General features: G+C 46.3%; 1 protein-coding gene and 1 pseudogene across 1 annotated transcript; one reads left to right on the plus strand and one right to left on the minus strand.

Moving 5' to 3' along the window:
• The first annotated feature begins 5,740 nt into the window (after positions 1-5,740).
• LOC142013472 (uncharacterized) lies at positions 5,741-28,311 on the plus strand (annotated as a pseudogene).
• Positions 28,312-46,453: 18,142 nt separating this feature from the next.
• Positions 46,454-56,991, minus strand: GABARAPL1 (GABA type A receptor associated protein like 1). The gene is made up of 4 exons (XM_075002236.1): positions 56,544-56,991; positions 52,925-53,003; positions 51,070-51,188; positions 46,454-48,596 (listed from the first exon to the last, which is right to left on the minus strand). Exons 1-4 carry the CDS (start codon positions 56,631-56,633, stop codon positions 48,531-48,533), a joined length of 354 nt encoding a protein of 117 aa, XP_074858337.1. The 5' UTR covers positions 56,634-56,991; the 3' UTR covers positions 46,454-48,530.
• Positions 56,992-72,089: the final 15,098 nt, after the last annotated feature.

Genomic DNA, 72,089 nt, shown 5'->3' on the forward strand with positions numbered 1-72,089 from the left:
CTGCCCTGGGGGCAGCTCCTCCTCTGTGGCAAGGAGGTGCTCAGCTGCCTCCCACATGGCATGGAGCAGGGCAAGCCCTGCTCCTGCCGGGAGGGCTGGGTGGACCTCTAGCTGCTGCTGCCGCTGCTGCTGCTGCTGCTGCTGCTGGGGGTCCATGACTGCGGCGCCTGGGGTCTGTGTGCCTATGGCTCCTCAGACCGCGTGCTGTGCAGGCTGAGTGTGTCTGGGAGGGGCCCTTTAAGGGAGCGGCTAGCTGTTGCCCCGGAAGCGCTAGTCCGCCCTGTGACCCTGTCTGCAGCTGTGCCTGGCATCCCTATTTCGATGTGTGCTACTTTGGCGTGTAGACGTTCCCTCGCTGCGCCTATTTCGATGTTGGGCTGCTTAATGTCGAAGTTGAACATCAACGTTGCCGGCCCTGGAGGACGTGTAGACGCTATTCATCGAAATAGGCTATTTCGATGTCGCTACTGCGAAATTAGCTACTTCGATGTAGCATGCACGTGTAGATGTAGCCAAAATGTAATGAGGAGGTGGTGACCTATACAGAACTGAAATTCCATATGCGCTCAAACAGCTGACTTCATATTTACCATGTTACTCCCTGCTTTGAGCCCCTCCAGCCCCCCACACTCCACCACATACTGAAATTTCTTAGAGGTACTGTCATTTCATACCCTCACCACTCACCTTCCTGCCCCGAGGGCCTTCCCACGGGGTTTGTGTTACAACAGTACCTGTAGGAAACTGAAGTTACTTTCGCTTCTGGTTCTTCTATAAGAAGAGGATTTCTGATTCTTTGTTTGTTGTTGTCTATGTCACTATTGTAAGTCATAAAGCTGTCACAATAAAGTGGGAAACTTTCCTGGTGGTTTTTTTTTTGTTTGTTTGGTTGGTTGGTTGGTTTGGTTCGGGGTTTTTTTTTTTTTGTGCGTGTGGTTGGAAAATGTGAAAATTTGAAAAATTTCTGCCTCATTTATAACAGTTTTTAAAAGTACTAATTTTACAGATTAGTTATTTAGCAGATCTCATCAACTACCTTATTCTGCTGAAGGAGAATAAAAATTCTTTATCACAGGCACCTCAAGAATAGAGAAAGTAGAAGTGACTGAGAAATGGAATGTCCTGTCCTGTTTGCTCCAACCAGCAAAGAAGAAAAATAGCTCAAGTTAATAAGAGCAAAGGTATTGGTGGCTATAAGCTGCTGACTGCACACATGCTATTGTTTTTATTATCCAGTGTCAGTTCTGTACTTTCCAGTGTCACTGGTATTATAGCTGGGGAATCAAAATGTACTTATTTTTTTTAATCTAGTGTGCTTGTCCATGTCATGTGACTGGGAGCTGATGACGAACCTGGGTGCCTCGTGAAGGAAATGGTCAGTGGTCAGAAATCTGGCTGCAAATAGGAGTCTCTCAGCTCTGATCTCTCTCCCTGACAGTGCAGGGGTGGGGTCTGGAAGGGGGTGTAGGAGCAGAGTGGGGGTGTGGGGTCTAGGCAGGAGAGGGCAGGGGACAAGGATACCTTCCTGGCACAGCTCCAGTACAGAAGGGAATGCACATGGCTCCATGCCGTTCTGTGTGATTCACCCAGTTAGGGGCAAGGTCCCTGAAGCAGGCAGGAGTCGCTTTCTCCCCTCTGCCAGATACAGCTAGAAGCCTAGATGGGGCCCAGGCTTGCTTGGCTTGGGCCCGTGAAGCTCGGGGCTTCGCTCTCCCACAGCAGGGAGCCAGCTTTGGTCTTCCAGCCATGGTACCCCGCTCCTTTGCCCCTCCCCTCCAGTGCTGACTTACACCCTTGTGTGGGAGAAAAGGGGTGAGCCCTGAACCTCATGAGACAGCTCAAAACAAGCCATGGGCTGGATCTGGACCACAGGCCATCAGCTCCCCACCCCTGTGTTAGTGTCCCTATATTTTCCATTGTCATTCACTGTAGTGATTTTTAGGTTGTCGACCCTGGCTTCACTGGTGACTGCCTGGGTCTTGGTTTCCTCAAAGTAAGTGTTCACAGGAAGACACTAAGACTCAGTCTAATGGGCTGAAGAAATCGCCTATGTACACATCCCCCACCAAAACCATAAAAACCTTGTGCTGTGAAATCTTGTGAGTCTACCACACAAATGCTGTTTTCTGAAATCAAACAATAGATTCTGTAACAATTTCTCTGATTTTTTTTAAAGAATCAGCAGACACTGGAAGGTCAAGCAAGCCACAAAATGTCCCAGAAGCAACTCTGGGGGGCAAGCACAGCCCAGCTGCTGATCGCACACTGCTCCCAGGCCTGATGAAAGTATTGCAGAGGGGGAATTGCTCTGCGTGCCTGGACATGAGTCACTGAGTTCAGGCGCTTTCTTTCACTTGTACTGCAATTTCACTGCTATTCTGCATCCAACACCTGGCCATGGCTGCACCCCCATCTCACTCGTAATTAAACAATTCAAAGCCATTGAAGCAAGAATTTTTGCATTAATTTCGCCCCTCCATTCACTGTGGGACAGAAGGTGAGCGTATATATAATCAGTTGGTAAATGTGAATAGTACAAAATTGGACTCCCCTATTAATTTTCATCAGCCACTGCTTACTGATGAAAGAATTCCTAGGAAGAAACCATGGTTCACATCTAATGTTTCCCGACCCTTGTTTAAGTTAATCAGTTTTCCGGAAATTTTTAGCCACACAGATTTATTTTAATTCTAAAATGTTGATTGTTGAGAGTACTTTTTAATTACTAATGAATCAGAGATTCTAACTATAATATTATGCCATATTGTTATAAAGATATTGGCTACATCTACACTAGCACACTACATCAAAGTAGCCTATTTTGGCGTAAGAACATCAAAATAGGTTACTTTGATGCGTATCGTCTATCCATCCTCCGGGACTGGTGTGTTGACACTCAACGTCGAAGTAGCGATGGAGAACATCGAAAGGAGCCGCCCTGAAAGGAAATGTGGAGCGTCCACACACACAAGTGCTCCCCGTCGCAATGAGGGGCCAGCAAAGCCCCAAGCTGCTCCCTTGAAGGGCCCCTCCCAGACACACTCGGCCTGCACAGCACGAGATCCACAGAGCTGACAACCGGTCGCAGCCCCCATGCACGCAGCATGGACCCCCAGCTGCAGCAGCAGCAGCAGCAGCCAGAAGCCCTGGGCTAAGGGCTGTTTCACGCGGCAACTAGAGCCCTGCAGGGGCTGGACAGAGCATCTCTCAACCCCTCAGCTGATGGCCGCCATGGAGGACCCTGCTCTTCCGATGTAGCAAGACATGGATCATCTACACACGCCCTACTTCGACATTGAAATAGGGCGCTATTCCCATCTTCGCATAGGAATAGCGATTTTGATGTCTTGCTGCCTAACATTGATTTCAACATCGAAATAGTGCACAGTGCGTGTAGACATGATGCGTACTATGTCAACGTTGTGCCAGCTACTTCAAAGAAGCTGGCTAGTGTAGATGCACCCATAATGAAAGTTGTGCCCATTGAAATAACCGAGGGCACAATTTGGCCCTTGTAGTGTGAAGAGTGGCCAAGTGGACAGAGCAGCACTGCATTGGAACAAAGGAAAACAGGGTTCTTTTCCTGGCTCAGCTACTGACCTTAGGCAAGTCACTTTAACCTATCTGTCTACAGGTTCCCTACCTGTACAGTAGGATGATGCTGACCACCTTTGTAAACCATTTTGAAATCTACTGATGAAGAGAATGAGTATATTAATATGATGCATGATAAGTAGGTTTGCAAACCATGAGAATGTTATCCTACGAAATCATAAATACAGCAGCAAATATCCTTTCACATATGCTATTGCAACTGACTTTTTTTTCTCTTGAGGCTGTGTTTATATTATAAAAATTCAGTATATGTTGCTGGGATTGTATACTGTTGATGAGTCTGGGCCAGAAGGAGCTGGGACTTACACATTCAGAATAAACAGCAGATGCTTAAATATGAGAGCTCACATCTCTTTGGAACTTTCATTAGCCAATCGGAGCACCCTAACCTGCCCTACTTGCTGTCCTTTAGCTCCTGATTTAATGAGATGCTATTCTGAAGCAGAAATGTGTTCAATTTATGATTAAAATATCTTACAAATAATTCCTATCTTTGCTACCAATAATAGATCACTATAAATTACTATAACTGAAAGATTTTTAAAAAATGTCTGATTTTTTTTTAATCTTTTTGGGTTTTCTCTTGTACACAGAACCACAGCAAGAACAAATACATTGAAACAGAAATGTAACACCCTGGGCAATTTAAAAAGTCCTGACCCCTTTAAAACTCATTGTGAGGCAGAGAAAGTGCGGATAGTTTTAGGAGAAAGGACTGGATGCTCAAGGGGCAAGAGAGTGGAGACTGGGAGAGGAACCCATGTCAGCTGGCTCTGGTGCAGTAAAGGAACTGTGGTGTGATTAGATTAACAGAGAATTGGTGGGATATCTCACAGGGCTGGAACACTGTCAACAATGGGTATAAACTGTTCAGGGTGGACAGATGGGACAAAAGATGGAGGAGTTGCTCTGTAAATAGGAGAGCAGTATGAAACTGGAGAAAAGCCTGTTGAGAGTCTTTAGTTTAAGATTAGAAGTGAGGGCAACAAAGGTGATATTGTGATGGGCATTTGCTATAGAGCACCAGACCAGAAGAATGAGGAAGATGAGGCTTTCTTCAGACAGCTAACAGAAATTTCCAAATCACAGGCCCTGGTTCTTGTTGGGGACTTCAATCACCATGGTATCTGCTTGAAGAGCAATACAGCAGTGCAGAGATGATCCAGGACATTTTTGGAGAGTGTTTGGGACAATTTCCTGGTGCATGTACTAGAGCAGCCAGCTAGGGGTCACATTTTCTCCTAACCTGCTGCTTGCAAACAGAGTAAGCAGAAGTAGAGTCATAGAATCATAGAACAATAGAGCTGGAAAAGACCTAAAAAAGCCATCGAGTACAGGCCCCTGCTCTAAGCAGGACCAAATCCATCAGATCAGCCCCGCCTTGGCTTTGTCGAGGCGAGACTTAAACACTTCCACGGATGGAAACTCCACTACTTACCTGGGCAGACCATTCCAATGTAGGTGAAAACTTGGGCAGCATTGACCCCAAGATGGTTGAGTTTAGGATCTTGACAAAAGGTTGAAAGGAGAGCAGCAGAATGTTCCATGGACTTCAGAAAAGCAGACTTTGAGTCCTTCTTGGAAGTGGTGGGCAGGATCCCATGGGAGACTACTATGAGGAGGAATGGAGTCCAGCAGAGCTGGTTGCATTTTAAAGAAGCCTTATTGAGAGTGCAGGAACAAACTAATCCAAGGTGCAGGAAGAAGAGCAAATATGGTAGGTGACCAGCCTGGCTTAACAGAGAAGTCTTTGGTGACCTTAAACACAAAAAGGAAGCTTACAAGAAGTGGAAACTTGGACAGATGACTATACAGTAGTATAAAAGCATCACTCAAGCATACATGGGTGTAATCAGCTGGCAAGGGATGTGAAGGCTAACAAGACATGCTCCTACAGGTATGTCAGCAACAAGAAGAAGGATAGGTTAAATGTGGATGCTTACTGAATCAGAAAGGCAACCAAGTGACAGATGATGTGGAAAAAGCTGAAATTCTCAATGCTTTTTTGCCTTGGTCTTCACAAAGTCAGCCCCCAGACTGCTGCACTGGGCAGCCAAGTATTGAGAGGAGGTGAGCAGCCTCAGTAGTGAATGAACAGATTAAGTACTATTTAGAAAAGCTGGACATGAACAAGTCCATGGGGCCAGGTCTAATATATCCAAAGTTCCTGAGAGAGTTAGGGTTGGCTAGTTTGATTATAACCCCCCTGTCCATTGCCATTAAAAACTCTTGTAAACAGGGAAAGGTTCCGGACAACTGCAAAAAGACAAATGCAGTGCCCATCTTCAAAAAGGAGAAGATGGAGGATCCAGGGACCTGTCATCCTCATCTCAGTTCCCGAAAAAATCATGGAGAAGGTCCTCAGGCAATTGATTTTGAAGCACTTGTAAGAAGGGAAGATGTTCGGGAACAATCCCGATGGATTCACCAAAAGCAAGTGACCATTCTGATTACCTTTTGTGAGGAGATGACTTTCTCTGTGGATATGAAGAATGCAGTGGATATGATATACCTTAATTTTAGCAAAGCGTTTGATATGTTCTCCCACAATATTTTTGCCAGCAAGTTAGTGAAGTGTGCTTTGGAAGAACAGACTATAAGGTGGATAGAAAGCTGGTTAGATCATTAGGCTGATGTTTGTGAGACTATTTATTTGCACGATGAAGCTGTTATTCTCAGTTGTGGATACTTGACAACAGACAGTTTCTGGCAAAATGAAATAAACAGATTAGCAGCATCATTTATATTATGAAAGCTTTGTACCAGGTACCATGATATAAATTAAAGTAATGGGGCTTCCTTGTGTGTTTCTTGTCTGTGTGTTTCTATTTGAAAGCTCAGGACCTAAAGAAGTAGAGAAAACACTGGAGAATGACCCCAGAAATGACTCCAGGATTTTGGTGGTTTTTCACTTTTACAGATTTATAGAGTCTGCAAATGTGCACAAGCGCACACGGAGAAAGTTTGAAAAGATAAAGTAATCTGCGGGAAATTGATTCTTGTTGGCTGAATTGTCTTTAACACCAACAGTTTCCGTGCTCTGAGTTCTCCGGTCAGGGGTACGGCTTCTAACAACCATTGTGAGCACTGGTGCTTCCTGTGTGGTTTAAGCCAGTGCTTTCAGTAGACAGTCATATTTCCTCTGCTCACTGCTACAGACCCTTTCATATGAGTATCACCAGAGAGACTCATGTAACAAGAAAGGGGAGCCACATGTAACCAAACTGTTTGCAGCCTCAGCTGGAGCAAGCATTTGCTGCTGTGATATCTTTCCCTGTTTCATCTTCTCACCCACTGGGAGACCATGGTCTTCACCTTTTGAACAGTGCTGCTGTTTAGTGGGGTAAATAGCTGTAGTTGAATCTAACACTGCAGAGCCCTAGAAGACTCCAGAGCAGTGTTTATGGAGAAGATCTGTTTCCCATCCGTATAGTGACAGCCAATTAGGTGATCCTAATTCTAATACTGAAATAAATCCTTCACTAAGCATGTGGAGCTTCATCCAGTTTTAAACAACTTTCACCTGTTCTCTGAGCATCCTGCTTCACTACCTGTGTCAGGTTCCCAGGGTGCAATCTGGGCTGTGGGACCACTGAATCTTTCAAATGCACTGGTCTAAGCTGACTCTTATTCTGGGATGCTGGTGTCAAACTACAAACCTGTGATAGCCACTACACCATAGAAGATGGAATGAAGGAGGGGGTTGTTTACCCACCCTGTCCAGCTGGAAGTGTTTTCCATCATACACAGTGTTTATACTTTGGGTCACTGGCTTCCAGCGTCAATAAAATACAGTCCCTAGGTTTCAGAAGAGCAGACTTTGACTCCCTCAGAGAACTGAGGGGCAGGATACCCTGCGAAAATAATATGAAAGGGAAAGGAGTTCAGGAGAGATGCCAGTATTTTAAAGAAGCCTTATCAAAGGCATAGGAACAAACCATCCTGATACATAGTAAAATAAGCAAATATGGGTGGCAACCAGCTTGTCTTACCAGGGAAGTCCATGGTGAGCTTAAATGCAAAAAAGATGCATATAAGAAGTGGAAACTTGGACAGATGACTGAGGAGGAGTATAAATATATTGCTGGAGAATGTAGGTGAGTAATCAGGAAAGCAAAAGCACAATTGGAACTGCAGCTAGCAAAGAATGTGAAGGGTAACAAGAAGGGTTTCTACAGCCATGTTAAGAATAACAGGGTGATCAGGGAGGGTGTGAGGCTTTTTTTGACTCTGTCTTCATCAACAAGGTGAGCTCACAGACAACGCACTAGGCACTGCAGTATGGGAAGGAGGTTGGCAGCCCTCAGTGAGGAAAGAACAGATGAGGGGATATTTAGAAAAGCTAGACATACACAAGTCCATGGGTTCAGATTTAATGCATCCAAGGGTACTGAGGGAATTGGCTAATGTCATTGCAGAGCCTTTGGACATTATCTTTGAAAACTTGTGGAGATTGGTAGAGGTCCCAGATGATTGGAAAAAGGCAAATATAGTGCCCATCTTAAAATAAAGGAAAGAAAGATAATCCAGGGAACTACAGACCAGTCAGCCTTACCTCAGTCTGCAGAAAAATCATGGAGGGGGATCCTCAAGGAATCCATTTTGAGGCACTTGAAAGAGGGGAAAGTGGTCAAGAGTAGTCAACATGGATTCACCAAGGGCAAGTCATTCCTGACCAATATGATTAGCTTCTATGATGAGGTAACTGGCTCTGTGGACATGGGGAAGTCAATGGATGTGACATACCTTGACTTTAGCAAAGCTTTTGATATAGTCTCCCACAATATTCTTGCCCATATGTTAAGGAAGTATGGATTGGATACATGGATTGTAAAGTGAATAGAAAGCTGTCTAGACAGTCAGACCCATAGGGTAGTGATCAATGGCTCAATGTCTGGTTAGTGGTCAGTTTCAAGTGGAGTGCCCCAAGGATCAGTTCTAGGGCCAATATTGTTCAACATCTTTATTAATGACCTGGAGGAGGGGTTGCACTGAACCCTCAGGAAATTTGTGGATGAGACTACGCTAGGGGGAGAAGTAGATACATTGGAGGGTAGGGATAGAGTCTGGAGTGACCTAAATAAATGGGAGGATTGGGCCAAAAGTAATCTGAGAACCTTCAATAAGGAGAAATGCAGAGTCCCACACTTGGGATGGAAGAATCCCAAGCATTGTTACAAGCTGGGGACTGAATGGCTAGGTAGCAGTACAGCAGAAAAGGACCTAGGGATTACAGGGGATAAGATGCTCTATATGAGCTAACAGTGTGCCCTTGTAGCCAAGAAAGCTAATGGCATATTGGAGTGCATTTAGCCAGAGCAGATCTAGAGAAGTTATTATTCCCCTCTCTTTGGCACTGGTCAGGCCACATCTGAAGTATTGCATCCAGTTTTGGGCCCCCCAATACAGAAGGGACGTGGATACATTAAAGTGAGTCCAGTGGAGGGCAAGGCAAATGATTAGGGGACTGGACGACATGACCTATGAGGAGAGACTTAGGGATTTGGGCTTATTTTGTTTGCAGAAGAGTGAAGAGCAATTTGATAGCAGCCTTCAGCTTCCTGAAGCAGGGCTCTAAATAGGCTGGAGAGCATCTGTTCTCAGTAATGACTGATGGTAGAAAAAGGAGCAATGGTTTAAAGTTACAGACGGGGAGGTGTAGGTTGGATATTAGGGAAAACTACTTCACCGGGAGGGTGATGAAGCACTGGAATGCGTTACCTAGAGAGGTGGTGGAATCTCCATCCCTAGAGGTGTTTAACTCCCAGCTTGACAAAGTCCTGGATGGGATGATTCAGTTAGAGTTGATCCTGCTTTAGGCAGGGAGCTGGAGTCAATGACCTCCTGAGGTCCCTTCCAGTCATACGATTCTAAGATTCTGCGATCCCCACTATATTCCCACCATACAGATTCTTCCGGCATCCTTTCCACTGCACCCAGCTCCAGCCCTACATCTCAGGATCATACCATCTTACATTGCTCAAAGCTCCCTTTGGCAGTACAAGTGCATGAAGTAGTTTGCTACTCCTTCCCTCAGTATAGAACGGACACACACAGCTTTGTGAATGGAACAGAGATTTCCCATGCACTTCAGCCAAGAGATGCTATTTTAGCTAAAAGATAAAGCAAGTTTATTAACTACAGAAAAAGCTTTTCAGTTATTATAATTTCTAGGACTAAAGCTTAGAGATAGTTATGATAAGAGGATTAAAAGCAAACACATTCTAAATCTTTATTTTAAGCAAGAATTTAATCAAACAACATTTCACCCTGATGGATAACACAAGCAGATTCCAGTTCTTCAATATACATTTAACCTCTCTGCCAGGGAGAATTGGAAGCAGCAAGGGGTGGACTCAGTATCACAGAGTTCCTTTTCAACAGCACAACAAAAAATCATTTTGAGCCCCACCCAATGATCTGGCACAATTATATTCCATCCTGGTAGTGCCTCTGACAGGCAGTATTCCCCCTCACAAGCACAGAGTCAGTGGATAGCAAAGAAACTATTAATAAATGGAGATAAAGTAATCCAGCATTAATTTGGGAAAACACTGCTTCCTAAATGTAAAGCATGAGCAAAAGACGCACATCTCTCTCCCCAGGTAAGTTGGACACTGTCCTTTTCCCTCCGGTTCTTAAGTCCAGAAATCAAAATTCTCTTTAACATACTCATCCCTTCTCTGCAGCCCATTCACAATCGTTGTCTGGGGTCAGTGCAGGCCCAGAGTGCACCTGCAGAGTTAAACTCCCACCCTGCATGGAAGGGGAGGCAGATCCGTTGATGGGGTGAGGATGTAAAGGGGGCACTTTCACAGGGGTCTGGTGTTTCAAAGGATCCCGGAGCTCTGGCCACCTCTACTTCGGCAGTGATGGCAGCCTCAGCTCTGGGCCCATTTGAACTGCTTCAGTAGAACTGCTCCATGTGGCTGGTGGGATGGGGGGTGCGGGGGCAGCAGCACAGCCACCCGTTCTGTGCCAATGGCTGACTGTCCTCGGCCCTGCCCTTTCTGCCATTGGCTCCGCCCTTTTAGGGGTGCAGAGCCGAGCCTGCCTCCCACCTTTTCCTGGGGCTTGCAGCGGCTATCAGCCCCACATCCTTGGCGGTGTGGGGAGGAGACTAAGATGGCACCTTGCTCACGTGGCTACCTGAACATTTACTTGTCCTTCCTCTCCACCTGCCACTCGCAGCTCCTCTTCAGTGGCTGCCCTGCTCACCCGTCTGCCAGGATGTCCTCATGTCGCACCACCTAACACAGCTCTGAGTGGCTTCAGCTGTTAGTGGGAGAGTCTCACTGCTGGTGCAAACTGGCCAGTCCCTTTTATAATCCTTGTCAAAGCCTGTTTACTTGATAAGATCACATCTGGTGAGAACTTGGATGGAAGCTGTCCCAGAATTGGCTGTCTGCCTCCTCCGAGTGCTGGAGAATCCAGAGGCCATGGTGCAGACATTATGTCTGGCTCACTGAGGAGTATACATGACCTATGGCCTTTATTATAAAATGATCTGAAATCCTTTGGGGATGAAAGAAGCTAACTGTAAAATATTATCAGTGCTGTGGACTGTAAAGTAATTGCTCGTGACTTGCGTAGCATCTTCACAGGATGTCTACTGCTGGCTGCGTTAAGCTTGTTATTTCTGATTCTGGTGACTACAGAGTCACAGCTCGACTAGAGCCTGTTAATTTATTTTTCCCCTACCCCTACCCCTGTGGGATTACTCACTGCACTACATTTGCTAGTGTGCTCCCAATCTGGTTTTAAAATGTCCAAAGCCCTTTCTGCTGGGCAATAATTTTGCCACACGCTGCATCTTTGGGTATGTCTATGCAGGAAAGAAAAATCTGCGGCTTGCCAGTGCCAGCTGACATGGGTTTGCATGGCTCAGGCCGTGGAATTGTGTCCTTACTGGATAGTTTTCCAGGCTGAGACTGGAGGTCAGGCTCTGGGGCCCTTCCTAGGCCTCAGGCTGCAGCCCAAGCCTAGGAATGGATATGGCAATGGGACAGCCCTGCAAGCCGAGCACTACCAGCCTGAGTCAGTGGGCACAGACCAGCCACAGGTGTCTAGCTACTGTGCAGACGTAGCCTTTGCAGTCAAGAGATTTTACCTGAGTTTGGAATAGGTCCTCTGGTCTAGCTGAGCTGCACTACGCATGAAAAAGGAAGTGGGGGTGGGTTGGAAAACAATAAGGTTTTAGGACACCATTTATCCCCTGGATGTGATAAACCCTAAATGGGCTCAGAGCCCTTGTGCAAGTAGTCCTTTAGAGCCTGCTTGTTAGCATTCAGGACAAGATGCATGATAGCCTCTTACTTCTTGATGGATGTGGGATGAAAAGAACCGGCATGCCACTGGCTGGAGGGTCTTTTCCCTGCCTAAGTGTCCCACCCACAGTGTTTCATTCACTAAATGTAGTAGGCTTCAGCGCAGTCTCTGGGGAACCAGAAGCTGGTCAATGTCCTCTCATGTCTGGGAGTCCGCTACTACCTAATATAGATGACGCTTTAGCCCCTGCATGTGTCTCAACTTCCCCACTTGTTTAGAGTCAGGTGTCCTGGCCTGCTCCCAGACCCTACTCAGGGTTTTGTTTTCCCTTTGCTCCAGCAGGAAATCTATGTCCCTCTGCAACTCCACTTGGCTATCTTCCCCTCACAGGTTTATGGCCAGGCTAGATTGTACAGCAGATCCCAGATAGCCCTTCTTCTGGAGCCATTTCAACAGGTAGTCTCAGCAGCCTATTTTGTGGAGCCTTCACAGTCCCTTATGACCTCTTTAAACATGGGACAACCTGTGTTTGAGCCCCAGCTGGGTACCCTTCTTTGCATAGCCTTTGATTATATATCTCGGGGCTAATACCTGTGGTGTCTGATATGGCCACCTTCTCTTGTCTGTTATCCACGGCATCCAGGTGGTGATAGGCTATCTGCACCTGATTTATTCAATAGGGGGCCAATAAAGTGGCTGAGTGTTCCTCGGGCCAGCAGGCTGCTGTAGAAACCCATTCAAAGGTTACTAAAAATGCCTCCAGGTCATCCTTTGGTTCCCCTCTTAGCTGAATTGGCAGTCCCCTGCAGGTGTCTTCTGCCACTGATCCCGTGGTGGAGGTGTTGGGGGTCCACTTGGTGGCTGTCGTGTGGCTGCCCACTGGACCAAGCCCTCTGGTTGGTCCTGCTGCTGGGTGATTAACTCACAGAGCAGCTGCTGTTGTTGTTGCTCCTGATATTGCATCAACTGCAGCTGGTGCAGCTGGTGCTGTTGTGCTAACTGCTGTGCCAGCTGAGTCTGTTGTTGTCATTGTTGGGTCGCCTGCTGCTGTTGCTTCTCTAAATTCTCCAGGTCCAGCTTCTCACTAGATTACAGGGACTGGCGGTGTATGTGTGTGTTTCCCCTGACCCATTTGATCCACCTGGATCTCTTACAGAAGGTCACAGTCACCGCCCGCATTCTCCACCATGTGTTGTGGTGTATACACATCCTGCACCATGAGGGCCAGGGCACAGGGGTGTGTGTCAATGCCACTTGCACTGCTGTCATTCCACAGGCGTCTTGAATCAGTCTGTAACTCTGCGACAGTGTGGTTTAATGGTAGTAGTGTAGCCCTAAGGTTCAGGGCATCACTTCCTAATGGCCGGAATTCAAGGAGTTGGGCACAGCAACTCCAGTAGGGGGCCAGGCCTGCCCTACTTCATCAAGCCTTGACCCAGGGTCCTGGCAGTGGCAAAAATGATCCAGCAGTTGCACAGTGGGAATGCTACTGCAATATCCGAGCTCACTCTGGTCAGAGATGCCACTCATGCACCCTGCCTGGGTCACATCCTACCAGTCGTAGAGCTGTGGTGGATCACATAGTTTCAGGGTCCTCAGGCTCTGCCACTCCACTTTCCCCCTGTGATTCCATTGGCTCTGGAGGTGTGATGCAGTCACCATGGTCTCTGGCTTCCACTTTCTGGATCGCAGGCTGGGTTACCTCTGGGCTCCTGCAGCAGGTCCTTACTCTCCAGCATCCAGCCCAGACTGAGCTGAGCTGCTCCCTTATATACACCCCAGCACTTGGAGCATTCCCAGTCTGGCTGGAGGGCAGGCCTTCCTCTACACACAGGGTTTTAACCCTTTCCCTCCCAGTGCAGGGTATGCACACCCCACCACAGCCATTTACAATTACCTTATGTATTATTAATAGTAGTAGGCACAGTGCTTTGCAATAGGCAATATTATAGTGCCCTTCCCCCATGTAGTATATGATAAGTAAAACAGAAATTTGGAGTAGTGTCATTACAAATGAGGCCTTTACATATAAACATCTAGTTAAATTTTATTTCTTCAAATGGTACTGGAATCAGTTGATATACTAATATAGCCACATCCAGGGAAATAACTGTATATAACTCACATTTCAGGCTAAAATGTTTTAGCAGTCTCTCCATTTTTTAAGTCTCCAATCTGTGTACTTTCCCTTATAATATTTTTAAAAAGAGAAATCTCAGGAAAGATCTGTTAAAGTTTCAAATAGTGAATGACAAGGGAGAGGTTATTCAGGAGACCCTATTTACCCTTACTTTCACAACAAAAACATATAGTGGTTCAGAGTGAAGTTAAAAATGCAGTACATTACAAATGGCTAGAATGAAATATTCCATTGATATGACATAAACTAACCCATGGAACTCCAAACTCCATGAGTTCGTGCTGGAAAGTAACCACACAAGTTCATTGAGATAAAAAGAATTAGACCTAAATCTTCTAATTTACACTGATTTCTATGGCATTACACCTGATTTACCCCAGAGAAAGGAAAGAAGCAAGTACATCCAACAATGAACCATCTTCAGTGAGCACTTTGCATTGAAGGAGGTTTTTTTCATATTAACAGCCAATGACCTTCCTGTGAGGTTTCAGCCGGGACATCATAAAGTAAATAAACCATTCGCTTTCGGCTTAAATAGTTTATCTTCTGTCAGGAGCAGCCGAACATTTTCTACCCTGATGATTCATATATATGGGACCAGAAAAGACAGAGCACAAATAGATCTACCGTAACTCTCTGGCCTCTTCATAAATACCTACAGGTACAGACAAAGGTGTCATGATCAAATACATCTAAAGCTTTATTATTGGAGTAGAATATTATTGTTGGTGAAGTTTACTTGTGTATTCTAATTCAAGATATGAGTGAAAATATTTCTGTGAAAGATATTATATAGACATGAAACTCTGATTTTATTTTTTCCCATTTACAAATCTGTAGAGATTATAAATGTATAGATTTATAGTTAGGGGAATTTATGTGACATTTAGTTCTCTGTTTATAGTTCGTGATCTCCTCCTTCCTGGGATATTATTTGTTAGATACAGAGAGGAGTATGCTCCAAATTTCTGCATCTTAAATATTATGAAATTTCATGAAATCACCCAATCCCATCTTTAAATATTTTGTGTTAAAGGCAAAACCTAGAAGTTCAGCATCTGAAGACTGTAAAAGGAACATCTAGGAATAGCAGGACAATGTGATATAGACTCGCAAGAAGATATGCTTGAAAAAACAGTTAAAATTGGTGTACAAATCAAGTAATTTAATCTGAAACCTGTTGAAAGTTGTAAGCAAAGGCAAAATGAAAATGATAACATGATTGTGCAAAGGAGTACAAGGTAGGATTGTGCTGCGCTGTGTTTACTTAACATATTTGTGTATAAACTGAAAAAGTAAGTTAATACAATAATAAAGTGAGAAACTGAGAAAGTGCTGTGTACATCATTAAGGACAGTGAAATAATATAAGCACCTGTCAGAAGTGAGAAGTATTGACCATTAATAAAACAAGAATCAAGCTGGACAAAGTGCCGGATACTACATTTTGGGTAAAATAATCTGTTAAACTGTTTAACAGTTGCTAAGGGAAGAATGCTCAAAAGGAGTCAGGCACATAAGACCCTATTTTAGGTGTTTGAATTTTAGTTTTAGCTCCACTGTAGCGTACTGAACCCCATGACAAATCCTACAGGACACTGAGTGGCTTTAGGTGCTATGTTTTTGCAATAAAATTTCCCTACGTGCCTGAATTTCTGCCTTTGGGTATGCACATGGTCAAAATGGGGTAAAGAAGGGGTGGGTGAGGAATGTTGTCAATATAAAATCTATAGCCAATATTTAGAGTAAAGAATGTGACTGATTTCTGAATCATGGGGTGGAATGGGGGAGGCTTTGGACATCAGAGCTACGTCTACACGTGCACCCAACATTGAAACAGCTTATTTAGATGTTGCGACATCGAAATAGGCTATTTCGATGAATAACGTCTACACGTCCTCCAGGGCCGGCAACGTCGATGTTCAACTTCGATGTTGCTGAGCCCGACATCGAAATAGGCGCAGCGAGGGAACGTCTACACGTCAAAGTAGCACACATCGAAATAGGGATGCCAGGCACAGCTGCACACAGGGTCAACGGGCGGGCTAGCGCTTCCGGGGCAACAGCTAGCCGCTCCCTTAAAGGGCCCCTCCCACATACACTCAGCCTGCACAGCACGCGGTCTGAGGAGCCATATAGGCACACAGACCCCGAGCGCCGCAGTCATGGACCCCCAGCAGCAGCAGCAGCAGCTAGAGGTCCACCCAGCCCTCCCGGCAGGAGCAGGGCTTGCCCTGGCTCATGTCATGTTGGGGGCAGCTGAGCACCTTCTTGCCCCAGGGGAGGAGATGCCCCCAGGGCAGCAGGGCTCAGCCCCTACCACTGCAGCACCCCGCCCCACCCCCCGCCTCACACGCCGGCAGCTGTGGAGCTACCCCACCAGCACCGACTGGTGGGAGCGGCTGGTGCTTGGGGAGTGGGATGACGACCACTGGCTCCGGAACTTCAGGATGACCCGACAGACATTCCTGGAGCTGTGCCAGTGGCTGACCCCCGCACTCAGGCACCAGGACACCGCCATGCGGCGTGCCCTCCCTGTGGAGAAACAGGTCGGCATCGCTGTCTGGAAGCTGGCCACTCCGGACAGCTACCGATCCGTGGGGCAGCAGTTTGGTGTCAGAAAGGCCACCGTCGGGGCTGTCTTCATGGAGGTAAGAGAACCCACAGGGGGAGGCCAGGGCAGGGCAGGGGGGCCAGGGCAGGGCAGGGCAGGGCAGGGCCATGCACACCCTGCTCTCCCCTCATTGGGGCTGTCCCATGTGCTTTCTCTGCAGGTCGTGCGTGCCATCAACTCCATGCTCCTGCACAGGCTCGTGAGGCTGGGGGACCCACGTGCCACTGTCGCCGCCTTTGCCACCCTGGGCTTCCCCAACTGCTTCGGGGCTCTGGATGGGACTCACATCCCCATCCGCGCCCCGGACCACAGTGGAGCCCGATACGTCAATCGGAAGGGCTACCATTCAGTCGTCCTGCAGGCCTTGGTGGACAGCCGGGGACGGTTCCAGGACATTTACGTGGGCTGGCCTGGCAGCACCCACGACGCCCGGGTTTTCCGGAACTCGGGCCTGTGCCGCCGGCTGGAGGCAGGGACCTACATCCCCCAGCGGGAGATCCCTCTAGGGGACACCACCATGCCCTTCTGCATCATCGCGGATGCGGCCTACCCCCTCCGGCCGTGGCTCATGCGCCCCTACACGGGCCACCACTCCGCCAGCCAGGAGCACTTCAACGAGCGCCTGAACCGTGCGCGCCAGGTGGTGGAGCGCTCATTTGGCCGCCTCAAGGGACGCTGGAGATGTCTCCTCACCCGCCTGGATGCCAGCCCCAACAACATCCCCCAGATTGTGGGTGCCTGCTGCGCCCTGCACAACCTCGTGGAGAGCAAGGGGGAGAGCTTTCTGCAGGGCTGGGCCGCCGAGGCCGGCAGGGCCCACGTGCAGCCACCTGCTGCCCCCAGTCGGCAGGTGGACCCAGAGGGGACCCGGGTCCGGGAGGCCCTGCAGGCCCACTTCAAGCAACAGGCCGCAGGGTGAACTCTGCCCGGGCCACCTACTGCCCGCCCCTTCCTCCCCCACACTCCTGCCCCAATGCCCACACCACCATGGAGCACCCCACCGCCCCCCACCACTTGTCCAGGAGAAATGACAGCACGAACTTGTGGGTGAACGTTAATGTTTTTTTTGTCTCAACGAATTTTTTTTTTTTTTAAATAAAAAAATATATATATGTGAAACAGAAACCAAAAAGGAGGGAAAAACATTCAACAAAACCAAGATGGGCACAAATAAAACTATGTACAACAATAAAAATGAAAGCACTGTGCGCCATCAAAAGAAAAACAAAAAGCAGGGAGGAGAATGGGGAGAACTTTTTACAGGGGGGGACGGGGCAAACAGGGGCAACACCCACACCCCCCACCCAGTCCCCAAAGTCTGTCCAACAAGGGGGGGGGCCACGTCCCGGGCCCCTCGCCCCTACAGCCCTGCAGTGGGCGTGCCTGGCCGGGAGCTCCGGCGGGCCTGCAGTCTGGTGCGCGGCTGGGTGGGAGCGGGCTCCACCGGAAGGTAGCGGCGCCGGCGAGTCTCGGGTGGCTCCAGGGGTCCCTCGGCGCGGTGGCCCTCGTGGGGAGGTGGTGGGGCGACAGCGGACGGCCCGGCGACGGCTGGAGCAGCTGGTGGTGGGGCTGCAGGAGCGGGCATGGCGGGCGGTGGCGCGGCCGGCGCGGCATGGGGGGCCAGGTAATCAAGCAGCCGGTTGATGGTGTCCAAATAGGCCCCCCATGCCTCTCTGCGCCAGGCCAGTGCCTGCTCCTGCAGCCGGAGGTGCTGCTCCGACACCTCCAGCTGCCGGCGGAGGATGGCCAGCAGCTGGGGGTCTGTGGCCGCCGCCGGTAGCAGGCGCGGGGTCCGCCGTCTGGCCCTCCGCGTGGCCAGTGGTTCCTCAGCCGAGGGGCTGCCCTGGAGCGAGGGTCCCGGAGGGCTCTCCGGGACAACCGATGCCTCGCCGGCGCTCTCTTCCGGTCCTTCGGATGGTGCAGGTGCAGGTGCAGGACACAGGAGAGGAGGGGGGAAAGAAGAATGGAGACAGGCGTTAGTGTGGGCCCCGAGCCGTGGCCTTTGTCCCCCCCGCCCTGTGCTGCAGGTTCCCCATCCCCGTCCCCAGGAGATGCTGCTGTGATGGATGGGGTTCAGGGGTCCCCCTGCCCTGCAGCCCGTCCCCTGGTGGGAGCGACTCTCACTTCACCCCGCAGGGTCTGACAGCAGGAGAGGTTTCTTAGGCCACAGATGGCCAGTTTCTGGCAGGAGTGACAGCACCAGCTGTCGGAAGAGACAGTCCTTCCAACCCGTCGTGGGGAGAAGACCCCAAGGGGGGCCCCTCTGGGATGCAGCTTTCCCTCTCCTCTGGCTGGCTGCCTACCAGCTCTCCCTTCCCCTAGCCTCTACCTGTGGCCCCCGCCCTCGCCCCCCAATTCCAAGCCAGCTCGGCTCCTCCCTCCTGTTTGTTCAGGGCAGAGGTGTCACCTGCCAGCTGTAGCGCCAGGATCCTCCTTTGGCCCTGGGAGCTCCTCGGCTCGGGTGGCTCATATGTAGGCTGAGTCTCCCTTTGGCACTCCCCCCACTCCATCGCATGCTGCTGCTGCGGGGTGTCCTACCCCCTCCGCCCGGGGGCCCCTCGAGGTTCCGCTCCCCCCTGGCCCGGGGATGGGGCATGGCACTTTCATGCAGGGTGGCGGGGGGGCAGGGGCTGATGGCTGCAGTGCTGTGAGGGCCATGACCCTGGTGTCCTTGGGGCCATGGCCATGTGAGCGTGTGGGGGGCCCTGGACACATCTCTGTTCCCCCCGCCCCTCAAGCCCTGGGGTGTCCACCAGAGAGGGGTACCTACCTGTGGGTCCGCTCCCACGGTCCGGAGATCCCCGGGGGTCGGAGGCCCTGCTGCTGCTCCGGGATGGCAGGAGGAGGATCTGCAGGCTGGAATCGGTGGAGGAGGAGCCCCTCTCCTCCTCCTCCTCCTCCTCCTGCCGCGATGTCCCGGGGATGGCCTCCGGGGGGGGCCCCCGGGGTGCGGGGCTTACCTCCGGGGCGGAGTCCATCTGCAGGGCCTGCTCGGGCTCGTCAGCCGAGGTGTCAAGGGTGGCCGGAGGGGAGGAGGTGTGCCGGGAGCCCAGGATGTCCCTGAGCTCCCTGTAAAAGGGGCAAGTGACGGGGGCGGCCCCAGATCGGCTGGCCGCATCCCGGGCCCGGGCGTAACCCTGCCGCAGCTCCTTGACCTTACTCCTAACGTGGTCAGGAGTGCGGGCAGGGTGACCCCGGGCAGCCAGGCCGTCGGCCAGCCGAGCGAATGCATCCGCGTTCCGCCTCTTGCTCCCCATTACCTGGAGCACCTCCTCCTCGCTCCAGAGCCCCAGCAGGTCCCGCAGCTCGGCCTCCGTCCAAGAGGGGCCCCGCTGCCGCTTCCCAGACTGCGTGGCCCTCTGGCTGGGCTGGCTGCCCTGGCTGCCCTTGGTGGGGGTCCCCTGGGGGTGCTGGGGGGGCTGCTGGGCAGCCATGGCTGCTGTCAGCGGCTGAGGGCTGTGCAGGCTCGCCGCTGCGTGTGCAGGCAGGAGCCTGCACGTTGCCTCAGCCTCCTGCAGTCAGGGCGGGGGAGAGGACCTTTAAGGGGCCGCTCCACGCGGCCACCAGTGAGCTGAGGGGCTGGAGAGAGCGTCTCTCAACCCCCCAGCTGATGGCCGCCATGGAGGACCCGTCTATTTCGACGTTGCGGGACGCGGATCGTCTACACTGTCCCTACTTCGACGTTGAACGTCGAAGTAGGGCGCTATTCCTATCTCCTCATGAGGTTAGCGACTTCGACGTCTCGCCGCCTAACGTCGAAGTTGGTGCCGCTACTTCGAAGTAGCGTGCACGTGTAGACGCAGCTCAGGTAAGGTATGTGATTAACAAATCCTGATAAACCATACCCCCATGAAAGATCAAAGTTGTCATGAGCTGCTATTGTTCTTGCGTTGAATTGTATAAACCCATGAAAAGATCTATGGCCCCTGCATGTGGGGAGACAGCATCTCGCTCTACACACCGAAGAGTCTGTGCTTGATAAGTTTAGGGAAGGGATGGTAGGATGGTATTACAATGCCATGCAGCCCCACAGTGACTGCCAGTAGCAAAAGTCCCCAATGTCTGGGGAATAGGATACTAGGTGGGGACGGTTCTGAGTTACTCTAGAGAATTCTTTTCCAGGTGTCTTTGTGGTCGGCATTCCCCACATGATCTGAACCTAACTCAGTGGTGGGCAACCTGCAGCCCAACAGGGTCATTTAATGTCAGGTCATAAGACGTTTTGCTGATATTGACTGTTTGCAGGCACCATCCCCTGGAGGTCCCAGTGACTGGATTCTTTCTTCCTGGAGAATGGGAGCTGTAAGAAGTATTGCGTGCAGGCACAGGAGCCACAGAGTCGTGCTGCCCACTGCTTCCTGCATCACCCATTGGTCAAGTATAGCAAACAGCAGTCTCTGGGACCCATGGAGGGTAGTACCTGTGGATGGTAAACAGCAAAATATTCTGTGGCCCTCAGATTACCATGATGTGTGGCCTGTAAGCAGCAGGTTGCTCACTACTGGTACAATTACTCACCATTACTGGGGTCAAGAAGGAACCCTCTACCAGGTCATATTGGCAGAGACACTGAGGTGTTTTGCCTTCCTGTGCAGCATGGTGCATGTTTTAACCTGCAGGTTTAAGTTAATGTAAATGGTGAATTCTTGGTCATCTGAAGTCTTTAAATCACGATGTGAGGACTTCAGTAACTCAGCCAGAGATTATGGGTCTATTATAGGACCAGGAGGGTGAGGTTCTTGGGCCTGCAACATGCAGGAGAGCAGACTAGATGATCACAATGGTCCTGTCTAACCTTAAAGTCTCTGGGTACATCTATGCCAGAAAGTTTTGTTGAGAAAACTGGAGTTTTGTCGACAAAATGCACAGAATGTCTACACACAAAATGCTTTTTGTCAACAGTCTGTTGACAAAACTTGGCATGTCCACTGACAACGTTCTGCCCCTCTGCTGACAAAAAAATCTTGTAGATGCTCGAGGGATCCCTCTCTCCACAGACGGGACTTCTGGTTCACTGAGCAGCTCTGTTTTTTGAGCTTTCAGTTGCCCACTCTGTCGAGATAATGGCTGGGCAGTCTGGCAGCTGTCTATCCACACAGCAGTTTGCTCTTTCGATCAAGTTTTGTGTGTGGAGATGATCTGTCAACAGAAGTTTTTTCAGAAGATCTTTTCTGACAGTAACTTCTGTCGACAGATAGCTGAAATGTAGACGTAGCCCATGAGTCTAAAAGTTCCTGGCACATCTAGGAACTTTGATGGAGTGTCTGGTTTTGAAGCTAAGGGACATTCGAAGATACGGAGATCAAAAATATGAGTCAGAGTCTAGTATGATCCAAATGATCCCTCCTCTTCAGTCAGCACCCAGGGTCAGTGAAGACTTTAAAATAATCTTTACTACATAGACAGTAGTCTACTGATTTCCCTTGACTTCATTCTTTATTCCTTTGAGATATTTATTTGCATCTCCAAAATGTGTTGTCTTATTACTAAAATGAATTGGCATTGCTACATACCACACCTCTTAGAGTCCAGTGCAATAAAGCACTTTCAGGGAAACTAAGATAGGGATGTTGATATAAGTACTACGTTCAGGAAGGGAAAATGAAAGGAGGCATAACTAGGCAGATGGTAATACTACAGAAAAGGATTTAGAAGTTACAGTGGATCACAGACAATATGAATCAACAGTGTCACACTGTGGTGAAAAAGCAGATGTCAGTCAGGGATGTATTAACAAGAGAGAGTGTCATCTGAGAAGCAGTCCTGTAACACCATAAAGACTAGCAAATTTGTTAGGCAATGAGCTTTCGTGAGTAAGACCCACTTCTTCAATAAAGACAGGAGATAATTTTTCCACTATACTCAGTGCTGGCGAGGCCTTAGAAGAAAGATATGGACAAATGAGGGAGTCCAGAGGAGAGGGGGGAAAAAAGATAAAATGTAAATGTCTAGAAAACTTGACCATGAGAAAAAAGTAAAAAAGTGAGCCTGTTTCATATAGGAAAAAGAAGATTGAAGGGAACCTGATAAGTTTTCAAATATGTTAAGGATTGTGATAAACAAGCTGGGACTCAGTTGTTTTCCCTGTCCACCAAAGTTAGGACAAGTAGTAACAGGCTTGATCTGAAGCAAGAGATATTTAGGGTTAGATGTTAGAAAAAAATTCTAATATCCCAGAATAATATCATCCTTCTTTTGCAACTTCATCATATTTTTGACTCATGTACACTTCGATTCAGCATAACTTCCAATATCCTTTTCTGAAATATTTCTGCCTAACTAGTTATTCCACAGTTCGTATTTGTGAATTTGACCTTCCCTTCCTAAGAGTATAACTTTGCTCTTGCTTATACTTCATCTTCTTGATTTCAGACCAGTTTTCAGAGTTGTTTAGATCATTTTGAATACTAACCCTTTCCTCCTGAGCACTTGCAGTCCCTTCCATCTTAGAGTGAATGGCACATTTCTCTACCTCTATCACTGATGGCAATCACTTGCTGCCAAGTATAATCATCTTTCATGGGAGCTGTGGAGCCCCAGGTGGCTAAGGCTGATAAGGCCTATCCTTGAACCACAAATTTTGTTACAGTGAGGACAGATATTTCCAGGTACGGCAGGAGGCTGTTGACCATGATGGAAAGCCTTCTTCCTGTGCCTCTTGTCCTCCTTAGCTTGTCAGCAGGCAAATTCAAAATTCAGGGGACCATTGTATAGGACTTGGAGTGACTCTGGGTGAGCGTTTCCCAAATGTCAATGACAATATTGTGATTCTTTAAATTATCCTTCAGCAAGTCCTTATAATGCTTCTGTTGTCCTCCTACATTACAGTACCATTCTTTCAGCTGAGAGAATATGGCCTGTTCTGGGAGACAATCGTCTGACATCTAGATAATATGACCAGTCCAGTGAAGTTGCTGAAGGATGATCAATGCCTCCATACTGGTGGTCTGTGCCTCCTCCAGAACACTGATGTTGGCGTGTCTGTCTTACCATTTGATCTTCAGGATCGAGCAAAGCAAGCAGTGGTGATGCCTCTCAAGGACTTTCAAATGATGCCTGTAGGTTGTCCAAGCTTCAGACCCACACAATGTTGGGAAAATAGTGGTTTGGTAAACAAGAAGATTGTGGTTTAAGTATTGTGATCTCCGAATACCTTGTGCCGTAAATGAGCAAAGGCTGCACTGGCACAGCTCAGATGCTGTTGGATTTCTGCACTAATATTTATCTTAGATGAGTGATGACTTCAAAGGTAGGGGAAATGTTTGACATTCTCTAGTAGTTCTACACTTATTTTAATAGATGGAGCCTGTGACAGCTCACTCTGAGAGGGATGATGGAGCACTTTGGTCTTCTTCATGTTGAGCATGAGACTAAGACACGTAGAAGCATTGGAAAACATATGCAGGATAGTTGGAAGAGCTTTCTAACAGCGGGCAAAAAATGCATTGTCATCAGCATACTGAGGTTCCACGAAAGATATGGTGCAGTCTTACTGACCAGACTGAAAACTAAGCCTGAAAGGTTTAGCTTTCCATACATTCTATAAGTAATTTCATTGCCAGCTCGGAATTTCCCAGCAAATAGGTAAAGAATGATGACAATAAAAACTGCGAACATGGTTGGGGTGATGATGCAGCCCTGTGTGACTCCTGTTTGTACTTTGGAAGACTTATTCTGGAACCAGTACAACTCAGGACATTCACTTTCATGTTGTTGTGAAGCAAAATTAGAACATTGATATTTATCAGGACATCTAATCTTTGAAAGTACAATCCGGCAGGCATGGGGATTCACTGACTCAAAGGCATTAGATCAATGAAATATATATATATATATATAATAGTCAGTTTTGCTCTGAACACTTTCCTTGCAGCTGCCTTGTTGTGAAGGTCATATCCTTAGTTCCACAGCATGGTAGTAAACCTTTCTGCTACTATGCAAAATTTCTCTTGACAAGGGCAGAAAGCAAGTTGTAAGGATCCATGTCACAACTTTGCCTGCAGTGGCAAGGAGAGAGCTACCATGATAGTTTCCACTATCTGAAGAGGGTGACAATCAGTCTTGCCTTATTTCACTGGGTACCTCCTTTGTCCAGATTAAAGGACAAGCAGGTAAAGCTGCTGCATTAGTTCTGGTCCACCATCTTTAAAGATTTCATCAAAGATCACATCTGGACCTGCTGCCTTGTTGTTCTTCATCTAACATGAGGGGAAGAGGAGTCCAGAAGAGCTGGCTGGTTTTTTTCAAGAAGCCCTACAGAAGATGCAGGAACATATTATCTCAATGTGCCGTAAGAAAAGGAAAAATGGTACGCAAACAGCTTGGCGTAATAGTGATATCTCTGGTGAGCTCAAACACAGAAAAAAAAAACAGCTTACAGGAAGTGGAAACTTGGACAGATGACTACAGAATAGTTTAAATATATTGCTTGAACATACAGGGGTGCAATCAGGAAGGTCAAAACACAATTGGAGTTGCGCTGGAAGGGAACAAGAAAGGTTTCTACAGGTATTTAGCAATAATGTGGTGGTCAGGGAAGGAGTGGGGCTGTTACTGACTGGGGATGATAACATAGTGACAGATGATGTGGAAAAAGCTGTAATACTCAATGCTTTTTTTGTCTGTCTTCGCAGACAAGGTCAGCTCCCTGACTGCGGCATCTGGCAGCACAGTGTGTGGAGGAAGTGGGCAGCCTTCAGTGAGAAGAGAATAGCTTCAGACCTAGTAAGAAAGCTGGATATACACAAATTCCTGGGGCCGGATCAAAGGCGCATGAGGGTACTGAGGGAGCTGGCTGATGGGATTGCAGAGCCATAGGCCATTATCTTTGAAAATTTTTGGCAACTTGGGGGAGGTCCCAGATGATTGGAAGAAGGCAGAGAATCTTGAGAATGACAGGCCAGTCAGCCTCTCCTCATTCCCTGGAAGAATCATGAAGGGGATCCTCAAGGAATCTATGCTGAAGCATTTGGAAGAGAGGTAAGTGATTGGGAATAGTCAAAATGGATTCACGAAAGGTAAATCATTCCTGGACAACCTGATTGCCTTCTTTGATGAAGTAACTGGCTTTGTGAATATGGGGAAGGCAGTGGATGTGATAAATCCAGACTTTAGCAAAACTTTTGATATCTTCTCCCACAGTGTTCTTACCAGTAAGTTAAAGTAGTATTATAAGGATAAATGGACTATAAGGTGGACATAAAGCTGGTTAGATAGCTGGGCTCATCACATAGTGATCAACAGCTCTATGTCTCGTTGGCAATGAATCTCAAGTGGAGTTCCCCCAGGCATTGGTTCTAGGGCCGGTTTTGTTCAGCATCTTCATTAATCACTTGGATGAGCAGGTGGATTGCGCCCTCATCATGTTTGCAGATGACACTAAACTAGGGGGAGAGGTATATATGCTGGAGGGTAGGGAAAAGGTCCAGAGTGACCAATACAAATTGGAAGATGAAACCAAGAGAAACCTGATGAGGGTTAACAAGGACAAGTGCAGAATCCCACACTTAGGACACAAGAATCCAAAACACTGCTATGGGTTGGGGATCAACTGGCTAAGCATCGGTTCTGCAGAAAAGAACCTGGGAATTACATTGGGAATTACATGAGAAGCTGGACTTGAGTCAACAATGTGCCCTTGTGGCCAAAAAGGCTAAGGGCATATTGGGCTGCATTAATAAGAGCACTGCAAGCAAATCTAGGGAAGTGATTATTCTCCTTTATTCAACACTGAGGAGGCCACATCTAGAATGTTGTCTCCAATTCTGGGCTTCCCACTAAAAAAAGGATGAGGATGCAATGGAGAGAGTCCAGTGGAGGGTAACAAAATGATTAAGGGGCAGGAGCACTTGACTTATGAGGAGAGGCTGAGGGATTTAGGCTTATTTAATCTACAGGGAAAAAAAAAAGGAGTGATGGGGATTTCGTAGCAGCTTTCAACTACCTGAAGGGGGATTACAAAGAGAATGGAGAGAGTCTGTTTTCTACTTTACCAACAGTAGGGAGCACCACTCCTTCCCAGATCTTCAATTCTTGTTGGAATTTCCCACACGTACTATGACTCAAGCGAGTATTAAAAAGACTGAAATTATTCAGCTTACATAGCAGGTCCTAGTCAGTTGAGACAGTGAAACTAGAATATTTTACTCCTTTATATTATGTTGCTGTTTTTGTCCTGGGTGATTCTGTTCAGATCCTTTCTTTCTTTCCCTTATAGGAACTGTTCCAGATGATCCATACAGATGGTCACAGGAGTGGATTGATAAATGACACTAGTTCTGTCTGGCCCTGGGAAGATGGTTCAAAATTCAATTATAGAAAGTTGGTTTGGCTCAATTTTTACTTTTGGGGTTTTCAATTATTTTTAGGTCCATAAGACAGATCCTGAACACCTTAGTATTGTGTGCGCTTTGGAGTTTGGCCTGATGGTTCATTCTCAGTATAGCCGGTCCAGCAACCACAATCACAATATATTAATGTCAGTTTATGGCACTGTAAAAAGTTGTCATCCTTCTGACATCTGGCCCCATGAGTACACAGTCTAAAATTGGCAGCCCACAATACACCAGAAATGAGTGAGCAGGCTGTATGACTCTGAAATGCCACACTGAGAGGATAAGAAAGATGTAGAAACACAAGGAACACAGGTAGCTTACTGGGTATCTTAATAGTAGGTACAAAGCAAAGAATGTATGGCACATTGTTTATAATCTGGGACCTGCCTGATCTATATCACACACTTCTTGAGATTATAGATCATAAATTTAGAATTTGTGCAAAACATTCAAAAGTCAGTGGAATATGGGCTCCCAAGCCGCTCAGGGTATGTCTAGGCACCACACAAGAGCAACCTACAGAGCCTAGATCAACATGCTTGGGCTCACAGGCTCATGCTAGGGTGCTAAGAATAACTGCATATATACTGTGCCTCAAACTGGAGCTCGGGTTCTGAAGGCTAGGGATTGGGGTGAACTCCCACTAGCCCCAGCAACACATTTAACTCTATTCCTTATCTAGTCACATGATACTAAAAATCTCATCTAGCGTAGCCCTCCGCATCTGCCTGTTTGACTTTTGATGCTCTTAGATCTTTACTAATATGTGAGAACAGAGAATGCAAACAAGACCCAAAATTCTCTCAGGTGAGTCTAGAGGCCCGAGTCCTACGTTAGCATCACTAGCACTGCTAACAATAGTAATAATTAGAACAAACTGAATAATTTAAACAACTCACCATGATTCACACAATTTTTTGTGACAAGCCAGGCACTAGAAGGCTGCAGGCATAGGAATGTCAACCAAGAGTGTGATGAGGAGTGATTTGCAACCAACATAGCCGAGGTGGCCAAATCCACTACCATTCACGATGCAGTTACACAGCAAAATTGTAGTTTATCCATTATCTTTCTTTCCTGCCCCACTAAGGAAGTGGTGCTGGAGTAACCTGCCCATAGGACCCTCAATTTTACAAACACCCACCTTCTGAACAAACAAACTGTTTTTCCTGATGGATGATAAAATTACTGAAGAAAAGTGATGCTGATGAAGAACAAGCTGCTATCTCTTCAAATTATGATGCCTTCGGCGCACTGGAAATCTCTTTGCCATGGTATGAAGGACAAAAAGAAAGTGATGCACTGCTCTATGCTGCAAACTCTGGACCACACTTCTTGTAACTGAGATCTTCAATTTTATGAACTTTTGGGCATTAGCAACTCTTAAGTCCCTACTGAGTGCATAATGTAGGGGTCCTACTGTCCTGGTAAAAGAGCAGCTTTGAGGCTATAGCTGCCTCCACTGGAGGAATGCTTTGCTGGTATAGAGAGGTGAAAGGCACTTCTAGTGTGGAAATGGCTTATTATTATTCCTGGGGTAATATTTTATTTGTAAGCGTGAGGACAACTGCTAGATAATTGTGAAAGTGCTGATGACTCCCAAAATTTTATTAAATGGTGAATAAACAAACAGTCTTCCCATCGACAATTCTCTATTATTCATAATGCAGTTTAAAATATTTCTGTTTACCGGGATAACAGAAATGCCATGTGTCTTAGCCACACAACGTGAACAATAAACAGTATAGGTCTTGTCTATACTGTTCTCTCCATATAACTAAAACTAATATAAAAGTTCTCTCCATATAACTAAAACTAAAAGTTCTCTCCATATAACTACACTAATATAATGCACCCCTTTGATGTAGGTGAATCTATTCCAGTATAGAGATCATTATTATCAGTACAGATGTTCTTGTTGATCTGAAGAAGTGGGTCTGTCCCACGAAAGCTCATCACCTAATAAATTATTTTGTTAATCTTTAAAGTGCTACTGGACTGCTTTTTTGTTTTGATAGTATATAGACTAGCACGGCTGTCTCCCTGTTACTGTTCTTGTAGTGGAAGTGGAACAATCTATACAGGTTACACCATTTAAATGAGGGACTCTTGATGGAACACAGATATGCCAGTACTAGCAAGTCCTTGGGCTGGGGCCAGCAGCCTGGGGCCAGAGATCCCGCCTCCCCGATAGCAGCATGGGGCCAGGGCTGGAGCTGTAGTCCTGAGAGCACGAGGCTGGGGCCATGACAGCCTCTGAGAACATGGGGCCACCTAGGGGCAGAATCCCTGGACCTCCTCTAGTGTGGCAAATTCTCAAAACCATGCCAGACCGGGGAGGTGCAGCCCATATTAGTGTAAGGCCCTTTTACCTTTATACAGCTACAGCTGAAATCACACTAGGGCTCATACCAATGACTACATAGGTATAGCATCACATTTCCTCAAAATAGCTATACCAGTACAAAAACTCTGTTAGACCAGTCAAAAAAGTTTAATATTCTTCCAGCCATCCATAACTTTATAATTATTTATCAAATTATTGGTGCCTGTTCATGAATAATGGTCCAGACTCTCTGCTGCATTCCATGTATGCATTTCATGCATTTCAATCCAAGGGTTAAAAATCATATGGTGCTTTCCATTGTAACGCCTGATTTCAACAAGGAAAACAAGATACCCCATTTAAACCATATGCTTGTCTGCCACACAGTGGAGTGAAAAAATCGTTGCATCCGAACAGTAACTCACTCACCTAAAGCACCATTTCTTGTTTTCTTAAGTTGGCTGACTTGGCCAATATTTTTTTGTGCATATAATAATTTTTTCTATTTTTTTTTGTAATCAACCAGCTGGCTGAGCACTGTCCAGCTAATGAATTTCTCAAACACTGGCAATATTCAAATACTTTATTTAATAGCCTTTTTCCCTAGGGCATCGCCGCTTCTAATGGTTGCCATAGCTGCTCTATATTTTAGGGCTCTAGAAACAGCTTGCATGTTCATTACCATGTTTGTGTGTTTGTTACCATCATCATCATCACTATTAAGTGGGTTATTACTTATATAATCACCAATTTCTGCTAGGAATATTGCCTAATTTATAGATGACGGAGGTATCTCCTCTCCACAGAAACCAATTGGAGCTTTGCCGTTGAATTCAGTGGAACCAGGGTGTCATGTCAATTCTATTCCTTGCAGACATTAAAGTCAAAAGAATGGCACGAGATTGTGACAAGTGAGTTCTAGAACTACAAAGGCAGGAAAAAACACATCAGGCCAACAAGTTTAGAACGATATTCTGATATCTTGATTTTTCTATGATGATTTTAAGAAGGGTGTGTCTTTCAAATATATTTTGAAAGGGAGGGCGTTATTTGCTGAGCTGTTTGTTTCTTTTTTAATTGCACAAGAAGAATGTAACTGAAGCTTTTTTTCTGCAATTAATCTCGAGACCAACACTCTGATGCCTCCAACAACCTTGAAGCTCACTTCACTACCCAGGATAAATCTCCCTGAAACTCTCCCCGCTCCCCACACTGATGGTGCTGATCCTAGTTCTTCAGATAATGCCAAACCTTCCTGCTAGGCTTCCTTTCCAGTGGTTTCTTTTCAGGAGGTCTCTGGATAACTACATGAAATCTGTGGGACTACTCATGTGTAAACTTTGTGTAGCTGGAAAGCTTATACTGTACCTCCACCAAGAGATGGTCCAATAACAGATGTTACCTTAGTTACCTTTTCTTTTACTAACTTAAAAATCTAATATCTCACCTGCTGCAGAAATAACAATGGAAGATTTAGACCTTTGGAAGATTCCCAGATACAACACAGGATATGCATTCAATTCTTTTCACACCTAGCAAGTCCTGAGAAATCAGCCTTTGCAGTTAGAAAATAGAAATCTATGGAAACGTTACTTAAGGGGTTTGGAATAGAAATTCGGGTGGCTCTGTCTGAACCCCGCACACTTGACCACATGGCAACAAAAGCAAGAGAGTTATCAATCACAGAAATATACAAAATAATCTAAATAAAGAAAAATTATCCTCAGATTTATTCAATAGCATTTTCCCTACCTAAAGACAATACAAGATTGTAGTATGTTTGTTCGCACTAATTTGGTCACATCTGAGCAATGTGGGTATCCGAAATCATTCACAATAAAACTTCTCACACAGAACTCTGTATTATACAAATATCAAGACAGATAGACCTGTGTTCCAAGTCCCATCCTCTTTTCATTCGCTCGTCATAGTCAATTTCTAAATGCATGCATTTTTGAAGGTGACAAAAATACCATTGCCCAGAGAAATGGAAAGGGCACAAACGGGGCTACTATGACTTATCTTCTGCATGGATATCTTGGTAGGAGAGAACACTATTGCCTTACTCATGGTTTCCATCTTCTGACGATGGAAAACACTGTAGAGCAGTGATCAGGATTAGTGATCAATATGTCTAGCTGGTGGCTAGTATCGAGCAGAGAGCCACAGGGGTTGGTCCTGGGGCTGGTTTTGTTCAACAACTTCATTAATGACTTGAATGAGGGGAGGGGCTGCACCTTCAGTATGTTTGTGAATGACACTAAGCTGTGCGGAGAGGTAGATATGCTTGAAGCCAGGGTCCAGAGTGACGTAGACCCAGCTGGAGGTGCGGGAGAGGAGGTCTATGACCAGGTCCCCCTCCTCACTGGACCAGTCCCCAGCTGTGGCCGGCTTCATCTCCAGCCCTGCGGGGTGAGGTGGTATCACAAGTAACACAATTCCCAGGGATCTGGGCTGACTCAGGCCTTTGTCTACCTGAGAGAAATGCTGCCAATTTAAGTGAAGTTTAAGGACATTGGTGCCAGCCTCCTTAGGTAGACCCTCTTGTTTAGGTTTGCAAAGTGCCTTTTCTCAATTTAGGTGCAGTGGAGCGTGCTCCCTTTGAGAGGTCTAGCAGTCTCTGTGCTTTCTCAGCCCCAGAGGAATTTAAACAGGCCTATTCCCTCTTTAACAGTATATCTAAACAGGTGCTGTTGTACCCCGATCTATAGATTTTGGTATTGATTATTTAGAATGCCCAGTAATCACTTTGCGGTGTGACAAGTTCTTCTTCCAAGATCAGGCCCAGTATTATTAAAATTATTACGTAGGTGGACGCCCCAGAGTGCACAGTTGCAGCTCTCTTACTATAGGAGCCCTTCTGTATTTACAGCCCTTTTAGCAAAGTTAAAGACACTAAAACTACAATGTAGAGAGAGAAAGCTCATACAGAGTGTGCATTGGAACACCAAATGGCAGCCCTTCCTGTTTATGAACTGTCCTCCGCTGTGCTCCTGGACATGGATAGGTATGTGGGTCCTGTCAAGGGCCCCAAAGCAATTCGGGAACCCCGCTGCAGCGATGCCCACGATGGCTGCATCCAGGTCACCGATGCAGACAACCCTCTGCAGGACAATGGCATTGAAGGTTCTTGCTATCTGTGCGGAGGGGGAGGGGGGCCTAGGAACCTCTTTACCTCCATCACGACAGCCCTAACTGTGGCCTGCCCACACCAAATTGGAGTCCCATGGAGTAGTAGCTGTCTGGAGTGGCCGGCTTCCAGATAGTTACTGCAACCCTCTCCTGTACAGAGAGAGGGTGTCCTGGTGTCTCAGGGCTGGGGACAGCCACTGACATAGCTTTAGGAAGGTCTGCCACCCCGTCTGGAAGCTCCGGAGCCACCAGTCATTGTCCCACTCCCCCATGACCAGTTGCTCCAACCACTCGGACCTAGTGAAGTGGCTCCAGAGCCAGTGGAGCACCCCAAGGTGGGGGGCAGAGGACCCCATGGTTTGGGACGCCCTTTTCTGCCCCTGCGCAGGCCGAGGGTGTTGAGGAGGGGCCCTTTAAAGGAACAGCTTGCTGCGGCCCCAGAAGGGCTTGGCCACCCTTCAATCCCATCCGTGGCATTTCCTGCCACATTTTTTCAGAAGAGGGCATGGGTGTGTGTGGATGCTCCCTTTCAACAGCCTGGATGACCCCTTTCGATATGGCACATGGCTTTTTTGATGGTGCCATCGATGGTGCCAGCCCTGGCCTGTGTGTAGACACTCCCCTTTGAAAAGGAGTCTTTGGACCACTCTCTTGTGAAAGGCGCCCTTTGGAAAAAGCGCTCTAGTGTAGACGTAGCTCAGCTCTGTTCTCCCCAAGGGTAAAGTGTACATACTTGAAATTTGGATCTGGCTTAATCTCACATCATTAACATATATTTATAGTGAACACAAGGATGTTTACTACTAAAGATTCAAGAGATAGTAAGTAAGGTTAATGGAACCAAATGGTTATCACAAAACAAGACCACAACATAATTTCTAGAGACTAATTTTAACCTAACAGGATAAGCATCTGTCTCAAAAAGTCTTACCCCACCACTGTTTGGGATTCTGTTTTTATTGCTGGAGCTGCAAGTTTTATTCTCTTTTATTCTCTTTTAAACTTTGAATTTTAAGCTTAACAAGGTAGCAACAATGTCAGGTAACATTAACACATGTAACATTTATTGATTTTTATTGATTAAGTTCTTTAATTGAATATATGGCTTCTGTTTTAGATTTTAGTGAATTTAGTAAGTAAAGAGACAGTTTTGGCATTATGTCTATGTTAATAAGATTACAGGATGTTGCTGAAGGCTGAAGCCTTAACTGTTTAATTTACACCGCCTTTTACCCTGCTTTTCTCTGAGAGTCCTTGTAAGAATTGTTTACGTGTGAAAGTGGTGTGCCTGTGTTGAGATAAAGGTGTGAAGGTTATATCCAGAGCCAGACGGCTAAGAAAGGAAGGGTGAAGCATGGGTGAGGACAGATTTCACAGCATCAGAGAAGGACCATCAGTGCATAGCCCTGGTCAATAAGTGATTGGATTGACAGGTTGGCGCTGCTAAAGCACGGAGCAGGCACCCCTCAAGACAATTGGTTACAGGATCAGCCTTTCAGAGATGTTTTGAGAACGATTGGCATTGGAAAGATAACACACCAGTCACAGACTGAGACAGCAAACTTCAGTGGAGAAAAGGATTATAAAAGCAGAGTGCTTTGCCATGGGACTTTTGGGTTCGTCTTGACACCAACTCCAGGAGAGCATTGGATCGCAACCGACAAGGCCCTGCTTCCCCTCTGTGATCCATCTAGCTGGCCATTAGATTGATCCAGACTCTGGATCGGTAACTATAACATCGTTTGGCGGGACTGTGTGCATGGTGTGTGTGTGACTGAAAAGCATATGTTACTGTTATATTCTCAATAAATGCGGCATACTGCCTTTTCCCCCATAAAAGATCTTGTGTGCTTTGTTTAAAGCTTAATAGTATGAATGTTAACTCACCACCTACTTACTTTCTAGGAGCAGGGTGACATATTTTTCCCCAAATGCAGTCCAGTGAACTGTTGCAGCGTATCTCAAAATAAAGTCCTTTTCCTCCATAGTGTTTTTGTACTTAGTTCCTTTCTGACATGCTTAAAATCTTTCATCTGCACTCTGCTTAGATGGGTGGTAGGGGACCATTTGTGAACGAACCAATCCTTTATATTTCAACTGTCAAAGTGAATAAACATCCATAGCCTGACAGATAACCCGTTTGTCAACTCAGCGCAGATATGGACTTTGGAACATACTTTCAGTATGCATGCAAACTCCTTACGTTATAAGTGTACGTACATCTCACAATGACAGCAATAACCAGCGTGAACCCAGCTTTAATGTGAGACCTTTCATGACTTTCTTTCAGTGAACCAGAGTGTACACACCCACATCAGGACATTCCTGTAAACTATGTTCTTGGGTGATCGTGAGGTCCTGGCCTAAAAATACAAGATGAGGAGAGGAAGGATGGTGCAGAGATTAGGACATTTGCCTGGACTTGGGACATCCACTTCAAGTCCCAGTTCTATCCAGATTTTCTACATGACTTTGGATAAATCATCTAGGGCTAGAGTCACTGAAGGACTTAGGTCACCCAAGTCACTAAACCTCCTGCTAAGATATCTCCAAACCCTGTAGTGCCAGAAGTTTCACAACACTTCCATTTTTATAGTAAATGTTCCTCAGGTGCCTATGTTTCTGTCCTCCCATGTGTGCGCTTCACTCCAATGCCAGGAATGATGGCTCCTAAGCCTCAGAAGTATCAGAGTATAGACGTGTTAGTCAGTAGCCGCAAAAACAATGATAGTCCTGTGGCACCTTTTAGACTAGCAGATTTTTGGAGCACAAGCTTTCATGGGCAAAGACCAACTTTGTCAGATGCGTGAACAATAAGCTCCAGAACAGGGGAACATAGGTGTTGCTCTGCCTAACTCAGGTAAGCATGTTCAGACTTTGTGTACCAGATTAGGTCTCTATTGGACAGTTTCCCTCATAATCTTTAGTCCGACGTGGCACTCACATGAGTGTATGAGTGCAGGAAGTTATGAGGGTGTGTGCTTGAATGCTAGCTCCCCTTTTTCCTTTAATCCAACATTGGCATTTAATAAAAGACACGAGTGTAACCCTGGGGTGGTCTTTAGTGGAAATAAGGTAACAAGTTTCTCAGCAGCCTGACTGTGGTTCTCACCCCTCTCTCTCACTGTTCAGACCACCCTGCCACAGAATCATTCTCATGCTTGCTTGCTTACTTTCCCTCTGGCCCCATGAGTCTTTCCATACTTATACACTATACATAAGCCAGGAGAGGCTGTGTGTATCGTGTGTTGCATGGCAAGTACCTTTCTCAGTGCATACTGTGTTCCTTCCACCCACCTTTTCCTTCTCTTATACACTTTACTGTACTCACCTCTATTCAGTGTGGCTACATCTACACAAACGAGTTTTTTTGAGAAAGCCAGGGCTCTTTCGAAAAATCCTGTGGCGTGTCTACACGCAAAATGCATTCTTTCAATATTAAATTGGAAGGATGCAGCACTTTTTCCGGTGGCTCTCTTCTTGTCCCAGATGTGGAACAGCACATTGCTTTTGAAAAATTCTTGCAGAAAACCACGTACGTAGATGCCCTGGACTCCCTTTACTCGAACGAACAGTCCTCATGTAGCCGGATTGCTCGATCCCTGGCCTATCCTTTTGATTTTTTGAGCCACTTTTTTGTGTGTGGATGTGATCTTTTGAAAGAAGTTTTTTTCAGAAGTGATCTAATGGCAGAGCTTCTTTTGAAGGATCGCTGTAGAGTAGGTATAGCCTCTGTGTGTGTTGTGTATTTTCTTCCCCTGGAATTTGCTGCTGGTTTACATTCCCCAGAAGCTCCTTTTGCTACGTGGGAGTTGGTGTTTATGTTGATTTGGTTGTAAGGGTTTTTTTCCTCTTCTTTCCCTACTTCTTTTATTTCTGCAGAGTCTGTTAAGTTGTGCAGGGAGGCTTGTGCACGTAAGCGTATGGTGCACTTTGCTGTGCTGTATGTGTTTCCCCCTTCATACTTTCTCTAGTGTTCACTTTCCCAGAGTAGTCGCTGTGCTGTGTGTGTAAGTGTGTGTGAGATTTGCTGTCGGTGTGTTTATAGGAGTTCCTTCCCTTTCATTTTTCTCTTGTGCTATGTATGGGGGGTGGTGTGAGCTCCTTTAGGTATATTGTGTGTATCGTCTCGTCCTTTTCAGTTATGCAGTTACTTGTGCTGTGTGTGAATTGTGCCCATATATTGTGCGCTGTGTGTTTGTTGTGGTTCGTGTGCTCTGGGAATGCGTGTATGTTTGATGAGGTGTGTGGGGAGCGTGTGTATGTTTCATGTGGGGTGGGAATGACTGCATGGCTGGTGTGCAGAGGGTGGGTGAGTCTGAGGTGATGACTGCAATGTGTGAGTCGGTGAATACCCGACATGATGAGTGAGTCTGATGTGGAGTGATTGCTTTTCATTTCCACTCACTCTCCGCAGCACTGCATGCTGCACTGCTAGCAATGAATTCTCTCTTCTCCTGGGAAAAGAGGCAGGTGCTGCTGCTCCAGGCTGCTGAATGGAGGTAAATCATGGAACCTTCTGTCACCTCTCCAGGGAGACAACAGGAAGGCCTCAGAGGCAGCAATACTGAATGGAAAATAACCCCCCGTGGGGCAGGCTGTTTCCCAGAAACCTGTTCCACACCCCTTCCTGCAGTTAAAAATCAGCTAGAGCATGGTTTCCCAAACTGAGGGGGGAGCGTGAAGAAATTCCGGGGGGGTGCAAGGCAAACTAGTCCTTCCCCCCCATCTTGCTTCCCACCCCAAGAGAGAGCTGGCCTTTGCCTCCAGCTCTCAACCCCTGCCATTTCACATGAGCAGTCCAGCGCAGCTGCTCTAGAAAGCAAGCAGCTGGCAAAGACCTACGTGGAGCTAGCTGTCTCCTGCAAAGGGGAGCAAGTGTGAGTTGGGAGGAGAGGAGGATGATGGGGTTAGATGGGGGGCAGGTGATGTCTGGCTTTGGGGAAAGGGAGGGGCTCTGGCAGGTGGCCCTGGCAGTGCGGGGCTCAGGCAGCTGGCCAGCTTGGGCCGCACCAGGTACCCACAAGGTGGGGCCTGTGCCAGTAGCCTGAATGGTCCAGAGTCAGTCTCCTGGGATTTCCCACCTTATGAAGAAAAATGCAGTATCATCAACTTTCACATTAAATTCATTTGTTTCTGCTGTTTCTGATGTTAAATTACATTTTTATTAAAATTTTTTGGGCCAAGAAAAACTATTTGTGCTTATTTTTAATTTTAAATAACATTTTTATATCAAGATTTTGTTTATTTTAAATTATGAATTGAATTTTTTGTTAAAAGGGGGGTTGGATGATGGTTAAGAAGAGGTGGGGGGTGGTATGAGGGTTTCTCAAAAATTGAAAGCAGGTGTGATGCCGAAAAGTTTGGGAACCACTGATATAGAGAAATAACCAAAGAGAAGAGTCAGAAAGTAAATGTCCACTCCATGACCCTGGAAAATGGGTTATGGATGGAAGTGGATTGTGGGGTTGCCTCTGCTCTGGATCTCTGACACGAGAGATGACATGTTCTGATTCTCAAGCAAACTTCCTTGGAAAATTCTCCGACTCTACCACTCACAAAGCTGCTTCCCTGCCTGATGGTTTTATTTGTGGTCCCCTGGACATAGGCACTTTCTTAGCCCAAGTAGCAGCAGGACATGGAGGGTTTGTCTGATGGGACCAATCAAGGAAGGCTTCTGAAAGCGGGAAAAAGGACTGAAAGGGGGAATGCACCACTAAAAATTTGGTGAATGTTTTGGTAGCCAGGAGAAAGGTAGTCTGGAAATGCCATGTGCTGTGGTGGCAGTGGGAGAGGGAAGGAGGCAAGAGTTCTTATTTACTAAAGGTGAGAAACACAGTCAGGCTGCTGAGGAACTTGTTACCTTATTTCCACTAAAGACTGCCCCAGGGTTACACTCGCGTCTTTTATTAAATGCCACTGTTGGATTAAAGTAAAAAGTGGAACTAGCTTTCAAGCACCTCCCCCCGTCACGCAGGCAAAGAGTTGCATAGAGACAGCAGAGGAAGCCGAGGTATAGTTGGTCTGGTGTGTCTTGCTGCAGTTGTGAATCTGGGGCAGTGAGCTGATCAAATGACCCGCTTGTCAGTGTAGTACTCAGGAACAGTCAGTACCATCCATCCTAAGGAGATGGGGAAGGACCCTGAGCTGCTTCCTGCCTCCCCAGCCAGCCAAGACTAACTCCTGCAGAGTGGTGATGGCATGAAGAACCTCCACCCTCTTTCTCTTTCTTGGGTGGGTTCTTTTGCAGGGCTCAGTGCCTATTATTCTCTGGCCATCCAGGTGCTCCTTGCAGCTGGTCATCCAAACAGGCTGGCTTTGGCTACAAATTCCATCGCGCACACCCACATTCACACTTTCCTCACTCACGCTAAGGAAAGCTCCCTTCAGAGAAAGCAATTTCTTTTACAAAGAAACAGCCAGGATTTCTTACGGGTTTATGGTTATCTATAAACAATTTCTTACTAACTTATAATACTTAATAGAGACCTGGCAGATGATACAAAACAAAGTTTATGAAACAAAATATAACTATACAGAGCAGAGCTTAATCTATAAAGCGAAGCTACAAGACGTATTAACAACATACTGATACCCTTAAACAAATGCTAAGATACTGCATCTTGGCTACATAATTTCTTACAGGAATTCATGCTTCTTTATCACGATGAGGTGTCACATAGCCGATTATTCAGGCAATGGCTATTACCCAGCTTATAGAAAGTTACAGGACATAAAACCAGTGATGACTGAAAGTTACAGAACGTACATTGGCATTGTATTGGACTAAACAGAGGCTTTATACAGCAGAACTGATGTGCATACCTTTTCCTCAGTCATATCTTACAAAAGCTACACCTTTGCCAGATCACAGAGGCCATGTCTATGCTAGGCCCTCCTTTTCGAAAGGAGCATGTGTGCAAGGGATTTCGGCAGACACTAATGAGGTTCTGCCATGAATATGCAGCACTTCATCAGCCTAATGGTGGCCACACATGATTTGAAAGTGCTGTTTTTGAAACGCACACTGCCTGTGTAGAAGAGGGCCTTTTAAAAGGACTGCTCGATTTCAAAAGCCACTTCTTTCCATTTGGGTTTTGGGAAACAGTGGCTTTCGAAGTCTAGGGGGCCCTTCTGAAAAATCCCCATCTACACAAGTGGCGTGTGTTCCGAAAGCGGCACTTTCAAATAGCAAGCAGCTGCCATTATGCTAATGAGGTGCTGCATATTCATGGCAGCACCTCACTAGCATCTGCCAAAATCCCTCATTAACATGCCCCTTTCAAAAGGGAGGGGCTAGTGCAGAAGTACCCCAAGATCCATCTTCACTAACTCAGTCTTCGCAAATTGTGGCTCTTGTCCGATGAAGCTGAGCGATATTAGAGCAAATCTGGGAAGTGCTGTGGGAGGGCAGGTTGAACATAGGAGGATGATATGGGCAGTAAATCAAGGAGGTATCAAGAGAGCATTTGTGTAGTGGACTAGATAGAACTTCTCACTATGTTTTCCAGCCTCAGAAGGGGCATTTAAATTGAAAGTGCTTGTCCAGAGGATTGTGGAGGGCTTATGGCAGAAATGGAAGGAGATCAAGCTAGTAACAGCTGCCTACAACACCCAAAACACTTTCAGGGTCTCTGGGTGTGGGAGTACACACATCTCTATATTAGGGATACCCATGCTCATGCTTTGAAGACCCACCATTGTCATTTACCCTGGGAAAAAGGACTATTTCAGCCCACCACAGCACAAACACATGGGAGATTTACATCCTATGAACCCGCTCAGGAGTCAGGGCCTTATCTTTTTCTTGGTACACTAAATGGCTACGGCTGCACTCACAAGTTTTGCTGACAAAACCCTGGTCCACAAAACTGGTGGAGTGTCCACACGCAAAATGCGTTTTGTCAACAATATGTCGACAAAAGTTGGCACTTCCACCAACGACCTTCTGCCTCTTCCAGATGAGGAAGAGGCCCTTTTGTCCACAGGTTCTGTCAACAAAAAAGCTGAACGGACACTCTGCGGAGGCCTTTTCTTGCCAGACCGGGGCATCCAGGAGAGTGGGCAGTCTGGGCTGCTGTTCTTCTGGCTGCCTGTCTTGTTGAGAGAGCAGCCAGGCAGTTGTACCGCTCTCTGTCAACAGAGCAGAGTGCTCTTCCAATTGGCTTTTGCATATGGCCACATTCCATAACTGTAGCCAATGTGTAATTGAGTTATTCTCTCAACACAGCTCCAAAGGCCCTGCCCCACCCCATGAGCAGAAGCCACCACCACCCAAGCCAAGGGACGGGGATGTCCTGTGAACACTCTCATGTGCTTCCTGCATGGTGGGACCTGCCGCACTGGGATTCCCCAGTGCCTAGAGGACTGGGCTGACCACTGTGTACCACTGCCCCCAGCTCAATGGGCTAGCAGCCAAGCTGGGGGTGTCCAGCCACATGGGTGGCAGGTTAACTGGGCACCGCCTGGGCCTCCCCAGGGCTTCCACACCTTTGTGTTGCTTGTGGTCCTTTATGCAGGAGTGGGTGCTGACTGTCACCTGTGGGCATGCCTGCATACTAGAAGCCACACCCCCTTGGTGTGTCTGGGGTCAGGCCATCGTCCATGTAGCTGGCCTGCTTCCAGCTGTGGCAGGGGCTGGTGCCCCTCTCCACCAGGCCCTGGGGCTTGTCCATCCTCCCATGAGGCTGACAGAAGGGTCACACCAGTGCCTGGGTTGGGGCGGGACACACTGTTTTGCACGTAGTTGCATATGATGGGACCACAGTGAGAGGTTGCAACCAAGCTGGCCTGCACCAGCCTCCCATGACCTGGGATGTGTGACTTGCAGGGTACTTACTGGAGGGCCCCTTGAAGATGAACAGGGTTGGCCTGGACATGGCCTGGCTTGAGTGGCCTGAGTCCAGGGTGATCATGAGGGTGCCGTCTCTGGCCTTGGACCCCAAGTCTGCTTCTGGCTCTGGCTGGGTCCTGGGCTGCTCCTCCTTTTCCCAGGGCTCTGGCAGTGGAATGTGGGCCTCCTCAGCCATGTCTACAGCGGCTTTTTGGGGGGAAGGATTCCTCTCCCCTCAGGAGGCTGTGGAGCTCCTGATAGTAGAGGCAGGGTGAAGGTCCTGCTCCTGACCTCCTGGCAGTGTCGTGGGCCTGGGTATACCCCTACCTCAGCTTCTTAACCTTTGCCTGGGCCTGCTCCATTGTGGGGTGGGGTGGCCCTGTGCCACCAGGGCAGTGGCCAGACAGGTATATTCTGGGGCATTCCTCTTCTTGGGTGAGGGGTCCAAGAGTATTGTCTCCTCAGCCCAGCCTGGTCCAGGATGGGGCCTGGCATTTTTGCCACGGGGTAGGGGTGCTCCTGGGACTTCTCTGGCAGTTCCCTGGAGGACCCCAGGGGGGTCTTGGGCCTGCTGGGTTTTGGCCATCAGATGACAATACGGTCTAGGGAGTGGCTGTGGAGTGTGGGCAGAATCAGTGTGCTGCTGTGTTGCTGCCACACTCTCAGCTTCCTGCCATAGGGTGTCTGGGGCTCCCTGCACCTTTAAGAATGGTCGGAGGCAGAGAGCATAGAGCTGTGATTGCTGTGGATAGGGTGTCTCCCCGGGGCAGCTGGCCGGTGCCATAGAGGACTTATCTGTTGATGGAAGCCACCCCCCCTCCCCCCCCGGCAACCCCCGAATGTCCACAATTGATTTATGTTGACATATTTGTCAAGAACAGTGTTCTGCCTCATGGGGCAATGGCTGAAATCTGTTGACAAAAGTGCCGTGTTCTGTTGATTTACTGAACGCATTTGCAGTGTGGATGCTCTGTGACTTGTGTCAACAAAATGCCAGTTTTCTTGACAAAACTCTCTAGAGTAGAGGTAGTGAATGGAACCAGATGTTGGTGGGGGCGGGGCAGGGGAGGAGCCAGAAGGTAGGATCCATCAGTCCTGACACAATTTTTATTTCCCCTGGTGCCGTGTTGGCCTTCTCCTGCACCCTCCTGTCTGTTTCAAATGAACCATTGAGCCCATGAGAAAAGGGTCCCAGGTGCAGCTATATGACCTTTCACAGCTTAATTATCAAACCTTTCTTAACCAGATGGGTCCTCATCTTTCTTTGGGTCTTGCTGTCTCCAAGCCACTTTCAATAAATCTATTGGCATTACATGATAGACAAATGTTCCCAAAGTCAGTAAGTCCAATAGCCATGCACAGAATGAGATTTCACATATTAATGAGGCAAATCAGTTCCTCAAAGGTGTTTATGTTGCATTTCTTTCTTTCTTTCGATATATTTATGTAAACAGACAGTGGACAGTGACAGTCAAACAAACACGGCTATGTTGTGAAAAAGCTGTTGTGAGTGGGTAACAACTCTCCGCCCTTTGTTGTTGTTCTTGCAGCTGCTGTTTTCTGTCAGGTGTTGACAGATGTTTGGCTGTGTGAGAGTTCTCCTTGTTCGCCACCCCCGTTCTGCATAGGCAGTTGGCACTGCAGACACTGAGCAAACTGCCCAATGACCACAAGATCCCTGAAGAGGCAAGGGCACTTAAGTCAGGCGTATTGTTTTAGCTCCCCGAATTAATGTCTATAGTTACGCTAGCACATGTTTGCTTGATACAATGGATCAGCTCAGTGAATGGTGGGACTTTCCATTCAATCCTAGGATGGACAAAGACACTTCCTCTGGGATACATCTTTATACAGCAATACAACCAAGCAATGTGTCACTCCTGACACTTCTAGGTGCCTCCTTCTGATGTATTAGGGTGCCTTTTTTTGACACAGTCGGGGCTGCTCATTACTTTACACATGTTGGTTTGATGGATCCATTTCTGTCTCTCATGCTGTCATCCTGATCTCACCTTTAGGAGGGGTCAGCATGCTCCTGTTACCTGTGGTGAATGTATTGGAATCAAGGTGTTCTGGCATCACCCTTCTGGAATGTGCTTATGCCAGTATTCTGTGCCTAAAACCTCCAAGGAATATGTCTTTCTACAATATCTGCCCTGTGCTTGCCCAATTCCGTGAGCAGGGCCTGCCTCTGACTCTCACCTTTGCTTTATATCCACAATATTGTGACTGCTTTAATCAAGGCCTCAGATCAGGCCTGACACAAGTCTTTGGGGAGGGAATACAGTTGCAAAGCAGAAACTTAAAGGAACTCATGGAAGGGCACCACCAGCAGAGGAGTCTGTGACTTAATTTGATACAACAAGGGAAGCCTCACTCGACCCAGACATGGAAAGGATTGACAGATTGCTAGCTCTTTCTCGATTCTGTTTTGGTTTCCTTCCTACTACAGTAACCATATAGAGGAGAGTGTTACAAGCTAGTTAAAAAAAAAATACAGGTTCCTTTATAGACAAAATGTGGGTCCATAACTACAGCTTTGCCAGTGAACCCAGTTACCACACAGTTCAGAACTGCACTGTTGAGAACATGAGCCCAGCTAACGGAGTCAGCAGGACCAAAGCCTGAATTAGCTGCCCCTGAACCTACTGTATCATTGCTCTGTCCAGAGTTGTGATCAAATTCCATCTCTGCCCCAAGCTTGAACTGTATTTTAATCATGGAAGGGAACACTAATATAGCAACCTGTGTTATATGTGGGCCCTTAATTTGCATTATGAAAGAATTAGAATTATTCCATCTCATAAGACACCAGGGCAAAAGTAAAAGCTTTCTGAAAACTGCATAGAGTTGTCCAATTATTACACAGCAGCCTAGCAGCCTGTGTGTATCTGTCACAGCTACAGATCTTAGTGAGCAAAATAAGTTTTTACTCCACCTCTGTTGACCCCGTAGAGTCAGTGCAGTTCAGAGGCAAGGATCTCATCTTCCAAATTATTTAGGTGCCTAATTCCTATTGAAATCATGGGAGCTACGCGCTAAACGCTCCTGAGACGTAGGCCAAGACCCTATTCCTTCCTGTGCATGATCAACGTCAATGTTTACAAAGTTCCAAAATGCAAAATGGAAACAGCCCAGTTTGATTCTCAGATCCCAGGCTGCGTCTGCAACACAATCCTTTAACTTGTGAGCCTAGTGTCTGATCCAGTTATTGAGTAATAACGAACAAGCGGCCCCACAACCCCATTGCCTTATAACAGCGATGAGCAACCTAGGCTAGTGATGGGGGGGCCTCATGAGTGGCCCTCCATCTCTGGTGGACCACAAGACTGTTGTAACCAGGAGGGTTTCCTGGCACAGGGAAGTTTTACTAACTGCACTTAAGGATGTTGAATTTGCGAGGTGTGCCAACTGAAACGTAGCAGCGCTTTGATTGGAGGTAGAGGGAGCACACGGTTTTTCAAAGTCAATGTTGTGTGCAGTCAACGTGCATCTCACTGCACCTGCCCTTGCTTTATGTGCATGTTACTTTAGTAATACAAGTGGGGGGGAAGCTCTATGAGGATGGAAACCAATGCTATCTGGCTACTTTCATGTCGGCAATAGGAAAAAAAAAAGTCTCACGGGCCACAGGCAGCTCACAGGCTGCCCACCATTGTCTTACATGCTTCGACTGGGCCTCCTTCCTTGGGGTTCAATGAGGGTGGCCCCTGGAAATCTTTGGCCTGAAGGAGGAAGTGCTGCTGGGAGAGAGGAGAGCTGACAGTATGTGTGTGTGGAGCTCCAGCCAGGAGGGCTGCAGTAAGCAAGCTCTGAGAGCAAAGCAGCCAAGAGGCTTGATGCTGGAGAGGGACATAGGGGCCAATAAGGGAAACACAAGGACAGGAGCCAGGAGGAGCACTGTGCCAGGGAAGAATCAACTGAGGAGGACACATGGCAACTGGACCCAGTATCCCTGCTGCTCAGATCTGTAAGGGGCTGAGTGCCGGGGCTTGTGACTTAGCACTGGGGACAAGGAGGGAGCTGTTAGCTAGTCACAGTTGTCGCTCTGTGCGGTTTTGCAGAGAGGAGCAGAACAGGGCACTGGAGAAGTTTGTTGGGAGAGTTTACTGGTGCTGAAGATGACCAGGAGCACCAAGAGTCACTCCTGGGTTAGAACATTGCCTGGGACTCCTGAGGTCTTTGTGCAGGCACATAGCTCAGTGCCAAGTGTTAGAGGAGTACCTGTGTTCATGTGTATTTGCAAAAACAACAAGAAGTCCTGTGGCACCTTACAGGCTAACAGATTTTTTTGGGGGCATTAGGTTTCATGGGCAAAGAAAGTGGGCCTTTGCTCATGAAGCTTATGCTCCAAAAATTTGTTACTCTATGAGGAGTCAGGGGACTTTTTATTGCTCAGTGCCTGTGCCCTCAGCCCATTGTATCACTAGACCTGTGGGGCCCTGAGTTGAATGCCAGCCTGTTTTATTGCTCCCCCTATATTTCCCATTTTTCTCCTTTCATTCCCTCTGCAAATAAATATTTCCCTTTCCTATGTTCATATTCACCCAGTAGGGGTTGGATTAGGTGTCCCTGAAGAGGAAGGGACTTTCCCTGCGGCATTCCTGTGCACTCCTTCTCTGGGCCAAAGCTGCCTACAGAACAGATGCCACCTAGGCCAGGAGGGTGCTAATGGTACACATTCTGTATGCCCCACAGGCAGGGAAGAAGAGAGCCCCTTGCCTATTTGCACTGCAGGTCCATATTTGCATTGTAAAGCAATGAGTTGGTGGGCCCTAAGCCACCCTGGCTACCATTTTTGGATGGGTTAAAGCAACTGACTCAACTTGCCACAAATCCCAGTGCGAGTTGGCAGCTCAATGATGTCTGACATGCTTACTTCACTTCAAGTAATCAGGAATGGTGCGGCACAAACCGCTCTTCAAAGTCCTCACGCCCTGCTTCGGTCCCTTCATGAGTCACAGCTGGGCGAGGAGACAGTTATTGTGTCCCATCCAGAAGAGGTGTGATGGATGGATTGGACACAAAGTGCACACGTGTGAGGGGAATTCTGGTGTGTTATGAAAGGGAAGTAATGAGCAGCTTTGATATATCCTATCCCTTGGGCAGAAGCACCATCTTCAGTGGAAAAAAACCCAAAAGTATTACAGCCAACTGCACTTAAACAAATCACCCAGCCCAGAGCAAGCCTCTGATTTTTCAAAGTTGTCTTTATTGATCAACTGATAGAGCTCGTACAATATGAACTTTATTTTACAAGAACCTGCAGCTGGTTAGAATACCCAACACACAAAAAATTATCATCATTGCCTTTTACAATATTGGACTAGAGCGAAAATGGAGGTAAATGCCACAATCCAGTTAAAAGAACCTAAACCAATTAATCTGAACATAAAACCCCACACGTAAGAAATGGCCAGAATTATTCCCATAAGCATTGCGGTGCTAGGGGGAGGTATGAACACAAAAATCAAATACCCTGGGTTGCAGTTGTCTCCCCCTGGGCATGCACAAGCAAGAACATGCGTAAGTGAGAGGGAACGCACATGTAGAAATAAATGTGTGCGCTAGCACAAGACTACGGGAGAGAAGTGTGATGGCCCCAGCTGCCCCCAGCGTATCTTCACGTAAAGGGGTTTTCTAACCTTCAGAACATTCAGAGCTCGTGAAAGGAGAGGCCTAGATGTATTTCCACCCAAAGGGTAAAGTAATACCCCAGTAGCAGAGAGGAAGGGAGGGCTGAAGGAGAACTGGGCCATGACATCCTAGGAAACACCAATATGATATTGTGTGAGTGAAACCCTCCCGGAGGGCTATCCCAGATGAGGTATGTGACAGAAGAGCAAACCTGAGTTCAGGATGCAAACTGAGCTATATTTTCCACTTTTTATTCCCCTTCCTAAAGCAAACCACCTCCGTTCTCATTCTAATACCTCCTGTCAGTGCCTCTCCATCCTGTCCTACAGCCTGCCCTGGACTTCCTACACTGTTCCTCCTATGCCCCTCAGTCCTGATCCACAATGTGCTCTTGAATTCCTATCCATCTGTTCTCTATGACCATCTTGTCTGCTCTCCACTTTAGGTCCTTCTCTCCAACCCCCATCAATGGAAAAAAGTTTACAGTAATTTAATTCAAATTATTTAATTTTGTTCTAAGCCCAACATTAAACTTCCCCAAAAATTTATCTCCCTCTCTACCCCCCTGATTTGACAGATGGCCCTTATCAGGACATCTGCTATCTGTGTACCACTCAAAAGGCACCGCTTTGGCCTCACATCATCTGGCTTACATGGGATGGGATCTCTCTGGTAGCTCTGTAAACATAATGCTGGACCTGAAAAAAAAAAATCTAAAAGTATCTCCTGACGATGTTCAGATGAACCCTTCCCAAAATAAATAACACTGTTTGTCCTCAGTGTGGAACAATTGCCCAACAAGAGAAACCAAGGACAGAATGTGTACATGGCCCTGAAATACTCTGCTCTTAAAGGGTATGCAAGATCCATAAATAAGACATGGAGGCAAAAACTAAATGCAAAAAGAGAGTTTCTGTATCAGGCTGGGCTGCCGTGGAAAGAGCAGTGGGTGTTGGTCTCAATACGTTTGGTCCAGCACATGAATACAGTCATATACTTTAAAAACAAAAACAAAACACCTCACCTCCCTCATTTCAGTCTGGGTAATCCCCGAACCTTGGTGAAGGAAGGGAACTATTTGTGGGCATCAACTAGGGTGAGGGTGCCCATCCCTTGGAGCTTCATATGAGCACACAGAGCAACAAAGCCCATGACACACCTGAATGCCTACTGAAGATAAGTAAGCGAGGAACTCCCACCTCCAGATAATGTGCGCACATGTACAGGACATCCAGTAACCCTTTCCTCCCTCCCCAAATGCTATCTGGAAGGTATGAGAGTCTGGCTCGCTTACCAGGGCCCGGTTTCTAGCTAGCAGAACTCCCACATGTGGCGGCAGGGGACAGAATGCTACAGGGGGAACCTCCCAGTCACACAGCTCAGAACCTTCTGTCAGTCAATCAGATTGCTCCATCAAGCCATGTCTCCTCCCTCCTCCCCCCAACCCCACTGTCAAAGAAACATTAATAGTAATAATAATAATCACTAAATGTGTGAAAATGATGGCATTGTGCTCGTGGTTCATTTCCAGTTCTCTCTCTTCTCCATCTTCCTCCTCTCCGATGTGGATTCCCCCCCACCCCCCACCATGCCTGTCAGTCCATTTTTGCCTGTACAGCTGGAGACCAACCCTCACTTGCCATAGACGCTCTCATCGCTGTAGGCCACATACAGAAAATAGTCCTCCTCGTGGTTATCCTGGGATTGGATGTGGAGAAAGGAAGAGAGGGTGAGAGACACCATAAGGAACACCTCCAAAGAGGGACCATTATAACAGCAAAAGAAGAGAACATTTCTCTGTCAGTCTCTCTCTCTTCCCCAGGTCCTTATTTCCTTCCTCCGCAGAGCACCCTGGATGTGGCTGAGCACAGAACACAAGCTTTCTCTGTGGACGTTTCTGGTCCACGCAGAGAAATGCTTTTGCCCCCAAATGTTTGTGCAATAATAGAAATGGACCCTTCCATGTACACGCTATGGAGAGCTTGTGGGAAGAGAGTTGGAGGAATGAGGGCGTATGTCTGCACAAGGAAAGAAACAAAACAAAATTTGCAGCAATGAGCCTCAGAGTCCCAGTCATTGGACTCAGGGTCATAGGACTCATGATCCGGGGATAAAAGACAGCCACATAGACATGCGTGGAGAACTCCAGCTGAAGCCCAGGCTCTGAGAGACACTCGCTGTCACCAGTTTTGGAGATCAGGCTCCAGCCCGAGCCCAAATGTCTAGACTGCAATTTCATAGCCCCACAGTCTAAGCCCCATGAACTCAAGCCAGTGGGCTCATGCTCCAAGACTTGCTACTGCAACTCTTTCTCAAAAAATGCAGCAGATGTAACATCAGGTAGCAACCTGGCCCTAGGATTCAAGGTCCTGATCCTCAGAACTGCTAGGGTAGGAGGAAAGCCACTGAGAGTTGTGAGTCTTGAGTCAGCTTTCATCCTCAGGTCTTTGGGTGATGAACAGAAAGCTGAGAGGTGTTGAATATACAGTACCCCAGTGATTTACAAACGTTTAAAGTCATGACTGTTCAGAACACAAGATGAAAAAGCAATTGTCTTCCATATCCACTGCATGTAGGACAAAAAGGTAATGAGCTCAGTCTCCAGCAGATGAGACTTTGGTTAGACATCAGGAAACTTTGTAACCATTAGGGTAGTTAAGTGTTGGAATAGGCTTCCAAAGGAGGCTGTGGAATCCTCGTCATTGTAGGGTTTTAGGAATAGGGTATACAAACACCTGTCAGCAATGTTCTAGATTTATTTGGCCCTCCCTTAGTGAATGGGGCTGGATTTCAAACAAGAGAAATGCGAGGCTGGAAGAGACCTTGCGAAGTCATCTGTTACCCCTTTTTACAGGCAGAAAAGCTGAGGCACATGGAAATTAAGGGACCTTCCTAAATTCACACACAAAATCTGAAGATGACCCCAGCTATCTCCATGGTCAGTTCTCAGCTCCAACCACTATATAAAGCTTCCTCTTAGGATGTCCAGTTTGAAAATTAGCCTTGAAACAAACAATCCCCCCTCTATTGTTGATAGATAACAGTTGTACTCAGGGCGGTTTTGAGGGAGCTACTTTTAAAAATACCATTGATAAAGTGAAGGGAGGATTGAAGAGATTTTCCTGCTTTTAATGGAGTCCTGTTATCTTGGAACTCTGTGAAGCAGCCTAGCCAGAGATAATGTTCCTGGGGGTGGGGGAGGATTTTTTTCCAAAGAGCGCATTGTTTGCCCTGAGAATGGCCCAGATGGCACCAGCTATCAGATGTTCTCAAAAAGTGATCACTGGAAGGAGATCCTCAGATGTTCCTATGAGGTCTTCATACACAGATTTAAAATTATGCACCCTGGTTTCTGCACTGTGCTATCAATAAACTCAGTGTATTTTTCAACAAATGCACTCATTATGTTTGTTTTCCGACTGGTGTGGTTCCTCTCCCTGGCTAAGAGAGAATGTCTTTGTTTAACCAGGATAGCAAATGAATAGCTTAGATGAGTGAAAATCTATCAACAAACACCGCCCCCACCCCCCGCAAGAAATAGGGCTTAGCACCACCAAAAGCCAATATGTGTATAGTAGCACCTTATTAAAATGCTAGCAGTATGTCACTGAATAGAAGAGCAGAGGTTCAATTCCCAGTCCTGTGCTCTAATTGTAAAACCAGCATTTGCTCCCTCCCAGGATCTGTCTCGGAAGGCATGGGAGGGAGACCGCATTGTCATACAAAAATGGGAACTTGCTGAGAAAACTCTGTGATTTCTAGTCTAACACCCTCACATTAGCAAAAGAATATAAACACTTAAGCATTAATTTAATTATTAAAATATCTGTTTGCTCTGTCAAACTCCCCAACTCCCTTAATCTACTCAGACAATACAAACATTCCAAAGAGTGCTCATGGAATTCAAGAAAGAGTGGAGAGTTCCCTCAAAGAGGAGCTTATGTGAAGTAGGAATCATCAGACAAAGCCCCATCTTGGAGGGTTAAGTTGGGGCTGCTCCTGCTTTGAGCAGGGTGTTGAATTAGATGGCCTCCCGAGGTTTTTTCCATCCCTAATCCTCTATGAAACAGTCGTGCAGTGCTTACCTCTACTGAGTCCAGCATCCCATATTCTCAGGTCTGAATTGTTTAGGCCACTACAGCAATGTAACAAGGAGATAGGCTGGGCTTACCTCATACAGCTGACCCATGGTGGCACTGGTGGGAGGGATGGTGTTATTGACAAAGAAGAAGAGGGCATCCTCCGGCCTCAGGTGGATCCGCTTTCGGATTAAAAAGTAGAACTGGCCAACTGATGAGAGAGAGAGAGAGAAGGGAAACAGCAGAAGATGGAATGTGACTGATACAGGGATCAGAGATCAAAAAATCAAGACAATGCTTAATACACACAAACTTCTGCACATGCAGCTGGACAGTGACTTGTATATCTCCTGCTTCCTCTAGCTCCAAACCCCGGCTTAATCAGCTATCCTCAAGGATACCCTGAAGCCCCTTGCTATTCTAGTCTGCATCGCACAGTTCTGTCCCACAAGCCCCCCTGCCATTCCACTTCCAGACTTCTCTTGAGAAAGAACCCCCCTACCCCCCCCAAAAAAAAAAACTGTGGTAGGGCTTTGTGGAGGTCTGCAGTATATCCACAGATGAGAAAGCTAGTTGCACTTCCATGGCTCCTAACACCCTTTTGCTGTGACATACTTGCACACAGCCTGCTCAACACCTTTGCAAGAAGAAACCCTAAAGAATGAGATGCTATTAACAAGAACGACAAGCCTATTCTAAAGACTGACCCTCAGATGCAAAGTTCAGAGCTATACCTGAACTTTCCCAATTGAGCTTGGGACTTCGGTTCAACCTATTAAAGACACAAAGGTCTGCACTAAAATTTGGATCCAGGCTGGCACCCTGACCCTTGCCCCCAAAATACAAATGTGGGGAAATCTGGGATTCGATATTGTGGTATCTTCTGACAATGAAGCCGAAAGTGACCTGAGCCCAAGTGTTATGTGAAGATTGGCAAAGGATAAGGAACTTACAGGTCAGCACCTACCACCCAGTCCACTGCCCATCTGTCTTGACTGGACTAGAATCCCATTTTCTACCATTCTGGTTCAGACTACTGGATGCTCTCTAGTCCCATATCCTGTCTCTGACATCAGCTTTCACTTCATTTTAGCCTGCAGTGCTTTAGTGGAGGGAGGGACACAGGGATTCTTAGCCACCATATGATCAGCTGACACTTTAAATCTTGAAGCTCCTTGTACATTTTGAAGATGTGCTTCTCATCCATAAAACACACTCAGTCCTCACTAAGTATTTGCCTAAACCCGCTTTCATGGGAACATGTTCTGCAGTTAGCTACATACTATGGGAAAAATGCGTTTCCTTTAATTAATTTACATTTTGGCCCTTTTTTCCCCCCCATTTCCCCAAACAGAATCAGACTTAATCATACTCAGCATTTGGAAGTATAATTTCATGACTGTCACATACCATGGCCACTCAGAATTTCATGGTAGGACTATTTAGCAATTTTAAATCCTTCTGCTCCAAAGACATAGGCCCTAACCACTTGAGCTAAAGGAGAATGGCCACTGTCTGTTACCTGTATTAAGGACTATGATACACTGCTGAATCATTCTCCTTGTAATAAAAACAGTGGTGACGCGCACAGAATACCTAGGTCATTAGAACAGGCTGTAATGGACAATGCCATTCATCAGAACAGCTCAAAGTACTTTACAAACACTAATTAAATTCCACAATAACCCTTGGGATATAGATTTGTGCAATAAGTACCCTGGGGAAATTAAGTTAGAGAGAGATTAAGTTGCTTGCTCAAGGTCAGATGGCACGTCCACAGCAGACCTGACATTAGAGTCGAGGCATTCTTACTCCCAGTTGCCTATCCCTATCGCTAGGCACACTGCCTTCTGGGGTATCCCACCAAAGGACATTCTTATCATGATGATATCAATGCAAAGAATTCCTGGGAACTCCCTCACAGGAAGGCAGAATCAAAGGAGTTACCTGTGAGGTCAGAAGGCACAAGGTACTTCCTCTTGTCCAGGTCAGGTACTCTGGCTTTGGGGGCCTTCTCCACAATAACCTGCAAAAGGACAAGACAGACACGAGAACTGCCAAACAGACCCAAAATTATCACTGGAAAAATAAGTGGTCCCTTAAGAGACACAGTTCTGCGGAAATTCTCTCAAGCTCTGTTACAGGAACACCACTCAAAAAAGCAAAGGGGCTGCAGGACAGGAGAGAGGGGCAGAGGCAGATCTATGTGGGTAGCTCAGAACTGGAACAGTAAGTGTCAAAGAGTAAAATAGAGAAGGGAAGAAGAGTAATTAATTGCAAGGGTGGACCCCAAGAAATGTAAAATCAGCTCAGCTTCAAGTAGTTCCATGTCTAGCCTTCAACAGAATTATGACATGCTTCAAAGAAAAGCACAAGGAACTCCATAAATAGAATAGTAAGACCACATGGGAAATTTCTTCTTAACTCAAATACTGAGCTATCAGTAAGCATATACGAAATATATATTTATTTTATCTGACCTAACATAACTGGGAATGATCTAGTTATCCACACAAACGTCTAAACCACTTTTTAAATAAAACTAAGCTTTCGTCTACCATAGTGTTATGTGGCAATGAGTTCCACAGGCTAATTACCTGCATATGTTGCATAAATAAATATAAGGAGAAATAGACCAAGTCAAACAGGCAAAGAACTATGGATGCAATACTTGAAAGTACAACTGGACACATATTTAACCCAAAAGGAACAAGTATTTAAATAGCAGAGAGAGAGAGAGATGCACTAGTTTGAGCAGCTGCCATGAAAACTTAATATTCCATTAGAAATGTTTTGCTCAGCCCAGGAAACCATTCAAAAATTGGAAACAAATTTCCTTGGCACTATCTGATTTCTCTGGGAAAAAAAAACAGGGAGATAAACTTTTGCATTTTTAATTTTGAACATAACTAGTACAGAGTAGAGTCAGGGCAAGAAAAACCTAGGCCCCCATTTAAAAAAAAATGGCTTCTATTTTCAGGTACCCAAAGTGAAACAACTGAGACTGAACTGCCGAGGTGCTAAGTTCTCATAGCTCCATCTGATGTCAATGGGAGTTGCAGACCCCCAGCAGCTCCAAACAAAATCCTGTCTCACACACATTTAATGTGGTGCATGATGTTACAGGCAGCTTTTCAAAACATGGATCCTAGCATCTCTCTAAGTTTGGAGACTTGACTTCTCCAAGACACCACACGTGTGTGTGGGGCATGGGATGTGCTCGTGGGTCTGGCGTAGCTTGGTGTGTGCATGTATATGTATGTATAAAGCATGCTGTAAATGTGTTGCTTTGGAAAGGATGTTGTTTTGGGGGAAATAGTTTGGTGGTGTGTGTGTGTGTGTGTGTTGTTTTTTGTGGTACGTGTCCAGCATGTGAAGAATGGTGGCTTAGCAGTCCATCACTTGGCTACCTCATGGTGTCGCTGGATGTAACTATGTAGTGGGTCTTGGCTGCGGGGAGAACTGGGGGAAAGACTAAAAGGAGTGAATGACTGTGAGGCTACACTTTTCTATCTTCCCTCCAATCTCCCAAGGAGCTGCCAAGAAAAATCTTGTAAAGGCCCCAGTCAGAACACCTTCTTGATATAAGAGGGTGAATCTCAACATGATTTTTCCTTTTGATGGGGAAGAAAGGAGAGGTCACAAGAAACGTAGGACTTGGGAGGAAGACGGGATGGTGCTGGGATTACTAAACTGCAGCAGGCACTGAAATCCAATAGCCTATATTAGCAATCACAGTTTACAAAGAAATAGGAATGGGACAGGGATGATTGGTCGATTGGCTTCAATATTCACTTTGTCTGGATAATGAAGTTACCAGGTGACCAGTGTCAAGAACCTGAAACCTTCACAAAATAGTCATACTCCCATCCAAATTGTTCCTGGAACTTTATCTCCCCCCTCACCCTCAGCTGTGATTCTGATCCCAAAAGTCTGACTATCTGCAGAAAGGGAGAGGCATTTGGAAAAGGAAGAACTAAAGGTCAAATGCAGATTATCTCCTGATTGTCATGGGATGGCGTTTGCTCTAACGTGGGAGGAGGCCAGCACTCTAGTCTCAGCTACAATGCCTACATATACATGGTGCACTGCAGAGTAAGCAGCTGACGGGACATTACCACCAGCGATCCAGCTGTCAGGAAGGGCAGACAGAGAAATAAGTCAAAGAAGCTTCCAGGTGCAGCCAGTTATCTCCATGCAGCTCTGCTAATGATTTTGAGGACTTCTGTACACAGAATTTCTTCACCTTAGCATATGTTGCTGATTTAGTCCTGGCCTCTTGCAAAGGATCTGCCAGTGCATCTCAATCCCAACCTGCCTTATTCCTTGCTCCAAACCGCCCCCCCCGCCCCCAGCTCTTGCAGTACATATTCATTGTTACAGATAGCACAGCTTGCTACTCCAATTCAGATTCCAGCTTCGCTCTTGACCTCACCCTGGAGCTGCAGCATCCTCTATTATCCCAGATCTAAGGATCTGTACCTCATTCCTGACTAGCAACAATCCCCACCTACTGCTCCAGACCTGTGCTCCACATGCTCCTCTACCAAGGCACAACCTCAATTTTAACTTGCATAAACTCTTGCAAATCCAAAAATGAGGCCTCTTCTAAGGAATAAAATGGTGCTGAACTTTAGCAAAAATGTGTGGCAACGTGTTTCTTTCCCCTTGTATCCATAGGGGATTCCAGACTATTCTGGAAGAAAGGAAGCCCTTGAATCTGGGACATATCTCCAATGGGGATGAAAAGAAAGAACATTTTGAAAACATTGAATACAAGGGACCACAGAAATTAGTTCAGTTCACCCTTTCCCTTTTCTAATTATCAGAAAGACAGAAGTTTTCCAGAAGCACTCCAAAGGGACCTCAGGATGAGGAAGCGCAGCTAGGCTGGCAGAATGTGACCTTGTTTTTTTTATGAGATGGTTTTATTCCACAAAGAGATTAAATGAGAGGTCAAAAGATTAAGTGATTGCTATTAACCTTCCCTTGCATGCAAGAACAATAGCAAAGCAAAGATAAATTGAAAAAAAAACAGGCCAAAAGGATATAAAACAACAATTAAAAGTGAAAGAAAGATCTCCTTCCAGGTTTCCATGAAGGTTATATGATTAACTCACATATTGTTTTCCACCATTTTTGCAAAAATATGGTTAACTTCCCTCCACACCCACAACACCACAGACACTCTTAAAAAAGATTAGCAGCATTTTCCCTGCTAAATTGCTGCAGATCATGGAGGAAAGAGGGCAGCAAGATATACCCCATCACCAACATACATATTAAGTATTACCATTCTTGGCATATAAGAATATAATCAATACATAGACATATAAATACAGGTCAGGAAACAGCAGATTTAGAGGAAATCTGGACATTAAAATATAGTAACAACTCTCAAATCCTTTTTCATACCCCTCACCCTTTATAAAATAAGCCACAAAACATTTGATAAAACCAAGGCCACACAAATTGTTTGCAAAATATAACCAGCGCCGCAATTCAAGTCCAGGGGGCAGCAGCAATCAATACACAGCACCAAGACAAAATTACATATTCCACTCACAGGGACCCTGTCTGGATATTTCTTTCTGATCTTTTCCCCTTCTTTTTTCCTGTATTCAAAAGGATGATCTTCTTTGTACTGGAACTTCATATTGTTGTTCTTTTCTGGTGTCGCAAGTTTCCCCTTTTGAGGCTGTTGTTCCTTATTATAAATGTATTTGCATTTAAAGCGTCTTCCAAAGCCCTTGAAATCAAAGACAGAGGCTCACAGCAAATTCTAAAGCGACCTGAGGCTTTTCGGTCCTGCTTTGAATCCTTCTCGTGTCAATTTCCCAGGTTGCAGAGAGACAGCTGATCATGGAATACAAACAACGATGTAGCAAATTGGGCATTGTGACGTCACATGGAGACGCTTCCATCATTCAAGGTAGAACCATCTCATCAACAGCATAGGGAAAAAACACTGCACATTAAATTGTGTGTGTACATGGCTGTTAGCGACACACTTGAAGCTACTACCTGTAAATACGGAGTGATCATCGGACATTGCACCGCTGAAGATATTACCTTTCAACCTCTTTCAATCGAGTTTTAAGGATTAGTCCCCCCTCCCGCTTTGAATCCAATGGCTTGGGCCACACTTTACAGCTACACACGGGCTTCAGGGCTGTACCACTTCTGGTACCAGGGGCAGCTCATAGGCTCTGAAATAAAATAACACTAGAAACAGCTGCTGTTCCTTTACTGCCTGGCCGGTTCATGCGAATGTGTGTGAGGACACGTGGGGAGAGCTGGCGTGGGGACGGATTGGGCTGGAAAATCGGGACTTGTGCCCTGCGCAGGTTTTATCCCTTCCCTGATGTGGGGCAATGTTCCATCCCGTGTCTCTGTATTTTGCCTGCTGTGTGTGGGGCTGTGCCCTATGGCTACATGGTGACTAACGCAGACCAAGCGGCAGAGTGAGACAAGCGCTCCCGTGACTCAGGGTTTATAAATCCCGGCGGCGTAGCGGCGCGTGGAGCAGTGCCTGTGTCCTTTGTTCGGCGCAGAGCATGACTAAGGCACACTCGTGTGTGCATAACAACCCTTAATGCTTTAATTTCATAACACTGGGCTGCTTCCTCCCCGCCCCTCCCCAGCGCAGCCGGCTGCGGAGGTTGTGCAAGAGAGGTCTTGTGATCTGGGTGAGTCACACACCTGCAAACCCACCATCGCTGCCTCTGCCGGCAGAGCGCAGACCGCGCTCCGAGTGGCTCCTTCTGGCCGGGGGAAGAAAGAGCAGGAGGAATGGGAGTGGTCTGAGCTGGGCTGCTCCGCGAAGCGGCTACCCCCCCTCTCAGTTGCCCCTTGTGTCCCCCACCCGATCAGTCAGAAAATTCCCAGATCCATGCACTTGGCATTGGAGGCAAAATACGAGCTTGAAAGTGAAAACTGATACTTATCAGAGGGGTAGCCCTGTTAGTCTGTATCTTCAAAACCAACAAGAAGTCCTGTAGCACCTTGTAGACTAACAGGTATTTTGGAGCATAAGCTTTTATGGGCAAAGACCTTCATCAGATGCATGAGTGGGGGTTTTCAGCAGAGGATTTAAAGGGGGGGGGTCTCAGTAAGAGGGGGAGCCAGAAATGACAAAGTCTATTCAGTCCCTTTTTCGTTGGTGTTGGAGGGAACAGGCCAAGATGACAAATGAGTGGTGGATATGTTCAGAAATTAAAGTGTCATTTTAGATGCATTATCATTCATGGCATCCATAATTCATTGGTGCTTGGTTAATCAGCAGTCAGTTATGACAACTGTTCAGAATCCAAAACAAAAAGCAGTCCAGTAGCACTTTAAAGACTAACAAAATAATGTATTAGGTGATGAGCTTTCATGGGACAGACCCACTTCTTCAGATCATAGATGTACCAGAACAGACTCAATATATAAGGCACAGAGAACCAAAAATAGTAATCGAGGTTGACAAATCAGAAAAATATTATCAAGGTGAGCAAATCAGAGAGTAGAGGGGCAGAAAGGGGTAGGGGGAGGAAGTCAAGAATTACATTAAGCCAAGTATGCAAAAGAGCCCCTATAATAACCTAAAAAAATTCCCATTCCAGTTCAAACCACGTTAATGTGTCGAATCACGGGCACATTCTCATGTTCCTCAACTAGCATCATATACGCCATCATGTGCTAACGATGCCCAGATGCTTTGTATATTGGACAGACTTCAAACTCTCTTAGACAAAGAGTTAATGGGCATAAAACAGACATAAAAACACTCCTGATCCACAAACCAGTCACCCACCACTTTAATGGAGTGGGCCATTCTGTTAATGACCTGAAAGTTTATGTCTTACTGAAGAGGAATTTTCACAACAGTTTGGAAAGAGGCTACTGAACTCTCCTTTATATTCAGATTTGACACATTAACACCTGGTTTGAACTGGGATGGGAATTTTTTAGGTTATTACAGGGGCTCTTTTGCATACTTGGCTTAATCTAATTCTTGACTCCCCCGCCACCTCTTCTGCGCCTCTACTCTCTGATTTGCTCACCTTGATAATATTTTTCTGATTGGTCAACCTTGATTACTATTTTTGGTTCTCTGTGCCTTAAATATTGATTCTGTTCTGGTATGGACTGCTTTTTTGTTTTGATATTATATAGATTAGCATGGCTTTCTCTCTGTTACTAGTTCTGAATCCAGAAAGCATCCCATATTTTTGAACATATTTATTACATAATATGCTAATCAAAACAAACCAGCAGTCATGTAGCTCTTTACAAGGTAACAATAATTTATTAGGTGATGAGCTTTGTTGGGACTGACCCACTTCTTCAGATCATAGGCTCACCAGAATAGACTCAACATATAAAGCACAGAAGTCCAAAAATTACCAAGGTTGGCAAATCAGAATAGAGAGTGGGTGGGGGGTTGTGGGGCAAGGCAGCTGAGTTAGGTCAAATATCAAAGTATGTAAAAGAGTCCTTACAGTGGGTCACGTAATTGCTGTCCCTGTTCAAACCACGTGAATATGAATGTTAGTTCCAAACGTTCTTTCTGTAGACAGTTGTTAAAGTCTGTTTTCTGCAGAACACAAACTCTCAGATCTTTAACAGAATGGCCCACTCCATTAAAGTGCTGGCTGACAGGTGTGCGTATCTGTAGATTTTTCACATCTGCTCTATGTCCATTTGTTCTTTGTTGAAGAGTGTTTGCAGTTTACCTTATACACGTGGTGTGTGGGCATTGTTGGCACATGATGGCAGCTGTGCGTTGTATATTGAGTCTCTTCTGGTAAGGCTATGATCTCAAGAAGTGGGTCTGTCCCACGAAAGCTCATCACCTAATAAATTATTTTGTTAGTCATTAAAGCGCTACATGACTGCTGTTTTGTTTTGACAGAATACAGACTAATCTGGCTACCTCTTTGTCACTATAATATGATAATGTGTACTAGAATGCATCTGCTGTTAACTAGAGGACAGACGACTTAACTGTGGCTGAAGAGACCAGGTTGGGATATAGACCCAGTTCTGCTACTGACTTTATGTGACCTTGGATAATTATTTCACCTCCCCATTCTTCAGTTTCTCTACCTGTAAAATGGGATGATACGAAACTCTTGGTAAAGCATGTTGAGATCTGATAAACAGCATTAGACGAGACTCACATTACTATTCACTATGCCTCATTCACTATTTAGCAATCACCCATGTTTAGCATAGTTCAGTCATCCAACTATACAACAGAAATTGCAAATAATTGAAGTGAACAGTTTGTAAACAAGCTGCAGTCTGGCCATTATTCAACCAAGTTGTTCAGCTGATACTTACAAATAACAAAGACATTCCAGGGAAATAAGTGTCAGTTCACAAGCCAGTTATTAATCAAGATGATTTTTTAATGAATGAGTCAGACAGATCAAATGAATAAATATATCAGTTTTGCAAAATTATTGCGAAAAAGGATCAGCACATGCATAAATTCTGCTGGCTTACCCAGTGCCATCCTATGCTATTTCATTTGCCTATCAAAATTTAAGAACATAAAAATAGCCATAGAGCGTGAGACCAAGATCCATCTAGCCCAGTGTTCTATCTTCTATGACTAATGTCAGGTGCTCCAGAGGGAATTAGCAGAACAATCAGTCATCAAATGATCTATCCACCACAGAGGAGCAGCAGTATTTAAGGCTGATTTATATCACCTTATTTTAATTAGTGTAACTAATTTTAGTGCTGAATGAAACAAAGGCATACAGCCAAGACCACACCCAGATTATAAAAGCAAAATAAGAATCCAGCTTTCCAGAGTTCAAATCCTGTACCCTGAGGTGTCCACGTTGTTTCTGTGCTGCAGCCCAGGGTCCTGTAGAGGGGACTCTGGCAATGGTATGGGTGCATCATGAGCCAATACTTTTGCAGTCATTAGCAATAGCAGGCACTCAAAGGCTGGGTCTACACATGCCCCTTCCTTTCGAAAGGACCATGTTAATGAGCAGGTTCAAAAGCTGCTAATGAGGCACTGCAGTGAATATGCAGTGCCTCATTAGCATAATGGCAGCCGTGGTGATTCAAAGGTGCGCCTTTTCGAATCGCGTGCTGCCTGTGGAGATGGGACCTTCCAAAAGGACCCCCCAGTTTTTGAAAGCCCTTCTTCCTATCTGGTGATGGGAAGAAGGGCTTTTGAAAACTGGGGGGGGGGGTCCTTTCGGAAGGTCCCGTCTCCACGGGTGGCACATGATTTGAAAAGCTGCACTTTCGAATCTCTGCGGCTGCCATTATGCTAATGAGGTGCTGCATATTCATTGCAGTGCCTCATTAGCATCTTTTGAACCTGCATCTTTCAAACTCACTCATTAATATGCCCCTTTTGAAAGGAAAGGGCACGTGTAGACACAGGAAAACAGTTCTTTCTGCTGAGCTCTATCATCTTCCAAGAGCTGCCGTCCCTGTTCCAGGAATTATGAAGCAAAGGTCTGGTCCTGTGTTGCAACCTTGTCTTCAGGCTACGCTGTCTGCCTGAACTGTTTACTCTCACCATGCCTTCACTCTAGTCGCAAATCCCTGTTTCCATATCGCTGTGCCTTCTTCTTGGTCATCTGCAGAAATTCAACCATAACTTCAACATGTTGTGACACAAATAAAGGTACGTTGAAGCAACCTCTTGATGCATTGTGAGCAATCTGTGGAGATACAATCTGCAACAGCTGAGGGTCCTAGAACGGGACATGACGCGAGAATTATTGTCTCTCAGAGCTCAATATAGGAACACAGAAAAAATGCTTATGGCATTTGAAGGAGAGAAAATGTTAGTTTCCCAAACAGAACAGCAATGTATTCTGAGCAGGATGCTTTAGACCAGAGAAGTTCCTTGAACGCAGCCAGGTTAATCCCAGCGGAAGAGGTATAGTCACAATTGTAAGTTTAAAAAGAGCTGTTTTTCCTCTGAAAATTACCAAAGTACTTGGATTTAGGGGTGCACTCGTGGCCATGCTACAAAAGGTTTTGCTACCGTTTCAGGCTTTCCACATTTTCAGGCCTACGACAATTCTTGTGGTGCCCGATTGGCAAAGGGAGATGTTATTCCAAGCTGTCTGTGGGAAACATTCAGATGACAGGCCTGATGGGGGATGGAGGGGAAGAGGCAGACAAAAGAGGCAATTGCCTCCCAGGGCTTGACACTTAAAAGGGGCCTGGAGCTCTGGCAGCTACCACAGCCAAAGCTCTGGGCCTCTCTGAAAGGCTGCAGAGTGCTGTGTGCCATTCTGCAGGCTGACTGCCCCAAGCCCCACCCCTTCCATGGATGGAGAGCCCCTTGCCACTGAACAGTGCTTCAAAGAAGTGGTCTGGCCTGGTCAGCTGCCGAGGTGGTCCTGGAAATACACCTACTCCAAAGTGTGACTAGCTGTCTGGAATTTCTGCTACAGAAAATGTTCAGAGCTCTCAGCATGTGGAACTGGGTCAGAATTTATGCTGGGAATAACAAGATGCTGCATTAGCTTGCACATGGCTTTTCCGGTCATACAAATACACAGCACTCCTCTGCAGATCCTCCTCTCCTGGGCACATTTGAGGACAAAACTCAAACCCCAACCATGCTTGGAACAAATGATTTTGTAATTAGTGACTGCAGGAGCGTGTTCATTTGGATATGTGAGGGGGATGCATTCCCACTTTCCCCCAAACAATGAACTGTTTCCAGGAGATTCATGGAGTGGTTGCAGAGTGGCTTACTTATAGGGATGACAATGTGAGGCAGAGGCTGTGGAATTGGAAATGCCACACAATAGCCGTGTCTACACGTGCACACTACTTCGAAGTAGCGGCACTAACTTCGAAATAGCGCCCGTCACGGCTACACGTGTTGGGCGCTATTTCAATGTTAACATCGATGTTAGGCGGCGAGACGTCGAAGCCACTAACCCCATGAGGGGATGGGAATAGCACCCTACTTCGACGTTCAACGTCGAAGTAGGGACCGTGTAGACGTTGCGCGTCCTGCAACTTCGAAATAGCGGAGTCTGCCATGGCGGCCATCAGCTGAGGGGTTGAGAGACGCTCTCTCTCCAGCCCCTGCGGGACTCTATGGTCACCGTGTGCAGCAGCCCTTAGCCCAGGGCTTCTGGCTGCTGCTGCTGCAGCTGGGGATCCGTGCTGCATGCACAGGGTCTGCAACCAGTTGTCGGTTCTGTGTATCTTGTGTTGTTTAGTGCAACTGTGTCTGGGAGGGGCCCTTTAAGGGAGCGGCTTGCTGTTGAGTCCGCCCTGTGACCCTGTCTGCAGCTGTGCCTGGCACCCTTATTTCGATGTGTGCTACTTTGGCGTGTAAACGTTCCCTCGCAGCGCCTATTTTGATGTGGTGCTGCACAACGTCGATGTTGAACATCGACGTTGCCAGCCCTGGAGGACGTGTAGACGTTATTCATCGAAATAGCCTATTTCGATGTCGCCACATCAAAATAGGCTACTTCGATGTAGGCTTCACGTGTAGACGTAGCCAATGTCAGTTTCTCCCCTGAACACCCTCTCCCTCATTGACTCTTCAGCATGGAGAAGGGACATGCAATGCCTCTAACTCGGACTGAACAGAGGAAACTTGCTACCAGTACCATCCCCAGCAGCCCAGCACCTTCTGTCCTTCCCAGGGCTGCTATGCTCCTTCCGCCAAATGTACTTGCAAGGGAGAGGGCACTTTTCTTCTACTGCACCTGTCCTAGCATATTTCCAGCTCACTTGGCCCCTCTACCCAGGGCCAGGCCTCTGCTGCCTCCCCCTCAGCTGTCAGGCAGCTGTCACACTGCACACAGACAGTGAGCTGGAGTATTCACTTGGTAAAAGTGGCTCCATCCACTTCTGGCTGCCAGTGGGAGGGGGCAAGTGATCTGTAAACATGCTGGATGGAGAAAGCACAGTAGAAGAAGGATAGAGCCCACTCTGCCGCTCCAGTAGGCTACGCAAAGCTAGTCCTGCCTGGACAGCTTGACACTTGAAGACGTTATGAGGGGAATGACCCATGTGTCACCTCCGGTGGGCTGTTCTGAAGGGAAAGCATCCTTTGAGTACAGTCTCAGGACGTGCTGCAGCTGCTCCTGCAGCAAAGCCTCCTCTGGGACCAATTTCAGGAGCAAAGTCACTTTGCTGGCCTCTGCTTGCAGCTGGCTCCCCTCAGTCCCCATGCTGGAGCCTGGGGCCAGCAGGGGGCCATCCAGGCTGCCCAGGTCACCAGGCACCACTGTTGGCTTTGTGCTCAGCACCATAAAACAGGCCCAAGGTCAGCAATTGCCTGAGAGATGGTTCTGGTCCCTGGTTTTCTGGCACTCAGCCTAGAGGTGCTTAATCTGCTCTCTGCATCAGTCAGTGATCCATTCAGTTTCCAGCGCTGCCAGGTTCTTTGCTGTTTGCTGGTATGTGTGGTCATTCCTGTCACTCTCATTACAATTCACTGCTTTGCTGATCTTCCAGCAGAGATTAACCAAAATCTGGCTGTGCTCCTGTGACCACAAGGAAGTACATTTTGCTATGGACTTTTTGTGGTCTGTCTCCATTGCAAACACAGAAGGTTCTTCCAAGGTGTGTATTCAGCTCTGTGCCCAGGAATCAATGTAAGAGTTCAATGCTGACTTTCTGAGCTGCTGCAGTACAAGTGAGGGTTGCCTTTATTGCCTTGGACTGGATTGGTGATTCTTAGGCTGGAGAGGTAAAAGGAGTTTGGCCCAGGGGATTTTGGGGTACGTTTGTCAGACTTCTAGGATTTGAGTCTCAGGAGGTTAGGTCTACGCTGAATTAATAGGACTTTGATCCTGGCTCTGGACTTTCCCCGGTTCAAACCCTCTGCCCCCTGCAGACTCCTAAGACCCTGGGTCTGAGCCTGAGCTTCAGAGATTTGTGTGTAGATGGACGGGGGTTTTGGACTCCAGCCTGGGCCTGAGGCAAGGCTCACACTGCTGTATAGGCATAGCTTCCAAAGCTCTCACTGGTAGAGGTCCATCCAATAAATCTCACCCAGCTTGTCTCTTGGATACAAAGCACCCTGAATCTGTGTGTGTTTTAAATTTTTCCTTCATCAGTTCAATATTAGGTGGCATATGAGATTTTATGGCCATGTCCCTAATTCCTGAATGAGGAAAGCAGTTGTTGCCAGCTAGGCACCCAACTTCTATGGTGAGGTTGTGGCATAGGAAGAATAGGTCCCAATGCCCTCTTCAACCAAAGCTCCAGCCAGGAGGATCAGAGTCCCAGCAGTTTGGGGGTAGGGCATATTGTACAAAGTCTCCAACCGAGCTGTTACCCTGTACATTGAAATTACTCAGTTTCCATGTAATTCTCTAGAAATGCATTGAACTCTAAAGTTCTGCCAACACAACTTAGAGAATAACAAAACCTGCTGCTGAGTGCATTACTGGGGAACCTGTCTTCTAAGCAGCTGTAGAGAGATCTCAGAGAAAACATGAGGTAGACGTGCCACTGACCAATTTATTTAACACTGTGAGTCTTTCAGTATGTGCAGCCCTTGTGATCCATACACCCTATAATAAGCTTCTATTGGCTACCAGGTGAGTTGGTGTTTTCATATTATTAAGGTTAAAAATCCCTGTTTTCAGTCAATTGCTCTGGTTTAGAAAATATCTTGATAAGTGCTGAGCTTTGAAGCTCTGTAATTGTGGTTCCTTTTAACTTTCAAATGCTTTTGTCCTTTAAATTCTGTAACTGATTGTAAGATTGTTAAGCCCTACGACTTTATAACCTTTGCAACTTTCAGCCCTTTTGCCTTTTAAATTCCACACAAACTTGTCACTCTTCACAGCCACTTTGCTTTGTAACCCCAGCCTCTGAGCTGTGTAACATTCCATCCGGCCATGAGGGAGAGCACAGAGGGTATGTGAGTGAGAAAGGGGTGTGAATAGGGGCATGCCTGTGCCTTTTTAGAGAGGAGCTGTAAGGCTACCGACTCAGAGCCAGGAGCCGGTTGGGATCTGATGTAATCTTTGCTTGCACATGAAAAGGCAAGAAACAGAGGTGCAGCAAAGAGAAGTGAGGAGAGTGAGATCTGAATGGGCCTCTTGGTGACAGACACAGAAAAAGAACTCAGTGTGCGACAGGGCACCAGGGCTGCGTCTACACGTGCACGCTACTTCGAAGTAGCGGCAGTAACTTCGAAATAGCGCCCGTCACGTCTACACATGTTGGGCGCTATTTCGAAGTTGAAATCGACGTTAGGCGGCGAGACGTCGAAGTCGCTAACCCCATGAGGGGATGGGAATAGCGCCCTACTTCGACGTTCAACATCGAAGTAGGGACGTGTAGACGATCCGCGTCCCGCAACATCGAAATAGCGGGGTCCTCCATGGCGGCCATCAGCTGGGGGGTTGAGAGATACTCTCTCTCCAGCCCTTGCGGGGCTCTGTGGTCACCGTGGGCAGCAGCCCTTAGCCCAGGGCTTCTGGCTGCTGCTGCTGCAGCTGGGGGTCCGTGCTGCATATACAGGGTCTGCAACTAGTTGTTGGCTCTGTGTATCTTGCACTGTTTAATGAAAGTGTGTCTGGGAGGGGCCCTTTAAGGGAGCAACTTGCTGTTGAGTCCGCCCCGTGACCCTGTCTGCAGCTGTGCCTGGCTCCCTTATTTCGATGTGTGCTACTTTGGCGTGTAGACGTTCCCTCGCTGTGCCTATTTCGATGTTGGGCTGAGCAACGTCGAAGTTGAACATCGACGTTGCCAGCCCTGGAGGACATGTAGACGTTATTCATCGAAATAGCCTATTTCGATGTCGCAACATCGAAATAAGCTATTTCGAAGTTGGGTGCACGTGTAGACGTAGCCCAGATGAATAAGAAGGAGAGAGCATGTGGGGACAATGCTATTTTTTTTAAGATCATCTTGCTGGCCCAGATCCATGACTGCAGGCAGACACACTGGGTCCACTATGCCTTGGCTGCCTATGCTGTCCTTATGCAACTCTTTGCCATGGTGAGTTTGCCCATGTAAGTGGATGAGTGTACTGCCAGAATCTGTCAGCTCTGGGCCTCCCTCTTACTGGGACCCCACTCTTTAAATACCCCTCTGAAACCAAACCCCCGCCCACTCATGCATCTGATGAAGTGGGTCTTTGCCCACAAAAGCTTATGCTCCAAAATATCTGTTAGTCTATAAGGCGCCACAAGACTTCTTGTTCTCGAAGCTACAGACTAACACAGCTACCTCTCTGATACTTGCCAGAATCAGCATCCCTTCCTGCACAGACTCATAGGGGCCCTGCCCATAGACAAGAGGAGGGCAGTGCTGTCACCACTGCCAGGAGGGACCTAATCCCTGCTAGTTACAGAGCTAAGGGTGGATGGAAGGTACTAATGGAGGGGTTTGCAACCTGAGGCTTCTGGAGCTTCATGTGGCTTTTTAAGGGCTTCTTTGTGGCTCCTGACACTATAATTGCAAAATCGAAACAAACAAGCAAACAAAACCCCATCCTGATTATTTTCAATAAACGGTGAACATCCAAAACCTGAACAATGAACAACTTATGTAAATAACAAATGCTATGTGATTTCAAAACATTAGATAACTCTCCCTTTAATATGTGCAGTGCCTGGTGAGATGTTATGTTGTGTCTGTGTTTTGCTCTTGTTGCTAATAAAGTTTTGATTTTGAAAAAGAAAAGGAAGCTTGTGGCATTCCTGTGGGGAAGGACAACGTGCATTTTAAGGAAAAAAAACCCCTGAAATTAAACATGAAGTAAAATTGGCATCATTAAAGTGGATTCAGGAGCGAAAGTCAGGAAAAGAGGGGTACAAACACACACATGGAAAGTGTGAGGAAATAGAATATGTGAGGTTACCAAAAGTATGCGTTGATGTTATTTATTGAGGACAGTCTTGTATTCATATGCATTGTGGCTCTTGAATTAATGAGGTTTTTTTTACCGAATTGGAAAAAAAAAGTCTCTTGTTGCTATTTTGGTTGCTGACCCCTGATTTAGGGTTACTATATTTGACCTTTCAGAAAAGGGGACACCCTGAGAGGGAGTGTATCTGTATCAGTATCTACCAACTCATGTTGTATTAATGTCCTGTATATACTATAACTCTTTAATACAATCTGAGTTGGTAGATACTGATACAAATACACTCCCTCTCAGGGTGTCCTCTTTTTTTATATGGTAACCCTATTAGATTAGCTACAGATTCACTGAACCATCCAGTTAATTCTGGACAGTGAATGTGCACAGGAATTTTGACATAACCCCTTAGTTAAAATTGTACCATCAAGCTGAAAAGAAGGTTGAGGGGATTCCCCGGCCCTTCACAGAATCATGCCTCACAGTACACGTCTAAGCCACCCTGGCCAGAGTTGTCTCACTCCTGAAGGTCAGTAAAATGCTTCTGAAGAGCAAATTGCTTGGCCTCTGGGATGGACCAGATTGTGCCAGAGCTCAAGCTCATTAAAAACATCTTCCCCCTGAGGATTCCTCCCAGACCCCCTTCTACACTTCCTGTCCCCATCTCAGATCCACAAACTGAACACTGTACAGTCAGCATATTTTTTTCAAGGACAAAACAAACACTTCCAGTGAAGTGCAGTTTAATATAACTTTGCTTTCCAAGTGGCACTGTGTCTCTCCTTGATTATGCAAGAGCAATTTTGTTTACATGGAAAGAAACAAATGGATGATTAACCTAGTTACTCATGACTCCTCACTGCAGCACTAGCATCCCTGGGACATGAGGTTTATCACATGTCAAAGAGGTGACACTTCGATGGGAACTTCTGATAGACTACTCACAGCAGCTAATCACCTCTCCTGCCTGACCAATCTCCGTGGCTGCTGTTGTGCTGAGTGACAGGCAGAACTATTTCTAGTAACAGAGAGGTAGCCATGTTAGTCTGTACTCCAACAAAACAAAACAGCAGAAATGTAGCACTTTAAAGACTAACCCAAATCTCTGCAACACATCATTGAAAACCTACAACCTATTCTAGATCATGATGCTACACTCTGGAAGGCCCTAGGTGACAGGCTAGTCCTTTCCTATAGACAACCTCCTAACCTAAGAAAGATTCTCACTAGCAATCACAGGCTACACCACAGTAGTATTAATCCTGGAACTTTTCCTTGCAACAAACCGCACTGCCAACTTCGTCCACATATTTATTCTGGGTATACCATCACTGGACCTAACCATCAAAACAAAAAGCAGTTCAGTAGCACTTTAAAGACTACACAAATAATTTATTAGGTGATGAGCTTTTGTGGGACAGACCCACTTCTTCAGATCATGGACCTAACCATGTTAATTACAAGATTAAGGGCACATTCTCGTGTACTTTGGCCAACTTTTTATATGCCATTATGTGCCAACAATGCCCCTATACAATGTACATTGGACAGACTGGCAAAATCTTCACCAAAGAAACACAGAGCAGACATCGGGAATCTCAATACACATAAGCTGGTCAGTGAACACTTCAGTGGAGTGGGCCAATCTGTTAAAGACCTGAGAATTTGTGTCTTAGAAGAAAGTGACTTTAAAAACTGATTACATAGTGAAACTTCTAAATTGTAGTTCATATTCAAATTTGACACATTAACAGTTGGTATGAACAGCAACACCAATTACCTCATGCATTACAAGGACTGCTTCCTTTCCTTTGATTCCTTTAATTATCAAAGGCAGGACACTTACCATCCCCCCACCCCTCACTCCCTCCTTCAGTCCTATTTACTTGATTTGTCAGTTTTTATTGCAATTTTTTTTGCACCTCTGTACTTATAAATGCCAGTCTGTATTAGAAATGAGACTGAGCTGATGAAGTGGGCCTGTCCCACGAAAGCTCATCACCGAATAAATCATCTTGTTAGTCTTTAAGTGCTACATTTCTGCTGTTTTGTTTTGTAGCATTATTTCTGTCATTGTGCTTGTAGAATTGGTTGGGAATTACAGCCTAGAGCAAAGTAGGAGAAGCAGGAAGTAGGACAAGTGAGCCTCCTGGTATTTTAACATGTGCACTGCTAACCCCAGTGACTGGCACCAGCGTGGAGCACCTGGGATTGGCCTTGCTGGGGTGTAAGCTGCCACACTGCAAAGCCCTACAACACTTGATGTGTCCTCATCGGTGCTGTCATCCCCCATGTGTTCCATTAGGACTTCTACAGCACATCCCACATTTGTTTGCGTAGAAGTGAGCTGAGCCCTTTTTCTGAGCCATTCCCAATGAATTATGGGTATAGAATAAAATTCTGAAGTAGGCCATGATATTTGCTCAGAACCACTGCTCCAAAATGGAGTCTGGTAAACACTCCCCAACTCCAGCCATCTAGGGAGGGCATTCCAGCTGGTGTAAGTAAGTCCCTAGGTAGCCACATTCCAGGAAGGGACCCTGCAGGGAGGAGAATTGGACTATAGTTAAGGGTGATTGACATGATTCTTTTACTAACTTCTGCTTTGATCTTGCGTTGCCCACTTAGTTTGATTCTATCAAAACAAAAAGTAGTCAAGTAGCACTTTAAAGACTAGCAAAATAGTTTATTAGATGAGCTTTTGTGGGACAGACCCACTTCTTCAGACCATATGGAGAAGATCTGAAGAAGTGAGTCTGTCCCACGAAAGCTCACCTAATAAACTATTTTGCTAGTCTTTAAAGTGCTACTTGACTGCTTTTTGTTTTGATAGTGTATAGACTAGCACAGCTTCCTCTCTATTAGTTTGATTCTGTAGAGATAACATGAATGGTCATGTCCGTGTGAGGATGCCAGGCGAGACATCAGTGTATTACAGACGAGATACCACTGGTTTACACATTGGTGTTGACGACTGCACTCTTCAAAGAACTTGTTGTTTATAGATAAAATATTCTGTAAACTGTGCACGGAAACTCTTTGTAACTCCCAGATTGTTTGTTAATTCATCTAGATTGCTCATTGATTATGCTCATTTCCTTATTGTCTGCTCCTGTTCTTTCCTCTGTCAGCTTTCTACATAACCAATCGTAACTTGGTGCCTGTCAGTGCATTCTGAAACTCAGCCAAGCTCAGAATAACTCTGCCAGCTGGTTGTAATAAACCTTTGTTGCTTCACATACAGTATCCAGACTTTATTCCAGCAATGGGTGAACTTGTCTGTTCTTCTGGCCACCCAAGGAAAACTGTGAGAAAGCGTTGGAGGGTTATCAGCAATTCAGCACTCAAATCATTTATTCTCTCTGTCCATGTTTATTAAATAACAACTTCAGCCTCCACTTCAAAGTCCAGTTACATTAGGAACATACCACAGATACAAAAAGAAAACATCCAAGCCCTCCACCCTGCAGGCTCTGAGAACTGAAAGGTCAGTCCTGTATCCTGGGCCCCTGTTATGAATGAGAGCCAGGAAAGAGTTAATCAGTTTTAACCAAGGAAAGGGGAGGGAGGTTTGGGGCCTTATTGTGTGAGAGACACAGATGGATGGGGAGAGGAGTCCCCTGGGAAATACCCCTCCAGGGTCACCAAAACTGTGTAAGTAGGGGAAAGTGTTTGGACAGAAGTGTTAGGGAGATTATTATTAGTTTTATGGGGTGAGAATTGGGTTTGAATCTATTATGCTTTCCAAACACTAAGTCTCTTCACCCACGGGTTAGAATCTCTGTGATAGACCAACCCATTAGAATGGTTGCAAATATGTCTTTTGTTTAATAAAGTACCTTTTCCTCATTAAAACAAAAAAGCAGTCAAGTTGCACTTTATAGACTAACAAAATATTTTATTAGGTGAGCTTTCGTGGGACAGAACCATTTCTTCAGATCATAGCCATACCAGAACAGACCAATGGCTATGGTCTGACGAAGTGGGTCTGTCCCACAAAAGCTCACCTAATAAATTATTTTGTTAGTTTTTGAAGTGCTACTTGACTGCTTTTTTGTTTTGATACTATATAGACTAACACAGGCTCTTTCTCTGTTACTTTCCTCACTGAGGGTGTGGAAGTGGGGAGAATGGGTCTCAAGCCTGCTGTGCTTAGTTCATCCAACTCACTGTCAGAGTTCATTGTTTCCTTTGTTTACCCACTCCTTGGAGAAAGGCATTTGGGGAAAGAGGAAAGAGATTCACAAGGTATTTCTTTTCTGGAAAGGGGTTTGTGTACTTGAA

Source organism: Carettochelys insculpta, chromosome 1 (genome assembly GCF_033958435.1).
Source record: "Carettochelys insculpta isolate YL-2023 chromosome 1, ASM3395843v1, whole genome shotgun sequence".
Lineage (NCBI taxonomy): Eukaryota > Metazoa > Chordata > Testudines > Carettochelyidae > Carettochelys > Carettochelys insculpta.

Coding starts and splice junctions, on each gene's coding strand:
- GABARAPL1 (XM_075002236.1), bottom strand. CDS start 56,633: ATGAAGTTCCAGTACAAAGAAGATCATCCTTTTGAATACAGGAAAAAA. Junction 51,189..52,924: donor TGTGCCTTCTGACCTCACAG/GTAACTCCTTTG, acceptor CTCTCTCATCAG/TTGGCCAGTTCTACTTTTTA. Junction 48,597..51,069: donor CCATGGGTCAGCTGTATGAG/GTAAGCCCAGCC, acceptor ATCCAATCCCAG/GATAACCACGAGGAGGACTA.